Source organism: Puma concolor, chromosome C1, assembly GCF_028749965.1.
Source record: "Puma concolor isolate L17-30 chromosome C1, mPumCon1.1.hap2, whole genome shotgun sequence".
Taxonomy (NCBI): domain Eukaryota; kingdom Metazoa; phylum Chordata; class Mammalia; order Carnivora; family Felidae; genus Puma; species Puma concolor.
Genome location: NC_141674.1, coordinates 175355563 through 175427651, shown reverse-complemented (window position 1 = coordinate 175427651; position 72089 = coordinate 175355563). Strand labels below are relative to the sequence as shown.

Below are 72089 nucleotides of genomic sequence, written 5' to 3'. Positions count from 1 at the left end.
AAGAACTGCTGCATCAAAAAAGCTTTATAATTTATTGACTTAAAGTAAGAAACATACTATCAATTGAATAAAGTATTCAAACTTTATGAATTGCAATTCTATGATCAAAGTACAAAAGGCCACAATAATAATGAGGTTATTTTAAAATAATTAAACATTAAGTATTAATTATATGATGCTGTATTAATTTGATGTACTCTTACTATGTCAATTTGCCAGTTAAACCATTCTCAAAATTCTTTTTTTTTTAATGTTTATTTACTTTTGAGAGGGGAGTGGGCAGAAAGAGAGAGAGACAGAATCTGAAGCAGGCTCCAGGCTTTGACCTGTCAGCACAGACTCTGACATGTGGCTTGAGCCCGTGGACCGCGAGTTCATGACCTGAGCCAAAGTCTGACGCTTAACCGACTGAGCCACCAAGGTGCCCCTCAAAATTCTTAATTATAAATAATTCAATATGAAAGAAATTCATGTAAATGAAGGTTTATTGGGGGGAGTCTGGATATTGCATCAAGACAAGTCCAAACTGATATATCTAACTGTTTAGTATGCATCTCCACTGAAAGCCCCACAGGCACCACAATCTTAACACATTTAAACCTAGACTCAACATATTCTTGACCAACCCTGCTCTTTCTTCTGTGTTACCTATCCCAGTGAGTTGAGACTCATCTTGGCCTCTTTCCTCTATCATCCAAATCCTACTGATTTCTAAGACATTCTGATTCTATACCTGAGACCCATTATTTCTTGTATATCTCCTCAGCCATTAAGTTAATGCAGAACCTCATTTTAGTTACTCATCTGTGGTCACAAAAAAACAAACAAACAAACAAAAAAAAAAACCAGAATCACTGAGGCTAATTCAAGCAAGAGGATTTATTGTAGTAAGTGTTAAAAGATAAACTGAGGCACATCAAAATTTTCAAGAGTTTACTTGAGCATACATTGATTTGAATCAGGCAGCACCAAACCAAAGATAGTTAGGAGTACTCTGAGTATGGGAGCTAGGAGGAAGGCTTTTATAGAAAGGACAAGGAAGCAAAGCAAGGAAATTATTTGATTGGCTATAACTTAAGTGGTTATTTATTTGGGAAGGCCTACTTAGCTGTGATTGGTTGTTCATATGTTTCATCTTCTCAGACTTGAGTGCATTGACTCTGCTTTAGGTTTTGGTTTGTCTAATGGCCTCCTTGCTTAATTACTTGACATGAGTAAGTGAGGAAATGACAATAATCTGGATGGAGGGACTATAACAGAGATGGTCTGTTAGGGCTAGAGAGTAGTTTAGATTGATGGTAGCTCCGAAGACTTTGGCAGCAGCAACCCACAGAGCTTTACTCTAGTACTCTGTATGACCATGCAGCACCTTAAAGATCTGCTTATTACTATCTTCTCCAGAAATTTCCCTTTGAGTATTAGCTCAGTTTCCAAAGAAGAGAACCTAGATCATCTTCATGAGCCAGGCCCCTAAGTTAGACTTGCCTGTGAACCTTTGTTGAATGTAGTGTCCACTCTTGGTCCAAATAGCTATAATGAGATAGTATTCACATGACCATTTGCCCTAGGACATCATCTCACTTTGAGATTTTCCAGAGGTTAGGTCGAAGTACGATTTTTTTTTCCTGACTCTGAAAACACACACACACACACACACACACACACACACACACACACACACATTTCCATTTCCATTCATTTTGCTTAGGGAATGTAATATTTTTCTATTTGTAATATTCTTATGGGCTTTACCCTGAGAATGTCAGGTGTTGTCATTTGTTACAAAGGCAATTTCCAATAATATATTCATATAGATCAGCTGAATTCAGTTCCTGTTCTACAGTTAAGAATAGTGCCAAAATGATATCAGAAAAATTACCATCTGGAGGATATAAAGAGAAGAGATAGACTGAATGTATTTTCCAAGTCAACAAATAATTGAGATAAAAGAAGACACTTTTTAAATATTGATTTAATTTTTGATTTACATAGGCCAAAATGTCAAATATTTAGTCTTGTGATATTACACCCCACGAGGTCCACAAGAAATATTCTCCAATGAATAAGATACTTATATTTACATATCAAATATTCAAAGTCAACTATATGTTTAGAGAACTTTCAAAATGTTTTCGTGTTGATTTTCTTTCAGTATGACAACTAAAGTAATATTTCCATATCTCATATTTATAGGAAATAGTCATGAATGGTACTTAAAATTGTATAATAAATCTTAAATTAGACATGGTTTCTATAGCAAGTGAATAGTGAGAGGCAACTATTTCAGATAAGCTTGGGTGGTTTAGTTGGTTAACTGTAAGACTCTTGATTTTGTTCAAGTCATGATCTCACAGTCATGAGATTGAGCCCCAATTCAGGCTCTGGGCTGGGCATGGAGCCTGTTTGAAATTCTCTCTCTCCCTCTCGCTATGCCCCTCCCCCATTTGCACACACAATCTCTCTCAAAACAAAACAAAACAAAACACCCCACAACGTTAATCTATATAACTATAGACCCTAAGAAAGCTAAAATATTTCTTATATGATACTTAGGATAATCTTTCATTTCTGCAAGAAAACCCTCTGCAGTATTCCTAGAATATGCCAATTCAGTATGCCTTTAAAAGTTTTCTGTGATGGGAATCTTCAAGCAACATAAGAGATCCACTTCATTTTTGGACAGGTGAAATTGTCCAAATATTCCTTCTTATAAGGAGCCAGTCTGACTCTCTAATATATCAAGCCCTCTAGAATGACATAGATCAAAGTGGTACCTTTTCATATGCATGCCTTTTAAAAGTATTCCTTCTTAAGTGTTCTAAGAACCTCTCATGAGATGTAATGCCTGGAGACTTCCAGATGCAGTTAGTAACTAAAACAAAGGCATCTGACACTCTTTGACTCCTTTATGGCATAAAGATTAAATAAATGCAAAACAGTAGGAAAAATCTGGAACACTAATCTGCGCTATTTGCAGAAAATTATACCAGAGGAACCAGGGAGATACACCATGTAGACTACATTGCTAATCAAGGAGCTAGTCTATAGAAATCAATGGCTCTAACCTCAACTATGTGAGCTGCAGCAACAGTAAGGAGAGTAAAATGATTTCAAGAACAGCTGTGTCAGGAGACCAGAAGTAAAGAAAGCACACAAAGTAAGTTATTAGTGACATTAGTATGGGAGCTTCTTTTTTTAACATCAATATTCTTTGATGCCGTTGGGAACAAACTTAGAAAGGAGCTTGGACCAATTTTTAGGGTAAAGCCCCTAAAAATTATTTCACAAAACCTGAGAAAAAAAAACCTTACAAAGACAAGTACCCCTGGTGTATTGACCACAGTCTTAGCTTCTTCCTATTCCTATATCACTGAACTATGAACCACCCCACTAGCCTAAAATGTTAACATGAGGATTCTAACAATTCCAAGTAGATGTTGAAACAAAACAAGAAGACTCCATTTGTCCCCTGCTAGAGAAAAATACTAAGACTAGAAGAAATTACCACCATCAAGGATGAATGTAGTAGACTCTGGGTCTGGAGTTCTCTCTTGTCCAGCAAGAGAGCGGACGCAGGATTGAAACGCGAGAGAAGCTAACGTCCAGGAGGAGACAAGAGCCCCGAGTAAGGGTCCTTGCTCCATTTTTATTCGGATCAGAAGGCTTACAAGCATGATGGACTTGCACAAAGAGACAATGAAATCTTGAACATTAATTCATGGGCGTGGGGAACAGGGCAGGGGTGGGGGGTGGTTTTGAAGATACAAGGTGTTAGAGGTTTGAGTCAATACAAAACAAAGTCCTTGTGCCGGGCAGATGGTTGTTTAAAGCAGGCTTGAGGAGCCAAGTCTGTTTACTTAAACTTGTCTAGGGGACAGAGAGCAGGCTACTTCAGGTTCAACAAGGTACCTTTCTTTTGCTAATTAGTTCCACTCCAGGCAACTTGCTGCTGCTGTCTATAGCCCTGTATTCTATAACCCTGTATACCCGTTTACCAATTTTGGTCTTTCCTTCCAATGAAAGCGGCTTTCTGCTATTGTACTAAACTGGGGGGGGGGGGGGGGCAGGGGGGTGGAGGGGGGGTGATACGCTTCCACCCTGAATACCTAATCTTGTTTACCTAATCTTGGATGTTTTCATCCTGAGATTTCCTATTCCTATACCTTTGTCCTATAGTGGGGGCCTTTGCCTTGTTTACCTAATCTGTTTTACCTAATCTTGTATGCGTTCATCCTGTGGCTTTCTATTTCTTTATGCCTTGTTAACCTATTGATGCAAGCTCAGGGAATTCCTAAGCTTATTTTTTCCCCACAGATGAATAAAAAGAAGAAGGCAACTTAGAAAAGATTCTATCAGAATAATAAAAAAGTCACACCTTTCAAGAGGTAGACAAAGGGTGTGCTTTAAAAAAAAAGTGTAAATCTTCAGCAGCATCTGTTTTAATGCTTGGTAAAATTCACTAAAACATGGTCTCATGGTTTTATTTTTTTAAAAAGTAATTTTTTAAAAAAGGTGATAAGATGTCTGCAATCAAAGGAGAACTGGCTGAGACAAAAGAACTGTATGAAAAATTGGCAGAAATAGCAATGAACTAGAATTTTCTAAAGCGTTGTGAAATAAACATTCAATGACATGATTTTTAAATGCCTTAGGATGAAGAGCGAAAATATGAAAAACTCTCACAGACCAAAATGGCAACATAGGTTGTTCCTGACTTCACTCCCCCCTCACAAGAAATAAAGTTCACAACTCTTCAAGAACAAGACACCACTGAGAGAATCCTAGAACATGGGGAATGAAGCTGAAGCACCCTCTGCACCCCGGAGACCAAGACAGATTGCATTAGAAGGGCAAGTGAAGCAGCTACACGTTGATCACAATGCTCCTTCCTCAGGCCAACATCACACCACATGGAGAGGTCTCCCCTAAGCTTCCATTCCCCTAGTGATAAAAGAGAACCCGGCAACCCCCAGCATTGTGGGTTGCATTGTGAAAGCTTCTACTCTTATCTCACACCATGAACATTACAGGGGATCTGCTCAACCAATGGGCATATGACTGTGACCGAGAAAGGGGGAGGAGCTTGCAATGGCCAGCACATGGATCTTGGCTGACTGAGTTCACATCTGCAGTGCCCAAGTACTGATCTCAACCAGAGGTTTTACTCATCTGCAGAACAAGCTAGGGGCACACTCTGACCAGAGAACTCAGTGGTGTGCAGATCTGACTGATTCAGAAGAGTTTTGCTAGCCTTAGAGCAGAGTTTGTTCACACCCAGGCAAGAAGCAGAATCATAGTCCCACCCTCAGTGGAGAGTGTCTTCCAGCCCCATCTGACCAGAAAGGTGGTGACAGCTCCTGGGAGCAGTACAGCTCAGCAATGCTTGTGCCAAGAGGCAGGCAGGCAAGCAGAGCTGATCACCCCCAAAGTAAAGCCAGTACTGGGCATGGAGCATTTCCATGCTACACATAGGCAGGGGGATTAACTCATGGCCAAGGCTGAAAGTAGTTCTTGGCCCCTCCACCTGGAGAGCTTGTTTGAGAAATTGAGTAGCCTGGAGCAGCCTTGCCTCCCCCAACCCAAACAAGGGAACTGAGACATAGCCCCACCAGCTCTATAGAGTGCCTTCTATCCTCATCTGATCAGAAAGGCCTGAGACAACTCCTGGAGCTGAGAGGCTGGCAGGCAGAGCCAGTAGTTTGTAGAACAAAGCCAGTGGCCCTGTTCAGTCAGGGGATTTGTGGTGTAGGTCGGCTTGAGTTAAGACAACAAACAAAGAGCCTTACCAGCTTTACAGCTCTTTCTCCCACTATACCTGATCAGGGAGTCAAATTTCTAGCCCCACTCATTAGTGAACACAGTCTTCAGCCTGTTGACCAGAGAACCTACCTGGAGCACACGGGAAGCTGCATAGCCCATCTTGTAAGGGAGAACCTCTGTATACAGTGGCACTCAAACAGAGTGTACACCCCATGGTTTCCCCTGTCTGCAGAACAAAGCTAGTGGCCTCACCTGACCAGAGAATTCAGTGCACACTCTGGCCTAATTCAGATCCACAAACAATGATCTATACAGGCCTTGGGCCCTGTCCTGCTGCCCTGTCAGGGCAGGGAAGATAATTCACAGCCCTATCTGCTACTGAATATAGTACCTAATGTGATCATCTATTAAGCCTGACCAGAGAATCTAGGCAACCACAAAGCCAATCCTTCAGCCTCACTTGGGAAAGGAATCAAGCAGCAGTCCTTTCCAACTGTTTTGAGCCAATGACACACCCATCCATCCATGTTCTCAGAGCTCAAACAGCTGCCTCACCCCAAAACAGACCATCATAGCAGGCCCCACCTGCCCAAGGACATTATCAATAAACACACCAGAAACCCAAACTGGGCTGACTAGTAAAGAACTGTCTCTGTCAAAACCTGTAAAGTTTGAAAGAAAAGTCTGATTACTCAAATGTACAGATACTAACATAAGGAATCAAGGATCACAAAAAAAATCAGGTAAGTGTGGCACCACCAAAGGAAACTAATAAAGCTCCAATAACTAACCCTAAAGAAACAGAGATCTATTAACTGTTAGACAAAAAATTCAGAATAATCCTCTTAAGGAAGTTTAGTGAACTACCAAAAAACATAGACAGACAACTAAATGAATTTAGAAAAACAATGCATGAACAAAAGAGAAGCACAAGGAAACAGAAGCCATCTAAAAAAATAAAACAAATCCTATAGTTGAAAAATACAAGAATTGAACTAAAGAATTCAACAGAGAGGTTTAAAAGTAGATTCAATCATAAAGAAGAAACACTCAACTATTTGGAGGATAGGACATTGGAAATTACCTAGACAGAGAAGCAAAAAACAAACAAACAAAAAAAAAAGAATGAAAAGAATAAAAAAATCCTGTGGAAATTATGGGACACAATGAAAAGAAACAATATTTGCATTATTGGAATTCCAGAAGGAGAAGCAGAAGAGAAAGGGACAGAAACTATATATAAAGCAATAATGGCTAAAAACTTCTTGAACCTGCAGAGAGAAATGAACGCCTCAAATAGGTTGAATCCAAATACAGCTAACCTAAGACACATTATAGTTAAATTGCCAAAAGCCCAAGAAAGAATTTTAAGAGCAACAAAAGAAAAGAAAGAAGCTATATACAAGAAAAGCCCTTACAAGACTACTAGTGGATTTCTCAACAGAGATTTTTCAGGCCAGGAGAAAATGGGATGACATACTCAAAACACTGACAGAAAATAACTGTCAACCAAGAATTCTAAACCTGGTAAAGCTGTCTTTCAGAAACTGAGGGATAGACTTGCTTGAACAAATAAAAACTGAGGGAGTACTTACAAGAAATGCCATAGAGGTTCTCCCTTACAAGAAATGTTAAAGATGGTTCTTTGAGTGGAAGTAAAAGAATGCTAATTAACATCATAAAAACTTATGGTGCCTGGGTGGCTCAGTGAGTTAAGAGTCAGACTCTTGATTTCAGCTCACGGTTTGTGGGATTGACTCCCCCACTGTCAGTGAGGAGCCTGCTCGGAATTCTCTGTCTCCCTCCGCCCGTTCATGCTCTCTCTCTCTCAAAATAAGTAAAATTACAAAAAAAAAAAAAAAAAAAAACTCAAAAAGGTAGCATAAATCTCACTGATAATAGTAAATATAGTCATAGATTCTACAATATGGTAATAGTGATGCATAATTCATTTATAACTCTAGTTTAAAAAGAAAACAAACCATAACTACAATAATCTGTTATTAGTTACACAATAAGAGTAAGTAAATTATAACAGCAATTACCTAAAATGTGAGGGGGGAGGAGAAGTAACATTATAAAGTTTAAAAATTCTATTAAAGTTAAGTTGTTATCAGTTTAAAATAGGGTGTTATAAACTTAAGATATGTTCTGTAAGCCTTACCAACCACAAGAAACAAACCCGGTAGTAATTACACAAAAGAACACAATAAAGAAGTCAAAGCATACTAATACTAAAAGACATCAAAACACACCAAAAAAGACAGGATAAGAAACACAGAAAAACAGATATACAAAACAACCATCAAGCAATTAACAAAATGATAATAGGAAGTTCTTACCTATCAAAAATCACTTTAAAGATAAACAAATTCTCCAATTAGAAGATATAGAATGACTGAATGAATAAAAAACCAGATCCAACAATATGCTGCCTATAAGACACTCACTTTAGCCTTAAAGACACATAGACTGAGAATGAAGGATGGAAAAAGACACTTCAGGCGAATGGTAAAAAAAAAAAAAAAAAAAAAAAAAAAAAAAAGTGCAGTTGTACTACATTTATATCAGACGAAATAGACCTCAATTGAAAAATGGTTAAAAAAAAGTCATTATATAATGATAAATGGGTGAATACATCAAAAAGATATAACAATTATAAATATTTATGCACCCAACATCAGAGAACCCAAATGTATAAATCAAAAATTAACAGAGCTAAAAGGAGAAATAAAAAGTAATACAATAACAGTTGAGGACTTTAAATTTTTTTTTAATGTTTATTTTTGAGAAAGAGAGAGAGAGTGAGTGGGGAGGGGCAGAGAGAGAAACACAGAATCTGAAGCAGGCTCCAGGCTCTGAGCTGTCAGCACACAGCTCAATGCGAAGCTGAAATTCACAAGCTGTGAGATCATGACCTGAGTTGAAGTCAGACGCTTAACCGACTGAGCCACCCAGGCACCCCAACAGTTGGGGACTTTAATACCCCACTCTCAACAATGAATCTCTCATCCAAAGAATCAGTCAGGAAATGGTGGATTTGAATAACACCAGAGACCAAATGGACCTAAAAGACATATACAGAACATTCACTCCAACAGCCACAGAATACACATTCTTTTCAAGTGCACATGAAACATATTCTAGATTGACTCTATGTTAGGCCACAAAACAAGTCTCAGCAAATTCAAGAAGACTGAAATCATACCAAGTATCTTTTCTGAACACAATGGCCTGAAACTAGAAATCAGTAAGTGGATAACTGGAAAATTCATGAACACATGGAAATTTATACAATAGTCTCCTGAACAACCAATGGATAAAAAAAGAAAGGAAAAATAAAAAGTTTCTTGAGACAAATGAAAAGGAAAACACAACATACTGGAACTTGTGGGATATAGCAAAAGCAGTTCTAAAAGGAGTTCAAGGCAGTAAATGACTATATTAAGAAGCAAGAAAGATCCTAAATAAACAACCTAGCTCTTTGCCTTAATGAACTAGAAAAAGGAGAACAATCTGAGTCCAAAGTTAGCAGGAGAAAGGAAATAATAAAAGTTAGAGAAAAAATAAGTTAAATAGGGAACAGAAGATTAGAAAAGACTACCTGACCCAAGAGTTGATTTTTTTGAAAAGGTAAACAAAATGGACAAACACTTAGCTAGACTAAACAAGGCTGACTAAACATTGTAAATGAAAAGGGAGACATTAAAATTGATACCACAGAAATTCAAAGGATCCTAAGAGGCTACCACAAATAACTATACACCAAAAAATTATACAACCTAGAAGATATGGAAAAATTACCAAGACTGAATCAGTAATAAATAGAAAATCTGAATAGAACTGATACCATCACTTTAGAAAATCCTCAGTCAGTATGAAGAATCCGCAAAAAATTAAAAGTAGAACTGCCATATGACTCACCAATTCACTTCTGGGAATATATCCAAAGATAACAAAAACACTAAATTGAAAAATGCACTTTCACATTCATAGCAGCATTATTTATAATAGCCAAGGCATGGAAACAACCTAAGCATTCACTGATGGATGAACGAAAAAGATGAGGGATATATGTACAATGGACTATTACTCAGTCATAAACAAACAAATAAAAAACCCAAGGAATTCCTACCATTTGTGACAACATGTATGGACCTTGAAGGCATTATGCTAAGTGAAATAAGTCAAACAGAAAAAGAAAAAAACTATATGATCTCACTTATATGTGAAATCTAAAACAAAAGAAAACAAACAAAATTAACTCAGAAAAAGACACCAGACTTGTGGGTAGCAGAGATGGGGGGAGGAGAATTAGGTGATAGGAGGAAGGTGGTCAAAAGGTACAAACTTCCAGTTACAAATCAGTACTAGGCATGTAATGTACAACATGATGACGATAGCAAACATTGCCATATGACATATAGGAAAATTGTTAAGAGAATAAATCCCAAGAGTTCTCATCACAAAGGGAAAATTTTTTTTCCTTTTTTCTTCCTTTCTTTTCCTTTTATTGTATCTATATGAGAAGACGGATGATAGCTGAACCTATAGTGGCTATTATTTCATAGTGTATATAAATCAAATCATCATGCCATATGCCTGAAACTTATACAGTCATGTATGTCAGGTTTTCTCAATAAAATTGGAAAAGAAAAGCTCTCCCAGAAAGCAGAAGAAAAGGTTGAGAAAAAAATAATGAAACAGTAAATAATAGATAAGAGTAACCAAAAAGAAGCAAATAAAATCAGATACAAAATATAGATAATTTGTATTCTTTTTAATGGAACATAAGCAATTATAACATAGACTAAGACACTATGTTGACCAAGTGTTAAAAAAATTATGAAAAACAACTTATGAAATGATCCTGGTTGAAGTCTTAAGTACAAAGAATTTTTTTTAATGTTACCAATACATAAAGGATAAAAAAATTAGACTAGTCTCAGAGATATACCCTCTATATCATGGATCACCTACAAAATGTATAGCAATATTTTTAGGGTTAGAGGAGAAAGATTTTTATCCAAGTATTTTATAGCCAGCCAAATTGTCATTCACCTGTGAAAGCAATTTTAAGACAATTTACGTTATTCAAGACTGCAGAAAATATATATTGCACATTCTCTTCCTGCAAAAAGTATTCAAGAAACTATTCAATCAAGAAATGAATCAACTAAATAAAGAAAATAGAGAAGCTATGTTATAAAAGGGCAGGTGTTGATTAGTAGAAACCATTTAAACATAAAATTAAACAACAACAAAATAATAATAAATAAACATAAAATTAAAATGACCCCGGTTTTACTAGTATATACCCTCTAGTTCTTCACTCATTAATCATATGTAGGAGATAAACTCTCCCTATTTAGCTAGATATAAATGCAAATAAAAAATTTGATGCTAATCAAATTTTTGCCTTTTTATACCTATTTTTTAATTCTCTTTTTTTAAATGTTTATTTATTTTGAGAGAGAGTAAGCATGAGCAGGAGAGGGAAAGAGAAAGAGGGAGAGAGAGAATCCCAAGAAGGATCCATGCCATCAGCACAGAGCCCAATGCGAGGCTCAATTCCACAACCCTAAGATCATGACCTGAGCCAAAATCAAAAGTCAGACGCTCAACTGACTGAGCCACCCAGACACTCCTATTTTTTTAATTCTGTAAACAGGTTTTTTCAATCTCTTTAACGTTCTGAAATTTGCTAATCACATATCTAGATACGGTAGTAATTATTATTCATTTATCCTAATGTTTGATATCCTAAGCTCTTTCCACTTGAAGGTAAGTTCCCTTTGTGGCGGGATTTTTTTTTTAATTTCACAATCATTTTTAAAACCAAAAAGCTATTTCTGGTTCTCTAGTTGTTCCCCAAATTATTTTAACCTCTCCCTCTGGCCCATTTTGTTACTGGTCTAATTTCTTAAAACCACCTTTCCATATTTCTCAGATTTTTTTTTCTTTTGGCTTCATATTGTAGTACATTACTAACTTCCACCAAGACCTGAAAGGCAGAAGTGAATGAGAGAGCATGAAGCCCAACTAGCAATTACACTTATAAAGTCCTTTGGTTTTCTGCAACAATAGTGGAGGTACTGATGTCCAGTCCCTAGCTTCTTGAGTGACTCAGAGGTACTTCTGCAAAAAAAAAAAAAATCTCATGGTATGAGTAAATAATTTTCCTCAGTGCCTCACTTTAGTATATGATCAAATCTTGATCTCTGTGGCCTTACTAGACATTTTGCAAGCTAGCTCAGATCCTATAATAAATTATTTTGCCAGAGTGACTCTCTTGTCCAACCCAATGCTGGCAGGTAAGAAGGAGTAAACTGTTCCACGTTTATGCCTTCACTTATTCCCCCCCGAGACAGTCAGCACCCTCCATTCATATTTGTTCCTCTAGCGGTTGCTGTAATTTGCCAATGGCTCCATGTATTTATTTTCTATTGGTTTTTTAAAAAATTACCACAAACAGTGTCTTAAAACAACACCATTATTAGGTCACAGCTCAGTAGGTCAGTAGTTGAAGCAGGCCCAGCTGCATTCTCTGGTCAGAGTATTAGGAGACTGAAATCAAGATGTCAGCCAGTCTGTACTCTTATCTGAAAGCTCTAAGGAAGAATCTGATTTCAACTTTATTTAGGCTGTGGCAAAGTCCAGTTCCTTAGTGTTATAGGTCTGAGTCCCCCATTTCCTTTTTGGCTCTTCTTCCAGAGGCCTCCAGCATTCCTTTAAGGTGGATCCCTCCATCTTCAAGAAAATTATGCTTCATCTCAGACTTCTCCTTCTGCCACCAGCCAGAGAAAACTCTGTGCTTAATTTTATTTTATTTAAAAAAAATTTTTTTAAGGTTTATTTATTTTTGAGAGAGGGAGAGAGAACGTGAGTGGGGGAAGGGCAGAGAGAGGGAGACACAGAATCTGAAGCAGTCTCCAGGCTCTGAGCTGTCAGCACAGAGCCAGATGTGGGGCTTGAACTCACAGACTGTGAGATCATGACCTGAGCCAAAGTTGGACACTTAACCGACTGAGCCATCCAGGTGCCCCCTGTGCTTAATTTTAAACGAGTTGTATGATTAGATCAGGATGACCCAAATCATCTTCCTTTTAATTAACTCAAAGTCAACTGACAGCAACCTTAATTACATCAGCAAAATCTCTTCACCATGTAACAGGACATATTCACGGGACAGGGAATTATAGAAAGACAAAGGTCACTGGGGTCATTCTTAGAAGTCTACTACCTCAGTCCTCCCTAGTTTTTTCAGTAGCAGAGGTTGAAACCTTTTTATTTTTTATTTTTTATTATTATTTTCAAAGGCTCTTCAGATGGAAGTCTGGCATCTTAAACTAAAAGTCCCAATCACACTCACAGTAAGTTGCAAATTTATTTATATTACACTTGGATGTACAAAAAACTGAAGTATGTTTTCTCTCTAAATGATCCAATCACCTTTGCTAGCTACCACTCCACTTGAGCACAAGAAAAAAAAAAAAAAAACTTTTTAGTCTGATTTAATAGCCTTTTTTAGATTAATGAGTATCTATTGCCAAAGAAAAATTGAACTGGACAGGATTAAGCAGTCAAGGAAGACTTGTTCACAATGATTGCATGGGCACCCAGGTGGCTTGGCCAGTTAAGCATTCAACTCTTAATTCTGGCTCAGGTCATGATCCCAGGATTGTGGGATCAAGCCCCACATGGGGCTCTGAGCTGAGCATGGAGCCTGCTCAAGATTCTCTCTACAAGATTCTCTCTCTCTCTCTTCTCCTCTCCCCTGCTCACACTCATTCTCTGTCTCTCAAAAAAAAAAAAAAAAAAGCTTGCAGTAGAGGAGAGAGAGATTGAGAACTCAACTACATTGAAACAAAAGGAGCATTTTGAAGCCTGCAGCAAGCTAGTGGAAAAGTACTAGAGAAGGTTGTTAGGAAGGGGGTTGGTCAATGTAATTAGGCCATCTATGACTGCTAACTGGTGATTACCAAAGTTAGGTTTCATACTGCCACAAAGACCAGGAGATGGGGACACTATCATTTTTTTTTTTTTTCAGTTTAGCTTATTTACTTTGAGAGAGACAGAGACAGTGCAAGTGGGGGAGGAGAAGAGAGAGGGAGAGAGAGAATCTCAAGCAGGCTGTGCACTGCCAGTGCAGAGGCACTAGGCTCAGACTCATGAAACTGAGAGATCATGACTCCAGCCAATACCAAGAGTCTGGTTGGCTCAACCGACTGAGCTACCCAGGCAGGGGGCACTATCATTCTTGATGATTCCATTTCAAAGGGATGGTTCCCAGGTCCTTCAGAAATATACTAATGTGTTGTAAAACTGGCAAGAGGCTGGGAGAAGAGGTACATCTCAAAGGGACAAAGAAAAAATTACGATTTAATGTTTCCTAGAATAAATGCTCTAAGAAAAGGGAGGTCAGGGACCTACTGGTAACTGGCCCTATTGAACTTTGATTAAAAAAAAAGAAAGGTATTGTGTTGAAGCACCTGCACTGGAGTCCTCGGTTCTCTTTGCCCTTTCTATTGTCTTGAAATTGCTGAGTTCTGCATCATCTTAGTCAGACACTAGTATACTTCTTCTTGTGCACATTCTTTATATGTAAACACAGACTCTATATTCAGTGTATGTCTTTAATCCTTGAGGACCAGGACATTACAAGCAGTTCATTTACTCTCTGTCTTCCACTGGCATCTCTGCATATTGCTCACTTTATGTTAGGGGACACTAAGCCAAAAGCTGAAGTTCCCCAGTAATCTGCACCTCTCTGACACTATTCCAAAAGTAAACACACCTTCCATAGGTGTTCTGTCTTCCCAAACCAATCTCAATGTTTCAATCCATCCCTTTCCTCACCCTCACATCTCCCACCCTCACCCCAACACAAACACACCCACGTTAAGATTAGCAGCTGACTTCTTCCACTGACTTGTTAGTCTTCTTTTCATCCCCCAATGGCATACTCTTCCACTATTCCAAGTCTAATACTCTAGGCCCAGCTTATTCTATCATACCCTATAGAGTTAAGATCCATTAATTTATAAAATGTATTAGTTCCTGTCTTTTATGGCCAAATTGTATTGCTAAAGGGGCTAAAACTTAATTCATGAAACTCAAAGCTTATCATTGACTCATTTCTAGTACCACTTCCCTCATCCTGGGGCAATATGCTTCAAAATGTAACTTGGAAGGGAACATGACAAACTTATGGGAGAAATTTAATTCCCTGATTTAATATTTGCAAATATTACTCATGTCATACTCTCTTAATTGATGAAGGAAACATATGGGATGGTCACCTAGCTATAAGAACGTTTTTAAAGTCTTAACTGACAGATATAAAAACAAATGTCTTACATCTAGACTGAAGTTCTAACAATCTGTGCTTTCTTTTTTTAACTTCCATGAAAGTATGAATACTCCTACTTTTATCACCCCCCAAAATGGAATTTATGAACCCACATTTCGCTTACATAAAGTTTATTGTGTCTTAAACATGTGTCCTTTCTGAAAATTATGTCTATCACTTACACATAAGTATTATCTAATTACAATAAGTAATAACAGTTTTAACAATTATTTACTGTTTATTTTTTAAAGTTCTCTTCGGGGCGCCTGGGTGGCGCAGTCGGTTAAGCGTCTGAATTCAGCCAGGTCACGATCTCGCGGTCTGGGAGTTCGAGCCCCGCGTCAGGCTCTGGGCTGATGGCTCGGAGCCTGGAGCCTGTTTCCGATTCTGTGTCTCCCTCTCTCTCTGCCCCTCCCCCGTTCATGCTCTGTCTCTCTCTGTCCCAAAAATAAATAAACGTTGAAAAAAAAATTTAAAAAAAATAAAATAAAATAAAGTTCTCTTCAAGATAATTCTTAAATAACTATATAATACTTCATATGTATATTATATATAGAGATATTATATGGATATACATATATATTGTGTGTGTGTGTGTATATATATATACACACACAATATATATATATATGGAGAGAGAGAGCAGGAATGGCAATTGAATAAAATGCCTTCACTCTGAAACCCATCTCATCTTGTTAAATAGAAAGTGTAGATTGTCAGTAATTTATATTGAATTTTTAAATTGTGAATATTAATAAACTAATTCAATTTATAATTTCTTTTGGTTTCAATATGAGGTTTTTCCCTAATGTGTGTTTCACTTTAACACCTAGCACCATTAAGTTGACAGTAAAATTGGGATTATGGTCATATGTATGTTAGTTGTTATTAGTCAGAATAGAAAAGTAGTAATAAAATTTAGTAAGTTAAGACCTTAGACCTAGGATTGGTGGTGTTTCTCTGCACATTTAACATGTGCAAGTTACCATTTCCATCATCTTCTCTCATATCGTGGCCTTTGCCATTTTCTCCTCTCTGTTCTTGACATAGTCTAGTTATGGCCTCCTCCCATGATAAAATGGACAACTATCCTTCATCTTCGCTTATGTTACTGAGCCACCAAGTAGCTATTTCCTGATTTCAATTTCTTAAAAAGATTCTAGTGACATGGCTTCTTTACTTGACTCAACTTTATTACAGCTCTCCCAGTAGAATGCAGTAACAATGTGAATTATTTAATCAACATTGCATACGTCAAAAATATTCCTTACAACAGAGATTGTGGATTTGGAGGACAGAGTCAATGGATTTGGCACCCCCCCCCCCCACCCATCCCTATCTAAATATTCAATTTAGAAATGCTCCTCTGGCTTTAAAACCAAACCCGCCCACACCCTGCACACGTCCGGATTTAAGGATCTAGCTCCCTAGGGATTAGATTCCTGTCTTTTCTTTCCCCAGCGACTCGCTCAGATTATGCATATAGTGAGCACTCTGGAAATGGTGGAATATTGTTGAACAAAAAGTTACTCTGGGGTTTCTGATAAAGATGATGAATCATCACAGGAAAATTTGAGCACGCAGAGCCCAAACAGTAACCCGCTCGTGCGACTGTCCTAACACACATAATTTACCAGCCCTGCCTGCAGGGAACCAGCAAAAGGAACACGAGAGATTTGACAGCTGTGTCTTTAGCCGCCACCTTTTAAGTTGGGCAGGTCGGGGTATTAGAAACGCTTCCCAGCCAGGAACCTGGCTTCAGGAACGAGCGGAGGCGGCTCTGAGCTGCGGAATCCACTCTCCACCCCTTGCCCTTTGGTTGCCAGCTATAGCTTGGCCCCAAGGCACTCTGGGATATCAGGAAGCTCAACCTTTATCACCAAGGCAACCGGCCGGCACGCGGTTGTCATGGAAACCGGCGGGCACTCGGAGAGTCTCGTAGAGAAGCTGCCTTCGCCCTCACCCAAGCAAGATGCTTCGCCGAGGCTGTAAAGCCTCTGAAAGGCGAAGACACTTGAGCAACCACCTCAGCTGGCAACAGGACTTGGCGCTGAGCGGCAGCATCTACCTCCTACGAGAGATGGGCCCCACCGGCTTCCTGCTGAGGGAGGAGGAGCCGGAAAACAGGGATTTCCGAGTAATTACCACCCCCAACTTGCCTCCACTCCCGCCCGGCCCACCCACCCGGTCCTCCTGGACCTTCCTTATTTCTAGCCGCCTTCACAATCCCTGCGGATTCTCCCTGCCACACCCAACCCACCCGCGCGAGATCCAGACTCTAAAGATGTGCAAATTGCAGAGGGAAGTCGTGTTTTCATAGAAAAGTTTAATTTTGGGAAGTCAGGATTCCAAAATGGCATCCAAATCTTGTAAGATGATGGCACCTGCTTGACGTTTAGGCTTGAAAATGTGAGACGTTTTACTTAAATACATGCTTTGCGTTGCGTGCGTTCTTGGATCCGTTGTTGGCAGTCACGAGCCCTGTAACTAAAACGAAATGAAAATCCTACGACCTATTTCATACTGTAAATACTAAATAAATAAAATCTGTTTTTCTTTACTCTTTAGTCACTCTAAACCTCCAAGAAGATCCTTTTAAAGTACCGTTTAGGTGGCGATGCCTTGGAAAGGTCTTAATAAAAACCTGAAAAAAAAGATATTTTATATTTGCATAACCCACTCTTGCCACTCAAAAATCAGCCACCATCCCACCTCCCGGGTGTTGATTTGGAAAATTTTAATTTAGTGTCCTGCATTCTAAGTACTGAATACAAATTACTAGCCTGTGCTTATTTAAGACATCTTTTTTTTTTTTTTACTTTGTCCCTTAGAACACTTAGTTAAAAAATTATTTTAGCCAATATAAACTTGGTGAATAAAATTCGTCTTCTCAAGTAAAATTATATACCAATTAAGTGTACAAAACAAACAAAAGATCCAAAATAAGCTAATTTACAAAAAGTCTTTAGCTCCACTGCAAGGCAGAATGAACTTTCATTAAGAAATGTATCGATACAGAGATATTTTTTAGCTTTTAAAATTAGATTTCTTTTCACTTGCCTGAGTGTAGGTCACTGAAGAAGTCTTAAGTGATAATACAAGTTATTGAGCAAGACAATATGACAGTGAAAAATCAGCCTGGAGACTGGTGTCAAGAGTTAAGATGTCTCCATAGACTATATTCAACGTTTGAAGTCACCTAAACTAAATTACTTCTTGAAATCTCTTTTAATCCTATCAGCTATTAAATTATTTTTATTCTAACTCTAAAAATTAACTGGAGGGTTTTTTTTTTTAAGTATGCATTTTTCTTTTAAAGGTTTTCTTAGGAAATCCTCATGTTTGTAACTGTTCCACATTTCTGAAAGGAGGGGAACTTTGTAAGCATATATGCTGGTAAGTAACTCTGTAATCAAGATCTGCCACAAAGGAACATCTTGGTATGTTGCCTTTTTCATGATTTGAATACTGAAGGTAATAGAAATTTGTTGTTGGGAGATATAAGGGTAAAATGGCTGTAGTTTTTCAGTATATTTTGGGGTATTTTATTTCATTCTGAAAATTAAATAAAGTTTAACTTGAGAAACATACTACCACCTCTGCAAGTTTTAAAAGTTCATGTTTATAATTTAAAAAATCACTTTTTAAATTCTTACTATCTAAGAATCTTATGTACAAATGTGAAATCTCACTATAAAACAGAAAAATAAAAACCTCCCTGATTCACGTCAATAATAATAATTATGTTCTCACTATAGGATTTCTATTTGCTGTCAGTTAAAAATAAATTCCCGAATACATTTTTATTTTTATACTTTCTACTGGGTGCATTGTTTGTTTTCTTTGTAAATGTAGTACAACAAATCATTTAATAACAAAAAATTCGTTATGTTTTTTAAATTTTTATTATTTTTATTATTTTCTTCAATTTCTTTAATGTTTATTTATTTTTGAGAGAGAGAGACAGAGTGCAAGCGGGGGAGGTACAGCACGAGAAGGAGATGCAGAATCTGAAGGCTCTGGCTCTGAGCTGTCAGCATAGAGCCAGACACGAGGCTCAAACCCACAAACTGTTAGATCATGACCTGAGCCAAAGTCGGCCACTCAACCGACTGAGTCACCCACGTGCCCCTCATTATTTTTTTAATTATGATATTTTCTAATGTATTATTTTTATTTTCAATAAGCATTTTACTATGAATCTTTTAAGATAGTAATAGGACTACCCTGAGAATTACTTCTGTTGAATCTGAAAGTTTTCCTCTAGTGACAGAACCTATTTACAGGGAAATCCCAAAAATGAAAAATTTTTAAAAAATTGTTTTAATTTAGTGTTTGGAGTTAGTCTGGAATTCTTTCCCTTCTTTCCATTTTTTCATTCTTCCAACTCATTTTGTTTTACCTATCTGTATTTATATGAACAAATCATGAATTATATTATTATAGAATATTTGTGACTGAAATTGGAGGGTAAAACAAATCTAACAAAAAATTGAGAGAAGAATATGTATCTCACATTTTGAATGCTTTTCTTTATAAGTTAAAAAAAAAAAGTATATACCTTCATTTCCAAAGCTTGTATTACCAAGTTTTTGTTGTTTTGTTTTGATCAGTTTTTATTGAGCATTGCTAACACAATTTACTCTAGTTAGCATAGAAGATATAAAATATGGTCCTTTAAAAACTTGCAGTTTGGTTTTATTATTAAAAATAATAAATTATGTTTATTAAAATAGTTTTTTTTTCATTTTTTTAATGCCAGCTTCCTCAGGGCAAGGGCCTTCTGTTCTGATTTCTATATAATGTTACTTGTTTTTTACAATATATTAACCAAACTAAATGGAAATATAATTCAAATATTTAATATACTAAACTATATTTAATATATTTAAGTAAGAATTTTTTATGTATTTCTCAGCTTTTAAAAAAGTCATATTCGGGGCGCCTGGGTGGCACAGTCGGTTAAGCGTCCGACTTCAGCCAGGTCACGATCTCGCGGTCCGGGAGTTCGAGCCCCGCGTCGGGCTCTGGGCTGATGGCTCAGAGCCTGGAGCCTGTTTCCGATTCTGTGTCTCCCTCTCTCTCTGCCCCTCCCCGGTTCATGCTCTGTCTCTCTCTGTCCCAAAAATAAATAAACGTTGAAAACAAAATTAAAAAAAAAAAAAAGTCATATTCCATTTCAATTGGCGATATTTGAAGTATTTTTTCTGTCATACATTCAAGTGGTATATGTAGGAAAACAGTATTGGTACTCTCCAGAAAATTACTCCATTTTCAGGACTAAGAAACTTCTAGGGAAGTTTAAAGGAATTACAATGACTATCTCATTCCTTTACTAACCTGTCTCTGTGAATAAATGTATGTTATAAAGAAATACATGGACTCTTTCTGGCAAATCTCTTTATTATAAATGTCTTTTATTTTCATTTATCATACTTTTTTCACATATGCTTACTTTAAAACATTTATTTAACGACTGTTTTTGTATGAATTTTTTATTTTAATTTCAGTACAGTTAACATTTAACTACTTATCATTATAACAGAAAACTGATGAGAGTGTTAAGTATATTTATAACACCATCAGCAATATAAATTCTATAATGCTACTCCTAATATTAAAATATATCATTTTAGGTTATATCATAAATAAATATTTCTTTTGGTTTTCCACCTGTGAATACTAGGGTCTTGTTGAAAAAATTCAAACTTCCAAGGAATCATGAATGTAAGTTGCATTTCTTCTTTTATTATTTTGAAGTTAACATATTTAATAATTTTTTGTTTAGACATATTCTAAATTTAAACAATTATTTTCCTAGACAATCTGACAACTATCTGTAGCTCAGTTTGTTGCAATTAAGACACTTGGAACATTTTTCTTCCTTAATAAAAAAATGTAACTTTATATGTCATTTCAAATTCAGGGGCACTTAATAAAAAAAGGGATGAAACAATGGCTAGTTATTCTGAAGGCAAAATTTCCTTCATGTGTGCTAAGCAAAGATTCACAGTGGTTTCTAGGCGTAAAATTATTTTAATTATAAAAAAAATCAGAAATGTAATTTTTTAGATCACAGTAATAGTTGACATGGAACATAATTTCATTCAAAAATATCTACTAACTGAAATTTGTATGTAAAAAATATAAATACATGTTTTTAAGAGTAAAATAGTTTTTATGACAGTACTTAAATTGAGTTTAGAGTCAAGCATATAGGTATGTAACTTTAAGTTCTAGAGTCCTCAAAATTAAAAGAGAAAGAAATTAATTTTGTTATAGGTCATTTGGATTTATAGATTTTATAAAAAAGGTATTGTCATTATGGTAATCACAGTAAACATTTAAAAGTTGTACTAGATAATAAATTAATATTAGTGTTTCACAGACACTTTTTTTTGTACTCTTCTCTCATTTTACACATTCTCTTATCAACAGAGCACTATTTTCAGTTGCCTTCGGGGCAGCTCAGATTTGGAGGTCCCACAGGCATTTTAAATACCAAATTTCCCCCCCCATTTGTGCGCCCCTCTTGTATCCCCTACCTCATATATTGGCTTTCCTTTTTCTTTAGTCTGCAAAACTAGAAACCATAGGATTCTCCTTGATTTTTCCTCTCCCAATTTCCTCTCTCCTGTCTAAGGAGTCATTTCATAAATCCCATTCATGTTACATCCTACCTCCTTCTCAACGGTGTTTTCATCTCTCCATTCTCATTCTCACCTTTGTCCAACCTTCATCAGCCCTTCATAGTATTCTAGAGCCTGTTTCTTTTCGGTGCCTGCACTTGGTTTCTTCCTTCTCCACATTGTAGACAAAAGGTTCTTTCTGGAATGTCACTTAGTTCTCTACTTCATCCTCTCTTCCAATCCCTTCATACACAATGATTGGGTTGTTTGATATTGTATACACTGTTTATTTCTCTATTTCTTCATTTTATCCACCTGAAGTTAAGTGCTCACGTCCTCTCCAAATCTTACTTGTTCTCTACACTGTTTTACATACCATTTTCACAAGCTTCCATACTAGTGCTGTCCAATAGAAATATAATGCAAGCCACATATGTAATTTTCTAGTAGCCATATTACAAAGAGCAAAAAGAAACAGGGAAAGTTAATTTTAATAATATATTTTAATTTAATCTAATACATTAAAATATTACCATATCAACATGTAATCAATATAAAAATATGCAATATTTTTGATACTGTCTTCAAAGTCTTAGTATTTTATACTTACAGAGCATCTCATCTAGACACTATATTTTCAATGGAAATATTTGATCTGCATTTAGATTTTATAAAATACTCAGTTGAAAAATAGATTCATGTAATAGCTAAATTGTTACATATACATACTTACAAATTTTTCAGTAACTATATATTATGAGTTTTCAATTTAAATTTAAGTGAAACAAAATTAGAAATTTAGTTTTTTAGTCACATGAACCATATTTCAAGTGCTCAGTAGTCACATGTGGCTAATGGCTACTCTTATTACAGTGCAGCTCTATACAACCAAATTCAACAAACATCTATTGTACTATGTATTAGCCAGGAGCCTCTGTTAGATACTTCTTTATGAATTGAAAAATGAATACTAACATTTGTGGAGTTTTTCATTTCCAAAAGTAGCAATTTCATATGGATTAACCTAATAGTTAATATTCTGTTATCCTTTTTATTTCTTAAAGGCAGAAACTGTGTCTTGTTCTTTTTATAAATATCAGCCTATGGTTGGGAATTTTTTTAAATGTTTTTTAATGTTTAATCCTAAATGTTAATTTTGAATAATATATACTTCCTACAAAAATAAAAGCTCTTTCATATCTCTATATTTAAAAGAAGTTTTGGTCAACATTGAGAGAATCCTATTTGCACAAATATTCAAAAAAGTAGAAGTCTTAATCATCTTAAAATTTATCATGTAAATGAAAGCTAGAATGGGGGTGCCTGGCTGGCTTAGTCCGTTGAGTAACCGACTTTGCCTCAGGTCATGCTCTCACGGTCCATTGGTTCAAGCTCTGTGTAGGGCTCTGTGCTGACAGCTCAGAGCCTGGAGCCTGCTTTGGATTCTTTGCCTCTCTCTCTTTCTCTGCCCCTCCCCTGCTTGCGCTCTCTCTCTCTCTCTCTCTCTCTCTCTCTTTCAGAAATAAATAAGCATAAGAAAAAATTTTTTAATGAAAGCTGGAAGAAACATAGATGATTTAAATTAATTTAAAGAAAGCTATAAATGATTATTCATTTGGATTATGAGAGTGTTTTGAATATCATTCCTAGATCCTTCTAAAACAAATCAGGAAACAAATATTTGCGCTCTAGTGTTGCATATCAAAAACAATTGACTTTTATTTTTGAACATTTACAAAGATGATTACAAAGGAATTTTATTATAAAGACATCAGTTTTTGAACATGGAGCATTATTTTTCCCATCACCCAATAAATGTTTTCCAGCAAAGCCTACATTTATCACCTAATAGTTTCTTCTAAAGATAATGTCTATTTTTTTTATAGTTTACTTTTTAATAGAGAGCTGAGGGACAAAATAGCTAAGAGTCAAAAACGTATCCTTCTCTTTGTTTTATAAACGTTGGCATTAGAGAAACTTTTAGTTTATCCAACTCCCCTCTCTTCTTTTATAAGGGAGATTCTAAAAGTTCCAATGCTAACAGTAGTCAAAACCCAAAGTATAAACTAGATTTTTTTCCCTCTTCTCCTCCATTTTCTCTTTTTCTTTTTGTCTAGTAAATGCCATCCGTTCCTTTTTTTAATTAAATATTTACAAATAAATTAAGAACCATGTTTAAGAAAAAAATTTTTAAATTCCCACTACAAAGATACAATAAACTTTTTTGCTCCCATTTTCCTTTATTACTTTATATTTATGTATGTCTAATAGTGCATGGGAATTTTGTCCTCTGCTTTTATCACACATTGTTACTTTATACCCATTTTCTATGCTGTGTAATCTCTGTAATTAAAGTCATCAGTGGCTAAATATGGTATATCATAATTTAGTTAACATTATTCTGTTGTTAGGCATTTAATTTATTTCTGTTTGTCATATTCTTTGTACATGAAGCTTTCTCTTCTTTCAATCATTTGTTTAGCCTAATGTCTCATTAATCAGATTTTGGAGTAAAAGTATTAAAATTTTTATGTCTGCCAACCAGATGTATTGCCAAATTGGTCTTAAAATACTTTTGCTGATTTGCAGTTTCAGCTACCTGTCAATTTTCTGCTAGGTTTGGTTTGAGATTCGTGTTTTAGGTACATATTATTACTTAAGCACATAATGAAAGACATGAACAGAATACTTAAGTCCCCAAAGAAAATAATTTAAAAATATGAAGAAATATTTTCAAATGTTAATAATATTTCTATAGTGTAGGGGAAAAAAAGGCTGTCCTACAGAACACAAAAAAATGCCAGCTACAAGGTTCACTGTAATCTGTTCGTTCCTGGCAAATTAAATAAATTTCCATTCTTCCATACATCTAACATACCCTTAGAAGGTCTAAAGTATCTTCATATAACTTTTTTAAATGCAAAAAGAAATGACATAAGGCAAACAAACATAACATTTCATTGATTTACTATTGCTTATTCAATAGGTTTTATTCTGTGTCTGTGTATCATTCTTATTTTAACTAATTTTCTTTTATGTTAATGAAGTTGAACATCTTCCATTGCCCTCTGATAAGATTAGCTGTCTTGCTCTTCTCTATAAAAGAATATTCTTTCATAGTCTCATACATTAATTTTTTAAATTAATTTCAGAAGAGTTTGTTTCTGCCTTTCATTTTCCAATTCATGTTATACCACATAAGACATTTATGGCCAGCTCCTCTTATGAACTTTTATGTTTCAATAATTCTGCTGCCCTAGGAAATCTTTATTCCCAAAAGCACAGTTTTTGTTCTTCATTTTCCTCCCTGTCTTTTTTAGAGAGCAGATGTTGCTCTGTCTCTGTGACAAATAGCTCTCATCCTCCAAAGTAATGGTTAATTAAATTATGTTACCCTCTTACATTCCACCTGCCACCCCACCTCATGCAAGGAACAGAGATTTCTATATTGTTCTATGATGTTTTCAGTATTCTTAGTGTTTAATTTTGAAGTCTTTCCAGAAAAAATGAAGGTTTTATTATCTTGCAAGTATTTTAAAATTTATTAAATAATGTATTAAATGTATTAAAGAATGTATAAAATGAATAGAATTCAAGAGGACCAATAACAGATGGCATTTAAATTATGGCATGTTAAGGAGAGAGAAAAGGAAAGGAGCCTGGGATGGAGAAAGGAATAAAGAATCTAGGATTCCCTGATCAAAACTAAATGTATTAGAAACGATTTCTTATAAGGACAGTAGGATGGAGAAAATTCATAATTCAAAGAATGCACATCCCAAGATTATAAGCAACATAGTTCCAAATAGATTATTCAGAAGAATACTAACCAAATCTGTGAAAGATGTGGCTACCAAGACACTCTTGTAAAAACTGAAAACCAAGACAGGAGAGTAGTTACAATTGAGTCTTGCTCTCCTGTTATCTATTCATTCATTATTCATCTAACAAAGACTAATTTCACTAACTACTCAAATATCCCTGTTTCCCCGTTATGTAGTTGTGTCCATTTCTTTTGGTGGTATGTTGATAAAATATTATTTGTGGACAAATTGAACAGATTAAAATCTAAGACATGATTATAACACCAATCCAAGGATGAACACTGTCATATAATTAATGCAAAACCTTTACAATGCAACATTTGCACTGACTCTTTTCAGTTATAAGAAAAAAAATATAATTTCCATTCATTTATTTTTATGTTTATTTATTTTTTAGGGAGAGAGAACAAGTCAGGGAGGGGCAGAGAGAGAGGGAGACACAGAATCTGAAGCAGCCTCCAGGCTCTGAGCTATCAGCACAGAGCCTGGCATGGGGCTCAAACCCATGAACTGTGAGGTCATGACCTAATTTGAAGTCAGATGCTTAACCAACTGAGCCACCCGGCACCTCCCATTCTTTTTATCAATGACTCTTTCTTGACCTTTTGGTTCTGAAAAAAAATACAAGAAGTGGTAAATCTCAGTGTAACAATTCAATCAAAACTGTGTTTCTGATATTTGAAAGAAAATTCTAACTTTCAGCATAAGTTATTTACATTTCTGTATCTCTAATTTTGCCACTGAATTTTAATACTTTGGGATTCTTCATAGGTGCTTTGCAGTTAGGTCTTGTGGAAAGAGAAATCAGTGACTTGCTTCGAGGGATACATCGAGTTCAAACTCCACAACAAGGAACAAATGATGAAACTGTGCATATTGAAGAAGATGGGTACATTAAACAGAAGGAAATTGGTTCAGATGATATCTGCTCTATTTGTCAAGAAGTACTTTTAGAGAAAAAACTTCCTGTCACATTTTGCAGGTGACATGTTTTTTCTTTATCTTTGTTATTGAAGTACAATTAAAATACATTATATTAGTTTCAGGTATACAGTATAATGATTCAGCAGTTCTGAGGAGTATTTAGTACTCATCAAGATAAGTGTACTCTTAATCTGCATTATCTATTTCACCCATTCCCCTACTCACCTTCCCTCCGACAACCACCAGTATCTTTTCTGTATTTAAGAGTCTGGTATTTTGCTGATCTTTTTATTGTTGTTGTTCATTTGTTTTGTTTCTTAAATTTCACATATGAGTGAAATCATATGGTATTTGTCTTCCTTTGGCTGATTTATTTCACTTAGGATTATACCATCTAGGTTAATCCATGTTGTTGCAAATGACAAGGTCTTATTCTTTTCTGTGGTTGAGTAATATTCCATTCTGTGTGTGTATGACACCTTCTTTATCCATTCATTTGTTGATGGACACTTGGGTTGCTTTCACATCTTGGCTATTGTAAATATGCTGCAGTAAGCATAGGGGTACATACATCTTTTGAATCCATGTTTTTGTTTTCCTTCAGCAAATTACCTTTAGTGAAATTACTAAATCATGGTAATTCTATTTTTAATTTTTTGAAGAACCACCATACTGCTTTCCATAGTGGTTGCACCAGTTTGCATTTCCACCAACAGTGCATGAAGGTTCCTTTTTCTCCACATCCTTGCCAACACTTGTTATTTTTTGTGTTTTTTGTGTCAGCCATTCTGACAGGTTTAAGGTGATATCTCTTTGTGGTTTTGATATGCATTTCTCTGACGGTTTGTGATGCTGAGCATCTTTTCATGTCTATATCAACCATCTGTATGTCTGCCTTGGAAAATGTCAGTTCAAATCCTCTGCCCATTTTTTGATCAGATTATTTGGGGGTTTTTGGTGTTGAGTTATATAAGTTCTTTATATATTTTGGATATACCAAAATCAGATATATCACTTGAAAATATCTTCCCCCATTCAGTAGGTTGCCTTTTGGTTTTGTTGATGGTTTCCATTGCTGTGCAAAAGCTTTTAATTTTGATTAGTCCCAAATAGTTTAATTTTGATTTTGTTTTCCCTGACTGAGGAGACATATCTAGAAACATGATTCTATGGCTGCAGTCAAAGAAATTATTGCCTGTATTTTCTTTGGGGATTTTATGGTTTTGGATCTCACTTTTCTTTAATATTTTAGAGTGAGAAAGGGAGAGCATGAGCGGGAGGAGTGGGAGAGAGGAAGAGAGAGAATCCCAAGCAGGCTCCATATTTAGTACAGAGCCAAACACAGGGCTCGATCCCACAACCCTGAGATCATTATCTGAACCAAAATCAAGAATTGGATGCTCAACTGACTGAGCCACCCAGGCACCCCCAGGTCTTACATTTATATCTTTAATCCATTTTGAGCTGATTTTTGTGTGTGGTGTAAGAAAGTGGTCCAATTTTATTCTTTTTGCCTATAGCTATCTAGTTTTCCCAGAACCATTCATTGAAGAAACTGTCTTCTCCTCATTGTAAATTCTTGCCTTCTTTGTTGTAGATTAATTGACCATACAAGTGTGTGTTAATTTTGGGCCCTCTATTCTGTTCTGTTGATCTGTGTGTCTATTTTTGTGCCAGTATTATACTGTTTTCAATTACTACAGCTTTATATATATCTTAAAACTTGGAATTTGAAGTGCCAGCTTTATTTTTCTTTCTCAAGCTGTCTTTGGCTATCTTTGAGGTTCCATACATATTTTAGGATTATTGGTTCTAGTTCTGCCAAAAGTGTTGTTTGTCTTCTGATAGAAATTACATTGACTCTGTAGATTGCTTTGGGTAGTGTGGACATATTCATAGTATTAATTCTTTCAGTCCTAGGGCATGGACTATCTTTCCATTTGTTGTCTCATCTTCAATTTCTTTCATCAATGTTTTATAGTTAGGTTTATTCCTAAGTATTTTGTTCATTTTGATGCAATTATAAATGGGATTTTTTTCTTTGTTTCTCTTTTTGATACTTCATTATTAGTATACAGAAATGTAATAGATTTCTGTAAATTGATTTTGTATCCTGTGACCTTACTGAATTCATTTATTAGTTCTAGTGTTTTTTGGTGGTGTTTTAAAGGTTTACTATATATAGTATTCTGTGATTTGCAAATACTGAATGTTTTACTTCTTACTTACTAATTTGGATGCCATTTATTTATTTTAGCCTGGTTGCTGTGGCTAGGACTCTCAGTATTATATTTAATAAAAACAGTAGGAGCAGACACCCTTATCTTGTTATGATCTTAAAGGAAAAGCTCTCAGTACTTCACTGCTGAGTATGATTTTAGTGTGGGTTTTTTATATATAGTCTTTATTATGTTGAGAAATGTTCCCCCTAAACCTACTTTGCTGAGAGTTTTTATCATGAATGGATGTTGTACTTTCTCAATGCTTTTTCTACATCTATTGAGATGATCATATGGTTTTTGTCCTTTCTCTTACTAATGTATCATGTTGATTGATTTTTGAAATTTTTCTAGGGATAGAGAGAGAGACAGGGGCAGAGAGAGGGAGACACAGAATTTGAAGCAGGCCCCAGGCTCTGAGCTGTCAGCACAGAGCCCAACACGGGGCTCGAACCCACAAACCACAAGATCATGACCCGAGCCAAAGTCAGACGCTTAACCAACTTAGCCACCCAGGTGCCCCTGTTTTATTTATTTTTTAGAGAGAGACAGACAGAGACAGAGAATGAGCAGGGGAGGGGCAGAGAGAGGGAGACACAGAACCCAAAACAGGCTCCAGGCTCTGTGCTATCAGCACAGAGCCCAACACAGGGCTCGAACTCATGAACCGCGAGATCATGACCTGAGTCGAAGTCAGAAGCCTAACTGATTGAGCCACCCAGGCAGCCCTCCTTCTTCATTTCTGATTTTATTTATTTGAGTCCTCTCTCATTTTCTCTTGATGAGTCTGATAAAAGGTTTATCAATTTTATTGATTTTTTTCAAAGAACCAGCTACTGGTTTCATTGATCTCTTCTATTGTTGGGGGGCGGGAGTTGTCTCTATTTCATTCATTTCTACTTTAATTTTTATTATTTCCTTCCTTCTACTGGCTTTGGGCTATGTTCTTTTTCTAGCTCCTTTAGGTATAAGGTTAGGTTGTTTATTAGAGATCTTTCTTGCTTCTTGAGGTATATCTGTATTGCTATAAATTTCTCTCTTTGATCAGCTTTTGCTGCATCCCAAAGATTTGGACCATTGTGTTTTCTTTTTTAGTTGTCTCCATGTATTTTGATTTCCTCTTATTTTTTTGATTAAGCCATTCATTGTTTAGTAGCATGTTATTTAGCCTCCATATATTTGCATTCTGTTTGATTTCTAATTTCATAATGTCATGATCAGAAAATGTGCATGATAAGATTTCATTCTTTTTAAATTTATCGATATTTGTTAGTGACCTAATATGCAATCTATTCTGGAGAATGTTCCATGTGCACTTGAAAAGACTGTGTAGTCTGCTGTTTTGGGATATAATGTTCTGAATATCTGTTAGGTCCATCTGGCCAGTCCTGTCATTCAAAGCTACTCCTTCCTTGTTTATTTTCCGTCTGGCAGATGTGTCCATTGATGTAAGTGGGGTGTTAAAGTCCCCTACTATTATCGTATTATTGTCAGTTTATTCCTTTATGCCTATTAATAGGTCCTTTCTGGCTTTAGGTGCTTCCATGTTGAGTGCATAAATATTTACAGTTGTTATATCCTTTTGTTGGATTGTTCCCTTTATCATTATTAGTGTCCTTCCTTTTCTCTTGTCACAGTCTGTTTTCAAGTCTATTTTGTCCAGTATAAGCATTGCTACTTCAGCTTTCTTTTCACTTTCATTTGCATGGTAAGTGGTTTTCTAGCTCTTCTTTTCAATCTGCATATGTCTTTAGGTCTGAAGTGAGTCTCTTGAAGGTGACATATAGAGGAGTCTTTTTTTTTTTTGAAAAACATTGGCTAACATTTATTTTGTACGAGATAAAAATGGGTCCCAGAAAGGCTAAATGAATAGACCACAATCATACACGTTGTTAATAAAAGAACTATAACACATAACTCTCTCATAAAAACGTAATTAAAAATTCTTCAAAAAACCCATTAGCTCTATCTGAGAAAAAGACTAAAGCTAATTTTTCTTTTTTTTTTTAATATGAAATTTATTGTCAAATTGGTTTCCATACAACACCCAGTGCTCATCCCAACGGGTGCCCTCCTCAATGCCCATCACCCACTTTCCCCTCCCTCTCACCCTGCCCCTCCCCCCCGTCAACCCTCAGTTTGTTCTCAGTTTTTAAGAGTCTCTTATAGTTTGCCTCCTTCCCTCTCTGTAACTTTTTTTCCCCCTTCCCCTCCCCCATGGTCTTCCATTAAGTTTCATAGGATCCACATAAGAGTGAAAACATATGGTATCTGTCTTTCTCTGTATGACTTATTTCACTTAGCATAACACTCTCCAGTTCCATCCATGTTGCTACAAAAGACCATATTTCATTCTTTCTCACTGCCAAGTAGTATTCCATTGTATATATAAACCACAACTTCTTTATCCATTCATCAGTTGATGGACATTTAGGCCCTTTCCATAATTTGGCTATTGTTGAAAGTGCTGCTATAAACATTGGGGTACGAGTGCCCCTATGCATCAGCACTCCTGTATCCCTTGGGTAAAATCCTACCAGTACTATTGCTGGGTCATAGGGTAGATCTATTTTTAATTTTGTGAGGAACCTCTGTTTTCCAGAGTTTGCGTTCCCACCAACAGTGCAAGAGGGTTTCTGTTTCTCCACATCCTTGCCAGCATCTATAGTCTCCTGATTTGTTCATTTTAGCCACTCTGACTGGTGTGAGGTGATTTCTCAGTGTGGTTTTGATTTGTATTTCCCTGATGAGGAGTGATGTTGAGCATCTTTTCATGTGCCAGTTGGCCATCTGGATGTCTTCTTTAGAGAAGTGTCTATTCATGTCTTCTGCCTGTTTCTTCACTGGATTATTTGTTTTTCGGGTGTGGAGTTTGGTGAGTACTTTATACCTTTTGGATACTAGCCCTTTGTCCAATATGTCATTTGCAAATATCTTTTCCCATTCTGTCGGTTCCCTTTTAGTTTTGTTGATTGTTTCCTTTGCAGTGCAGAATCTTTTTATCTTCATGAGGTCCCAATAGTTCATATTTGCTTTTAATTCCCTTGCCTTTGGAGATGTGTCAAGTAAGAAATTGCTGCGGCTGAGGTCAGAGAGGTTTTTTCCTGCTTTCTCCTCTAGGGTTTTGATGGTTTCCTGTCACATTCAGGTCCTTCATCCATTTTGAGTTTGTTTTGTGTTTGGTGTAAGAAAGTGGTCTAGTTTCATTCTTCTGCATGTTGCTGTCCAGTTCTCCCAGCACCATTTGGTAAAGAGACTGTCTTTTTTCCATTGGATATTCTTTCCTGCTTTGTCAAAGATTAGTTGGCCATACTTTTGTGGGTCCAATTCTGGAGTTTCTATTCTATTCCATTGATCTATATGTCTGTTTTTGTGCCAGTACCATGCTGTCTTGATGATTACAGCTTTGTAGTAAAGGCTAAAGTCTGGGATTGTGATACCTCCCGCTTTGTTCTTCTTCAATATTACTTTGGCTATTTGGAGTCTTTTGTGGTTCCATACAAATTTTAGGATTGCTTGTTCTAGCTTCACAAAAAAAGAGAACTACAGGCCAATATCCCTGATGAATATGGATGCAAAAATTCTCAACAAGATACTAGCAAATCGAATTCAACAGCATATAAAAAGAATTATTCACCATGATCAAGTGGGATTCATTCCTGAGCTTCCAGGCTGGTTCAATATAGGCAAATCAATCAATGTGATACATCACATTAATAAAAGAAAAGATAAGAACCATATGATCCTGTCAATAGATACAGGAAAAGCATTTGACAAAATTCAGCATCCTTTCTTAATTAAAACCCTCAAGAATGTCAGAATAGAAGGAACATACTTAAACATCATAAAAGCCATTTATGAAAAGCCCACAGCTAAGATCATCCTCAATGGGAAAAACTGAGCGCTTTCCCCCTGAGATCAGGAACATGACATGGATGTCCACTCTCACCGCTGTTGTTTAACCTAGAGTTGGAAGTTCTAGCATCAGCAATCAGACAACAAAAGGAAATCAAAGGCATCAAAATTGGCAAAGATGAAGTCAAGCTTTCACTTTTTGCAGATGACATGATATTATACATGGAAAACCCAATAGACTCCACCAAAAGTCTGCTAGAACTGATAATGAATTCAGCAAAGTCACAGGATATAAAATTAATGTACCGAAATCAGTTGCATTCTTATAAACTAATAATGAAGCAACAGAAAGACATAAGGAAACTGATCCCATTCACAATTGCACCAAGAAGCATAAAATACCTAGGAATAAACCTAACCAAAGATGTAAAAGATCTGTATTCTGAAAACTATAGAGAGCTTATGAAAGAAATTGAGGAAGATACAAAGAAATGGAGAAACAGTCCATGCTCATGGATTGGAAGAATAAATATTGTTAAAATGTCAATACTACCCAAAGCAATCTACACATTCAATACAATCCCAATCAAAATTGCACCAGCATTCTTCTCAAAGCGAGATGAGTCTTTATATATATGTGTGTATATATATATATATATATATATATATATATATATATATATATTTACTCACCCTGTGTCCTTTGATTGGAACATTTAATTCATTTATATTTAAAAGTATTTATTGGTATATATGTACTTATTGCCATTTTGTTACTTGTTTTATGGTTGTTTTTGTAGTTCTCTGTTCTTTCTTCTTTCTTGCTCTCTTCTCTTGTGGTTTGATGGCTTCCTTTTGTGTTGTGCTTGGATTCCTTTCTCTTTACTTTTTCTATATCAATTATAAGGTTGTTTTTATATGGTTGTCATTTTTATGTGTGGTTGCCATTAGGTTCATATATAACATCCTATGAATATAATAGTCTATATACGTTAATGTTGCTTTAATTTGAACCCATCTAAAGCACTAGGCTTGTAGTTGGGCAGCATTAGTAGTCACACCAGATGCCTGCCCTCAGTCTGTCTGTTGGAGCTGCAGTCATGCTGAAGTGCAGAGTGCTCTCCTGTGTTGTCACCTGAGAGGGCTTCATTGGTAAATGGAGCCAGATGTCAGACTAGATGCCTACCTCCAGTCCATCGGTTGGGGCTGTTGTCACACCTGTCTGCAGGTTACTCTCTCTGCCTTGTCTCCTGAGAGGCTTTCATGGGTGGATGGGTCCAGAAGTCAGACCCCATGCCTGCCCCCATTCTGTGTGCCCATGCTACAGTTGCACTGATTGACAGGGCAGTCTCTGAGCTTCCAACTGTAAGATTTGGCTTCTGGGACTGTGGGTGCACTGGTGTGTGTAGTTACCTTCTCCTCTCCCGAGAGCAGGAGTCGCTTTAGAGTGGTGCTGGTCCTTGCCAGGGCTGCCTACGGAGCATGTTAGGGCAAGAGCTGCTATGGGGGGACACCTACTGAGTGGGGAAAGTTGGTTGTCATGGATCCACATGATAATGTGAGGGCCAGAAGCACTGCAATAGCAAGATAGGTGGAAAGTGTTTAGCTGATTGCTACAAACATCCAGGTATCTAGCCTATGAGGCTGGAAAGAGGATAGAAATGGCACCCACCGGCTCTTTTGTTCTTGAAGTCTCTTAATGATCCTTGCCCTTCTAGGGCATGTTCTGAAATTAGTAAATAATCTCCTTCGTGTGTACCCCCTGGTGCTTTTCAAACTGCTGCTTTTATTACTATATCTGGGCTGGGTTATTTGTTATGCTGGCTCTTTAACGGCAGGGACTCAGTTTCCTATCACCCTCTGGCTCTCCTGGAGCTAGGCCCTGCTGGCAGTGTTAAGCCCCATTGGTTTTCAAAGCCAAATGTTATGGGGACTTGTCTTCCCAGTGCAGGTTCCCTGTGCCTGAGGTGCCTGCTGTGGGGTCTGATTCTCTCACTTCTCCATGCTTGTGTTGCCCTTCCCATTGTGGTTAACCTCCACATGGGTTTAGTTCTTGACCACGTCTCTGCTCCCCCTACACTTTTGAATGTTGCATTCTCTCTACGATGAACTGTGAAAAATATGTTCTGCCAGTCTTTGGTTGTTTCTGAGTTAATTGCACTGATGTAGCTGTTATCTCAGTGTGTCCATAGGACAACGTGACCTCAGGATTCTCCTACTTTGCCATCTTCCCAGTGTTCTACGTGTTTTTTTCCTTTGGTGATTTAAAGCTTATGAAAAAATTCTAATTTAATATGTTTGTAATTTCTTGTTAGGAGACATGTTGATAGAAAAACAATAAAAAGCTTTACGTATTGCTTAATTTATATTTAAATGGCCTTCTTTTGTTTCCTAACATATATGTTGTAACAGGTCCTGTTCTTATTCTAAATATTTCTAGGCTACAATATAAAGGGTGAAAATTAAAATCTAACTCCACTTTATTCCCTTCTCCCTTCTCCACTTTAAGCTATTAAGGTAGGATAATTTTGTTTTACACCCATTGGCTCAGAGAAGTTACAAAGAATTTTCTGAGTAAAGATAGTACTTTAATATTCTAAAAATTCCTTTCAGTTTCAAATTCTATCTTTCAACCTAAGTAATTCAAATTTTTACCTATACACAAACATTTATTGAGAGTGTCATATTCATACTATTCTTCAAGGCACTGTAAAGTTGGACTTGGATATTTGGGCAACCATTTGCTATTGAATTTTTCATTTTCTTACTCCTGATTATTTGCCAAAATTTTCATCCATGTAGTTTTTCATATAGCAGCTTCTTTTTTTTATTTTTTTAATGTTTATTTATTATTGAGAGAGACAGAGACAGAATGCGAGTGGGTTGGGGCAGAGAGAGAGGGAAGCACAGAATCTGAAGCAGGCTCCAGTCTCTGAGCTGTCAGCACAGAGCCTGACACGGGGCTCAAACTCACAGGCTGTGAGATCATGACCGGAGCCGAAGGCGGACACTCAACCGACTGAGCCACCCAGGCACCCCTCATATGGCAGCTTCTGTTGCATATTTTTAAATTATTAACTGTTTCCCAAAATATTATTTCTCTCAGTAGATATTTTTCAGGTACTATCAAATATTGTGATTTCTAGAAAAATGAGGTGATACCCCTGCTCTCAGTGATGTCTTTCATTTAAAAATAATTACTATTGTTACAATTTTCTTTTTGGTCAAGATTATATTTACCCTGACTTTAAAAATGAAAAATACTGGAGTGCCTGAGTGGCTCTCTTCATCTCAGGGTTGTGGGTTTGAGCCCTAGGTTGGGTGTAGAGATTACTCAAAAATAAAATCTTTAAAAAAAAGAAAATGATGCAAAATTGTTTGCCACCATTTCATTGGAATGGGGGAGAATTTGTTAGGAATTCTGGTGTATAGATTAAAGATGATAGATTAGGTAGGTGAATAAGATAGTGTTTATGTGTATAATCAAGCCATATCTGGAAAATTGGTTCAGAATCTGTTTTTATAGGAAACAAAGATGGTAGCACAGAAAGTTTTATTTATATAAATACATATAACTTTGATGGATACAAATGGTAAACTCATTTTATTTCTAACAGGTTTGGCTGTGGCAATAGCCTTCATATAAAATGCATGAAGATCCTAGCTAATTATCAGGATATGATATCAAATGCTTCCATGTTGAAATGTCCTCTATGTAGGAAAGAGTTTGCACCAATAAAACTTATTTTAGAGGAATTCAAAAACTCTAGCAAACTTGTAACTGCAGCTGAAAAAGAGCGACTGGACAAACACCTTGGAATTCCCTGTAATAACTGTAAACAATTGCCAATTGAGGGGAGATGTTATAAGTAAGTGTCATCAGTAAAATGATAAACATGTTTTCTAACTCTTTTTAACATTAGAAGACTTGAAGCATTAGAGTACTAGTCATTTAGGCTGGGTTCTTCCTTCTGTATGTAGTATGTTTGAGTAAGTGATGGTTGCTTATTTAGGATTTCCAGACTGGTGATCTATGTCAGCCTAGTACCTCAAAAACTCATTGTTTTATTCCTTCACTTACAGAAAGGTATTGGCTTTGCACTCCAGTCTAGATTGAGAGTCTGAAGTAGCATTCTGTCCTGGAAGCTCTGGACACAGGCTTGTTGCTTTGGCCTAAATGAGTTTCCAAATTCAGAACCCTCCACTTCTAGACCTCTCAGCTTCTGTAACTTTCTTTGAACCATCATTGATATTGCCAAAAACTTCTATAATTGAGCTAGAGGGATATTGACTAGATTGACTGAATATTTAATTGAGTTTCCTGAACTCCACATTTCAACAAGTACATGTGTTTTTTGTTTCAATCCTATGCTTCAATGGCAATAAGATAATTATTAGAGAAAACAGTTTTTGTTACTTTTGTACTTAATCCCCAAACTTTCCCGCAATTGCCACACTAAAACATCAATTAATTGCTATGCTTAGGAATTGTGTTTTAATTAAAATTTTAGCTTAACTCTATGTGAAGAAAATATTTTTTTCCAGTCTTCCTAGAAATACATTATGATGAGCCCAATTCATACATTTTTTAGAACCCTCTCATAAAATCATAAAACTGTTTTTAATCACTCCTGTCAGCAAATGGTAACTTTTCTGGTTTATAGTGTTTTAGTTCTTTGTTTTCCTTATGTGTCACATAGAAGAAAATCAACTGGATCACTGTAAGTAAGAGTCTTTACTGGAAAATGACTGGCCTGAGAAGACTCCAAAGGAACATTTTAACTTGAGAAAGAAGGTCAGAATTTTTGTGAAGGTTTAGCAGGTATTCAGCTAGCATCAGGAATGTTAGTTAAATAGGTTCCAGAAAAAGGAAGGACTTGATCTTCGGTATTAGTAACCATTGTTTTCAAGAGGTACAGATCCAGACAGTAAGAAGCTAAGATAACATGTGAAAGAGGGGGTTGGGAGGAACAGCTGTGAGAGATGAGGACATGAAGCAGACATGGTGTAAAATTCTCAGTCCTCGTTGTTGCCTGTTCCTCAAATTATTAGAGTGTGGCTTTTGTAGATAATTTCAAATCTTTCTTTTAAGTATTTTGTTAATGGTAGTGCACTCTTTTCCTCTGAGTTTTCTGACTGCTCTCTCTGTCTTTGTGGATGATTCTTCACACTACCCCTTGTACAGGAGGAAAAAATTTTCTATACCTTTCTGGTCTATTAAACTGACGTAAGACAAATTAATAGCAGAAAAAGCAAATTTAAATTTGTTCATGCAGGAGCTTCACACTGACATGAAAGTTTCAAAGACAAGCAGTTAAGGCTTAGAAGCCATCCTGGGCTAAGGAGAAAGGGGGTAGGAGTTCGTGTCTTCAAAGGGAAAGAGGACAATTTATGGGAAGATGGGAAAAACAAATGTCAAGCCATGGTGAGACAATAGGACACAGAGAGGAATTTGAACAAAAAGGTCCTGCTGAGCTCCCTCCAGTTTACCATACCTAGTACATACTCTTTGTAGTTATCTCTGGTGATAGCTCTCTTCCTAGACTGGGCCTCTATCTAAATTCCTTTAGGTAGTTGAGGGGGAGATAAAAAGCTCTTCCTGACTCTTTTTGGGCCTTGATTGACTTGAGCGCAAAGTAATCCACATGCCAAAGTGGCACATTCTGGGGAGACTTGTTCCAAATACAGGTCCACTGTTTTGCTCCCTGCTTACTGCCCTACACTAGGGGAATAATTTCTCCACTCTAGATTTGGCTTACAATTACTTACCTCTATATCAGTCCTCTCTTACAAATTAAAGAATTTATTTCAATATTTGTGACTTCACCTTCATTTCATTCCCTCAGATACTGACATTTTAGTCATTAGCCTGAAAAACTATTCCCAGTAGTTTTAGTAATGTATTGAGTAGGAGACAAACTAAGCTTTTCAGTTCCTTCTTCATTAGAGTTTTACAACAGAGCTACTTCTTTTAAGAAGTTAATTCTAAATACATATATATGTGTGTGTGTGTGTGTATGTATATATATATGTGTATATATGTATATGTATATACATATGTATATATGTATACATATGTATATGTATACACACACACACACATATATATATGTTGAAATATAGAGATACTTAATTTTTTCTTGCCTAGCAAAATTTGGTGTATCAAATAAAATGCTCCATTGCTATGATTGGTTAATGTTAAAATAATAACAATAATAAATTAGTGCATGTGCTTCTAAATGTTTAAAGGACATATTTTCCCAGATTTCTCATGGAAATAGTTTTCTAAAACTTTAATAACTTGCATAAGAAAATAACTTTGTTTGATTACTGCCCAGAATATTATTTGTTTGGTAAATATTGCTGCAAGTAAATTAAAATTATGTACTTATTGCAAATTTTTTTATAAATGATGTAAGTTTGAGATTAAAGCTTTTGTGGAAAGTGAAGTTTCTGTTTATTTAATAACTTTTTATACATATAACTTTTTACATATTGTGAGAAAAAAGGGAATATAATTTTTATTTTTAAGAAGTATTCTGCTAAGCACAACTCTCGCATTCTTGAAACAATTGGAAAACACTGGCTAATCAAACGATAGACTATCTAATAGGCTATAAATCCTATAGGAATTTAGATAAAGAAAGAAATGAAAATTAAGGTACTGTAGAAAGAAATCATGGAAGGATTGTGTGGTAGACAAAATAATGCCTTCCCAAATATGTCCACATTCTCTTGCCCAGAACTTACCTAACATAGGGGAATTAAGGTTGCAGATGTAATTAAGATTGCTAAACACCTGACCTTGAAGTAAGAAGATTATTCTTGATTGCCTGGGCCAAATGTAATCACAAGTGTTCTTAAAAGTGGAAAGGGAGGCAAAAAAAGAGTCAGAGGGAGATGTGACTTTGGAAGAAAAGCCCAGAGAGACAAAGCATTGCTTGCTTTGAAGATAAAGGAAAGGACAACAAGCTAAGCCAAGGAAGGTAGACAGCTTCTAGAAAATGGAAAGACCAAGGAAAGGGGTCCCCTTTAGAACCTCCAGAAACAAATGCAACCCTGTTGACCCTTTGATTTTGGTCCCTTGAGACCTATGTCAGCCTTCTATCCTGCAAAACTATAAGATAATTAAGTTGTGTTGTTAAGCTGCTAAATTTGCTGTAATTTGTTACAGTAGTGGTAGGAAGATAATAACAGGTGAGAAAAAATGGGCCTTGTCCTATCTGCCTAGTTCCCAGGAAATTTTAGCTGGAATTTTTCACCTAAACCATCAAAATAATTGGTTTTTTTCTTGTATGTCTTAATATTTTGCCTTTTTAGGTGTACCAAATGCATAGAATATCACTTATGCCAGGAATGTTTTGATAGTTGCTGCCATCTTTCTCATCCCTTTACATTTCGTGAGGTACAGTTTCCATCTTGAATTATATGGTGTTTGTATTTATCCTGTTGTAAATCTAAATAAAGTAAATCTAAGAATAATAATATATAACACTTTGGAATAGAGATGATTGTTTTTTAATAAAAACCTAAGACTATATTTTTAGGAGAATTCTTTTTTATAGAGATGTACAGTGCAACTAACTCTCACATTGGTAGTTTATAAAATCTAACAATAACAAACATCCGATGACATTACACATAAATCTTAAGTATAGGAATTACAGCCACTAAACTTGAAAATTCATTTTAAAAAAAGCTCAGCATTTCTAATTGGCATAACTTATTGACAACAACTTATGGTTTTAAATTTTCTTACATCAACAATAATGAAATTTTATTTCAATCCTTTATACTGTATACTTAGAAGTAAATGCCTCCTGATGTTGAATAATAATTCTACCTTCTACCTATTAGACAAGATAAAACATCCACAAAAAAATTACTATTATTCATTAATATTCTTACCTTAAAAAGTAATGTTATTATAGTAGCTGTACAATAGTATATTAGACTCACTAATAATTTATAAATTTTTAATGTTAAAAAATTTTAAATGAATATTATTCACATTATGTTGTTAATATGTGGCTGATTTTAATCCACAAAATTAAAAATTTCCATGATTTGCAAAGTAACATTTATTTTTACCTATTACAGAAGAGAAATCAAAGATGGAGATCACTAGAAAACAGATCAGATGAAACTGTAAAATATGTAGATATTAAAAATGAGACAGAAGAAAAGATGCCACATTTTCAAGGAAAGCAAGGGTAAGATTCTCAGTGAAGCTTACATTTCTTTTGTGACTTGGGACATTTAAATAATTTTTCAGTTTGAATAAGTTTTATTCATTCCTTTATTCAGTAAATATTAATTATATCCTAGTAACATTATTATGCAAGTAAAAAGGAAGGCTTTAGAGTCAGACTGCTTGAATCTAATCCTTGTACAACTGTAAGTTGGCAGTGTGACTTTTGGGCTAGTTAACTACTTTGCTTCTCTTCCACATTTTTTTCATCTTTAAAATGTGGATGGGGTGCCTGGGTGGCTCAATCAGTCGAATGTCTGACTTCAACTCAGGTCATGATCTTGTGGCTCGTGAGTTTGAGTCCCACATTAGGCTCTGTGCTGACAACTCAGAGCCTACTAGCCTGCTTCAGATTCTGTGTCTCCCTCTCTCTCTGCTCCTGCTCTGCTCGTGCTCTGTCTCTCTCTCTCAAACATTAAAAAATAATAAATAAATAAATAAATAAATAAATAAATAAATAAATAAAATGTGGATAATTATAAAACCAGCCTCATAGGAATTTTGTGAATATAAAATGGTTCAGACACACAGCAAATACTCAAATAATGTCTGTATTAATATTACCGGAGATTCTACTAGGCATTAGGGATATAGTAGTTTCCTCAGTAAATAATTGATCATCTAAGTAAATGTAAAATTAAAAATGACATAAGTTATTAAAAAAATACAGGGGGATTTGATACTTGTTTTGAAGCGATTGATCTCTAGGGGAAGGAAGTCTTTTCTGCCTCACTCCCCCACTGTTTCTCCCTCATGGAGGAAGAATGCTGAGTGGATTGGTTGTATTTCACAACCTTGATTGAGCTGTTTATTAGTGGACAGGCCTTCAAATTTTTTGTCATATTCCTGATTAAAGAAAATTAAATATACTGTGTATTATTAACACATTAGCTATAAAAATATACAAAAGAAATAATTTTGAAAGGATATGGGATAAAATTAGTTTTTAAAAATAACTTCAGGGGTACCTGGGTGACTCAGTCAGTTAAGTGTCTGACTCGATTTCGGCTCAGGTCATGATCTCACAGTCATGAGATGGATCCCCATGTTGGGCTCTGCACTTAATGTGGGGCCTGCTTAAGATTCTCTCCCTTCCTCTCCCTCTGCAGCTCCTCCACTTGCACTCTCTCTCTGAGTGAGTAAATAAATAAATAAATAAATAAATAAATAAAGTCCCTTTATTAGTAATAATAATAATTTTAGTGAATTATCCAAATAAAAATTGTCCTTATTCTCATTAACACAAAAACACACATACATTTCTGTCCAATCCAGTGGATATTTACCCATGTCCTGTGGGTGCTTCAGATACTTTGTAGACCACAGGTCTTATGAAGCATAAAATAACTTGTGGGTATATAATAAGCCTATACTAAGGCTCTCCATCTCCATTTCCTCTGGCTCTGGCTAGGTTCCTAGGCTCTGGCTGTTACACTTCAACCTATTTGGATAATAAATTGTATAACTAAATGTGTTGAAGATATTGTAGGTAGAGACAAGAGAACATTAAGGTAGAGAAACATTCTAGGCAGAGAAAGTGGATTAAATAAAAGGAGAGAGTTTCAAGATAAGGAATACTCACCACATTAAATAATAAAAATACACAGGTATTTTTTTTTAGTTGACAATCACAGGTATTTTTTTTAGTTGACAATTAGATGATCTTGGTAAAAGCAGTTTCTGCAATATTATGGAAATATATCTGTAGAGTGATAAGAAACACAATAGAACATAGCATGCAACCCATGAATCAATGAGTAATTTTGACTTTCAAGTCTTATTATTTAAGAAATACATTTCTAAATTTTAATTCCAGTATAATTGACATACAGTGTTATATTAGTTTCAGGTACACAATAGAGTGATTCAACAATTCTACATATAACTCAGTTCTCATCCTGATAACTGTACTCAATCCTCTTCACATACTTCATGCATCCCCCACCCACCTCCCCTTTGGTAACCACCAATTTGTTCTCTATAGTTAAGAGTTTTTTGAGGTGCCAGGGTGCCTCAGTTAGTTTAGTGCCCAACTCTTGATTTTGGCTCAGGTCATTATCTCATGGTTCATAAGTTCAAGCCCCATGCTGGGGGAGCCTGCTTGGAACTCTCTCTCTCTCTCTCTCCCTGTCTCTCTGCCCTTCCCCTACTCTCATTCTGTCTCTCTCTTTCTCCCTCTCTCTCTCTGTCTCTGTCTCTATCTCTCTCTCTCTCAAAATAAGTAAATACTTAAAAAAAAAAAGAGAGTTTTTTGGCTTGTCTCTTTTTTTCTTTGTTTTGTTTCTTAAATTCCACATATGAGTGAAATCATATGGTATTTGTCTTTTTCTGACTGACTTATTTCACTTAAGATTATACCCTCTACATCCCATGTTGTCATAAATGGCAAGATTTCATTCGTTTTTATGGCTGAGTAATATTCCAGTGTGTGTGTGTATACTTCTTTTTTGTCCATTCATCTACCTTCTTTGTCCACTCATCTATCAGTGGACATTTGGGTTGTTTCCATAATTTGGCTATTGTGTATAATGCTGCAATAAACATAGGGGCACATATATTCTCTCAAATTAGGGTTTTCATATTCTTTGGGTAATACCCTAGTGTGATTACTGGATCATAGAATACTTCTATTTTTAATTTTTTGAGGAACCTCCATATTGTCTTCAATAATGGGGCCATACCAGTTTGCATTCCCACCAATAGTACAAGAGGGTTCCTTTTTTGTCCACATTCTCACCAACACATGTTGTTACTTGTATTTTTTATTTTAGCCATTCTGGAAGGTGTGAGGTGATATCTTATTGTGATTCCCTGATGATTAGTGGTGTTGAGCATCTTTCCATGTGTCTGTTGACCATCTGTAAGTCTTCACTGAAGAAATGTCTGTTCACGTCCTCTGCCCACTTTTAATTAGATTATTTGATTCGTGTTGAGTTTTGTAAGTTCTTTATACATTTTAGATGCTAACCACTTGTCAGATAAGTCATTTGTAAATATCTTCTCCCATTCAGTAGGTTGGCTTTTAGTTTTGTTTGTTGTTTGCTGTGCAGAAGTTTTTTTTATTCTTATTTTGATGTAGTCCTAATAGGTTTTTTGTCTTTTTTGCTTTTTTTTTTTTTTTTTTTTTTTGCTTTTGCTTCTCTTTCCTCAAGAGACATAGCTAGAAAGATGTTCTTATGGCTGATATTTGGAGAGTTCCTGCCTGTTCTCTCTTCTATGATTTTTATGGTTTCAGGTCTCACATTTAGGTCTGCAATCCATTTTGAGTTGATATTTGTATATGATGTAAGAGAGTGGTCCAGTTTCATTCTTTTGCATATAACTGTGCAGCTGTCCACAAACCATTTATTGAAGATACTTTTCTTCCATTGCATATTCTTGCCTCCTTTGTTGACGATTAATTGGCCATATAATTGTGGGTTTATTTTTGGACTTTCTGTTCTGCTCCATTGATCCATATGTCTGTTTTTCCTCCAGTACCATACTGTTTTGATTACTACAGCTTTGTAATACAACTTGAAATCTGGAATTGTGATACCTCCAGCTTTGTTTTTCTTTTTCAAGATGTCTTTGACTATTCAGGGTCTTTTGTGATTCCATACAAATTTTAGGGTTGTTCTAGTTCTGTGAAAAATGCTGTTGGTAGTTTTTTTTTAAGTTTATTTATTTATTTTGAGAGAGAGAGAGAAAGCGCCTGCATGAAAGTGGGGGAAGGGCAGAAAGAGAGACAGAGGATCTGAAGCAGGCTCTGTGCTGACAGCAGAGAGCCCAGTGTGGGGCTCAAACCTACAAACCATGAGATCATGACCTTAGCTAAAGTCAGATGCCTAACTGACTGAGCCACCCAGGAGCCCCTGTTAGTATTTTTATAGAGATTGCATTAAAGCTGTAGATTGCTTTGGGTAGTATGGACATTTTAACAATATTTTTTTTCAATCCATGAGCATGGGATGTTTTCCCATTTGAGTGTTGGCACTGCACTTGTTCCCACACATGTCTGTGTATCTAGACTGGGGGCTAGGGGAGGGAAATGGTGCCCACCAGCTATTTGGTTCTTGGAATTATCTCCCAAAGATTGCTTCCTCTCCAGCACATACTCTGAGATTTGCAAATACATCTCCTTCCTGTGTATCCCAGGCGTTTTTTAAACCGCTGTTTCTGTGCTGATCTCAGTGGGGCTGTTTGTTTTGCTCTTTTAGGGTAGAGACTCAGTTTCTTATCCCTCTGGCTCTCCCAGAGCCAACCCTTTTGATTTTTAAAGTTCCAGTTGTTAAGCCCCACTGATTATAAGAACTCACAAAGTTAGGCCCCTCTAGTTTTCATAGCTAAATGTTATGGGGATTTGTCTTCTCTGTGCAGATTCCCCATGCCTGAAGTGCCTGGTTTGGGGTCTGGTCCTCCCCCCTTTCCACACTAATGGCATCTCTCCCCATTCTGGACGGTACCACAGGTCAGTTTGGCTCCCAACTGCATCTCCACCCTCCTTACCTTCTTTGATGTAGACTCTTCCCTACATTTAGCTGTGAACAGTCTGTTCTTCCAGTCTTCATGTCATTTTTTGGGTTATTTAACCTGATGTGAGTGTTATGTAGGTGTACAAATGGGACAAGGTGATCCTAAGATACTCCTACTCTGCCATCTTCCCCAGAAGTGTGGAAATACATTTTGTAAGGCTATAGTTGTCATACTGACTCCTCTGATGGATCTGGCAAAGTAAATTGAAAACCTTCTGGAAAAAAATTCACCATTCTAGATGCCATTAAGAACATTATTCATGGGGAGAGGTCATAATATTAACATTAACAAGAGTTTGGAAGAAGTCGATTCCAACCCTCATGGATGATTTTGAGGGGTTCACTATTTCAGTGGAGGAAGTAACTGCAGATATGGTGGAAATAGCAAGGGAAATAGAATTAGAAGTGGAGCCTGAATATGTGACTGAATTGCTGCAATCTCATGATAAAACTTAAATAGGAGAGGGGTTGCTTCCTATGGATGAGCAAAGAAAGTGGTTTCTTGAGAGAGAATCTATTCCTGGTGAAGATGCTGTAAAGATTGTTGGAATGACAACAAAGGATTTAGAATATTATATCAACTTAGTTAATAAAGCAGCTGTAGGGTTTAAGAGTATTGATTAATTTTGAAATAAGTTCTTCTGTGGGTAAACTGCAATCAAGCAGCATCACATGCTACAGAAAAATCATCCATAGAAGGAAGTGTCAGTTGATGAGGCAAACTTCATTGTTATCTTGTTTTAAAAAATTGTCTCAGCCATTCCAACCTTCAGCAACCAGCACCCTGATCAGTCAGCAGTCTTTAACATTGAGACAAGACCAGCAAAATATTATAATGCACTGACAGCTCAAATAATGTTAGCATTTTTAACAGTAAGGCATTTTTTAGTTCAAGTATGTACATTGCTTTCTCAAACATAGTATTATCGCACACTTAATAGATTACAGTATAATGTAAACATAACTTTTATGTGTACTGAAAACCAAAAAATTCATTTGACTTGCTTTACTGTGGTACTCACTTTATTGTGGTGGTCTGGAACCAAACCCACAATATCTCCAAGGTATGCCTGTGTTTGAACTATGTTCTGAATGACTTTTGAATAATAGGAATGTGTCTAACCTTTAGCTAAGTTGTGTTTTTAAATGTTTATCTGTGTCATCAGTTGGTAATGGCATCAAATAGCAGTTAATTTACATTGATCTGAGTTATGTTGGTTCGTACTTCTGGTACAAAAATGGGTTTGGTACTTTTAGAGTCACATTAACATAGTCTAACAATACTAAAGTAGTAAACATATCCCAAGGGAAAATGAGTTTCCTCCTAGATTCATATCTACCAATTTATCATAGTAGCCTGAAATATTTAATGTGGCTTACTGTGCCCCTTACTTCCTACCAGATGGCAGAGTGAATTGGATTGTATTTTTCTAAACACAAGGTGTATGTGTTGGCTCAGACTGAAATAATTTGAGTATATGTTTCTTATTAAAATTTTGTTCTTGTTTCATATACATTTAAAAGTGCAAATCAAAAAAATTCAGGTTAGGGTTTTTATTTGAAATGACTAAATTAAATTTTGTTATTTATGAAGTTGATGTTGAGGTTGGATCTATCTTGTTCAGCATCAATATAGTAGATTTTTTAACTTTATAGTGTATGAGATTTATTACCTTCAGTTCAAGAAAATATTGGAATCGTTTACATTATTTATATGGAGGTAATTTACCTGTGCTATTGACTACTTCCTGATCTATAATCACATATAAACATTAATATCTTTCTGCTCATTCTCATTCAGCCAAGTTTACACACCAAAACAAGTGGTAAAGTCACTGCCTCTCTTACTGATTACAAAAACTAGTAAGCTGCTTGCTCCAGGTTACCAGTGTCGACTTTGTTTGAAGGCATTTTGTCTTGGTCAACATACAAGATTGCTACCATGTGCTCACAAGGTAGAAGTCACATCATTTTAGTTTGTCTTTCCTTGTAGGGCCAGTGTTTATAAATGAATTGACAGTTTAAGTTTCTCCTGCCACTTTTTAGTTATATCATGTGCAGAGATGTTCATATTGAACAGTGTATGGTAGAAGAGCCCTAGCAGAGACCATTGAGAAGGCAGCTCTGTCCCCTGTGGATGGATTTTTGTTGATTAGGACTCATTTCTATATATGCTATCCAGAAAAGATAAATGGCTCTTCAAGTTAGATTATTTTATCTTACTTCAGTTACTTGCAGAAAGAAAAAGCTTATAGAATATTAACCTAACGTGTTTTGTGATTCTTTGGATGAAACAGACGCTTAATTTGACATAGTTTTTATTTCAAATGAATTCACTAGAATTAAAGTCTAATGTTGTTTGATCATTATATATTTGGTAACCAGGTTTTTTTCTGAAATAAAGTTACTGTAAATATTTATAGCTTTAGAGTCACCTTTATTTAAAATGTCTGATAGGTTGTTTTCTTCCCAAGAATGTGATTTATTTTATATCTTTTTATATCTTATATTTTACCATTTTATATCTTACCATTACCAGATCTATTTCCAAGTCTAGTTGGTTATGACTATTTTTATTATTTAATACATGTCATTCATTAGAAAGCAACAGTGAAATTGATGACTTAAGTAGTAAGATTTCATGAGATTACAAAAAAAAAAATCCATAGAAGGATTTCCATTTTAATGTTGAAAATAGACATCAGTCCATAACCAATTCAGTTTTACTCTTCAAAATATTTCCATAAAACTTGATAAATTATAGTTATCTTCCATTTTGCTAGTTTTAATAATAACATAATAATGAAACCTGGAGGAATTTGCATAATGTACATTATAAACAAGACAATTATATCTCTGATTAATTCATAATTTTTTTTTTAGTTTCATAGGAAATGTATTGACAGTTGGTTATTATACAAGTGCAATTCATGCCCTATTGATGGACAAGTTATATATAACCCTTTAATCTGGAAAGATACAGCAGTAAATGGACACACACATCAGTCCATTTCAAACACAAACATCACTCATCTGTCAAAACAGGAAGAACCAGAACTTTTCATTCCTGGTACTGGATTAGTCTTAAAACAAAATAGACTTGAAATTTTACCTAGCATACCTCAACATGATTCTGAAAAGTTGAATACACCTGAAAGTCCAACAGATACCTATCAGAATATAACAATAGATGATCTATTCTCCATCAAGTTAGATGATTCAAACTCAAGAAGATTAATCTATGAATATAAAATTAGCCAACATTTCCCCAAGTATCTTCAAGATTCACTCACTGAACACATTGGAAAAATGTCATCTCAAGCATTTCTTCCTTCCATTACTAACAAGAATATTATATGTCTCACTGCAATGGAAAGCCCATGTATCAGTGAAAAATGGCACACTAGTCAAAGCCAGAAGATGGCCAAGGACTGTAAACATATTAACCACAATCCAAAGAAGACTCTTGGTACTAGAATAAAAGACAAGAAGAGATCAAATACTTCACTACAAGAAGATTTAAATCTTATTGTCAGTTGGGGTACAAGTAAACTTAGTTTGTCTAAAAGATATAGTAATTATATGAGAAAAGTTAGACAAAAATGTAATCTGTCAAGAAGGCCTGTATCTCACCCTTTAAATACAAAAAGTACTGAGCTATCTTTAATATTGGAAGGAGTTCAGTTATGAAAATGCATGTTTTATTAACATCAGAAAATGTTTGAATATTGAACATAAAAATGTTTCATTTGTAGAACATAAACATCGTATACTCTTGACAAATGTGTATAGAATTCTTTGTTGTCATTTTGCCTATTTGTCTGAATGACTAGGTACACTTAAATGACCCCATTCCTTATAAGACTTAAATCATTAGGTGCTTTGATCAATATGTTCAGGATATTAATTATGAATAATTTTTAAAAATTTTATTTCATACTGATTAAAATAACTATTTTTACTTAAATTAAGGAAATAGATTTTCCTTGCATGGAGTCACTGTTTTTAAACATTGAACTTGATACATGTAACATGGAAGGATTCTTTCTAGGTCTTTGTGTATTTTTTGCATTTTAATATTCATACAAACCTATAGGAATATTCACACAAACCTATAAGAAAATACAGATGGTAGTTGTCTCTTTCACTTTATATCCATAAAGGTATTTTTTATACATTAAAGTAAAATAAAATATAGTGCTGTAAGTTATGCCACATTTACAATGGTTTCACTTATTTCAAGAAACTTATAAGTACTACCAAATTTCTTGATACAATCAGTATTAAAGGATCTGTTTTTTTTAAACCAGCCCCATTTCCAAAATAATGAACTATTGTTTCAAAATATTCACTTGAAAAATATAACCCTTAGATTCTTATTTTGCTTATTTTTAAAAAATTTATGGCTCAGTATCTTTTCAAATTTTTGTATTAAAATATTGATATTATTTCATTGACTTTTATTATCTATGACAAGGAAAAAAACCTCACATAATATTTTTGTCACAGTGTTAATGGAATACATAGTTCTATGAAACAGATCTTGAAGACATCAAGCAGAGAAAGTTCTTTCAAATAGCATTTGAATTTAAAGAAATGACTAAATTGAAGTTAATCACAGACAGAAATCACTAAAATGTAGTTCAGAAATAGTAACCGAGAGTTCATTAGACCATGAGCTACATTTTTAAATGAATGGAAAATTTGGTTCATTTTTGATATGCAAATGGAGGACCAAATACATTTGTCAGCAATCACAAATTTTATCAGCCTTTTTTTTTTCCCTTGGTAAGTTAAGGTGAAGCAAACTGCAAAATAACTTTCCAATTAATCAAATATTATTTATGTTCTAATTGATATTCTTTTTAAAAGAATTCTTCCAAAAGGAAAAGGAAAGAAAATGCTTTGGAAAGCAAAGTATATGAAAGAAATACAAAAGAACCATAAGAAATTGGGATGTTAGTAAAGAAAAAAAAAAGATTTATTATTTAGTTTAAAGAAAGATATACTATGGACACTATTCCTATACTAGTCAAACTTATCATGATCATTCTGCAATTATTTGAGTTTTTATTATTGCAGTAGTATACTATACATAAAATACTACACCCATGATTTTGAAAGGAGAGTAGATAACTACTGGAATAAAAATTTCTTAGGTTATGAGCAAGCTTTGCCCTGAAAGAGTTAGGGATATGAATTAGGTGACAAAGCAGAAGAGGATAAATAGTTCTCTGGTTTGTTATTAGACAAAATGAATTTCATAGAAGATGTCTGATTTCTAAGAATAGAGGTAATCCTATTTATGAAGAAGAAGATATGGCCTGAGATCAAGGGTAGCGATGAATGACCTAACAGCCTGGTCAGGGACCTAGAAGAAGAAACATTGAAAGATTGCAAACAAGCAGGCTAGGTGCTGATGGACATATGGGTGAGGGTCCTGCCGAAAGCTCCACCCACTGGGAGAATTTTCTCTTACCACTGCCTTTAAAGGCTACTCCTAGTGAGGCTACAGGGCAGTTGGCCATCCATTTTCAGTTTTCACCTACATATCCAGCCAACCCATCCAGAAGCCAAGACCACATTTTTTTCTCTGTCAGTCAGTCATAGGTTATTAACCAAAGGAGGGACACTGGTCCAACATTAATACTGATGAATGACATGGCAGTCTGGGCTCTCTGCTGATGCAGCTTGCCTTCCGATACTGCTAAAGTTATCTGGATGTACTGCTTCCACATGATGATGGTTTGCTGCTGCACCCAACCAACTTTATGACATGATGGCTCTAATAGACTCCAGCTAATGATGGGCATTTATGGATACATGATCAATCAAGTGGAATACCATGGTCAGGGGCTCCTCCACCAGAGCATGCCATGAATTGTTTTTCAAAAGGCAAATTTTATGGCCTTGCTCCAAAACCTCAGAAACCACATGTGATTCCCCTATACATGGGCTTGCCACAAGCTCCACTGGTCATGTTACTTATCATCAATACTTCTAATATTATAGGGCCTTCCAGGTTGTATGGCCAGAGGAGCATTATTGCTTATACCACAATCTAGACCTGTGGCAGAGCTCTTGTGTGCCCCAAGTGCCACCAAAGCTAGCAACCATTAGTGTCAGCCATATGGGCCACAGCAGTATTCCAGATGTGGGATAATGGAATATACTGCTCCATAACTCAGAGATACCAACCAAGTGTTAAACTTCCTTTTCTGTTGTGGGGAGTGCAAGATGTGATCATTTGTCTTTTATTTTGGAGTGGATATCTGGCATGCCTCTGTCCACAGAAACCCCCAAAATTTTACTAATGAGAAGTCCCTGAATCTCTCTGGAGCCCGATGTGTCTACCAAGGGGCAGGGTCAGATTTCCTGGCTACTAGTTTGAAATTTCCACTTGTTACAATGATTTCATCTACCTGGATTTTGACATTTAAGTGCTACCACTTGGCCTTTATTTAGATCTAGTCACCACCACCACACCACCCCCCGTGATATCCTGAGCCTATTAGTAAGGGCCTTTCCTACTCTCAGCCCTAGGTTATAGAAGAGACCTACCACTGAACTTTTAGTGATTCTGGTGCTCAAAGCAGAACAGTTTATAACTTTGGTTAATGGTATATTTTGCATGCCTTTGATGGTGAGGCTTTTGGCCTTACAAAGTGTATTTACTCCAGCATGCTGGCTTCCATGGGTTTTTAAATCCCTTGGTCTACTGTTTGCTATGGTGTTCTGGTATTTCAACTTAGCATGGGCATTGCTTTTTCCACGTCTCTAGGAGTCATCTCCATAGTGAATAAACCATCACCTGTAGTCCTCACCAAGCTAATTAACCCAATATCCCTAGAAAGTTCCCAAGTTAATAAACTCACCCTGCCCTATCATATATTCTGGTCCCCTTGATTAAGCACTCTCAGATTTCAGACCCACAGATTCTCCTCCAGTACACAATGTCTAGGTCTTCACATATTCTTTAGGATATTAGGCCTTATTAGCACCAGCATATTCCTGAGTTCTTCTGTGACTTAACCTTAATTATATGCCTAGTGGCCATAAAAATGTAAGGTCAGATTCTGGAGGGGGGCAAATGATGTTTTGTGGAGAGAGGACTCTGCATTGCCTTCAAGTAAGAGGGGTGGGCAGGCTAGCTCTTTAAGAGAAAGGGTCCGCTTACTTTAGCATTTTCAGAGAGTTCAGAAGATTCAAGTGGTTCCAAATGTACGGGGTCATCCACCCAAATGTTCTCTTCCCAAATGTTAGGATCCCATTCTTCCCCAACCAGACCCTGATCTTATCATAATTAACCTGCCTTGATTGGGCATTTAATCTTATCTGGAGTTCTACCACTCCATTAACTCCTGATCCTCTGCTTCCCTGCAGGAGAGTGTTTTCGTAAGCTACCAGGAAGGTCTGTTGGCTTTCACACTTGGAGTTTCATTGTGAATATCTTTTTCTAGGGTAGCGGTGGGCTTGACAATAGCCATCCATTCTCATTGTCCTAATAATTAGTTTCCCCAGTACTTCTCAAAGGTCTGATTCTTTATGCAAGGAATATTTTCCTACCCCAGGGGTATACTCTCATACCTCACCAACAAAGAGAATTTTAATAATTGGGCATACACCTTCTGCCCAGGATGTCTGTGTTCCCCTTACCAATGACAGGGTCCTCATTGCAAGCTGGGCTGGAAATGATTCATCTCTCAAATCCCAATATTTCACCTAATTTCTCCTACCCCTCCCATTGCCAGCTGGCAAAGCTTATTTCTTCCAAAAGCAAATGTTTAAATAGAAATCGGTATGCAAGCTGTTCATTAACTATCAACACCTGTGGAAAGGAGGAACATGAGCCTGTCTTTATTTGAAATTTTGATGTTCATCATCTCTCCTTACCCTGGTCCCTTTTCTGGGGAAAGAAAACCAACTTTGTCAGAGGGAGAAGCAGAACTGTAAAGACTTGTTCATACTCCCGCCACAATCAGTCATGGGATATAGGCCATTATCTTGGGTGTGCTCGTGGCCCAGGTAATGCTCTGCAGCTGAGGCAGATGCTAAAAGAAGCAGACAGCTGCAGGCTGTTAGCAGATTGCACGCTCAGGAGCCAAGACAAGTCCTTTTTGGAAGGCCGATCTGGGCAATGCATCTCCAGTTTACTGTAGGAATAGAGAAAATTACTGAATTAAAGAGACGTTTAGAAGGTGATTGATAAGAAAAAGGAGGAAATAGAAGTCTAAACAAACTTTTTTCTGTGGTAGCTATTACTTGTGCTCAGAGATATCTGGTTCCTTTCTGGCCATTTACTATACCTCCTAGCCCCTTTGTTGGTTAGGTTGAGCTCTGTGACTAGTTCAGACTAAGGAAACGTAAGAAAAAGTGAAGGCTGTCACTTCCTGCTAGAGACTGTGAAAAGCTCCTCCACTGTCCAGCCTCTCTTCTGCAGCCACAGTACTTGCAGAACCACAGAAAATTTGTTCTAGGTGGTACAGCAACAAAAGAGTGGAGCGTCCAACAGCTCGAACCCTGAGGTAAGCACTTAAACACAAGTTTGGAGGTCAGAAAAAGTTTGGGGTGAAAATACAAATTTAAGGGGCATAGGCATGCTGATGGAACCTACATGAATAAATATCAGCCAAGGAGTGAATACAGTGTAAATACATGACACTGGACAGAGCTCTGAAGAATGCTAACATTAAAACTCAGGAGAATAGACTAGCAAAGGAGGCTGAAAAAGAGTAAGAAATGTTCTAATGTGGTATCTAACAATATAACTATTCTATCTTCATATAACTTTTGGTGACTCTGTGAAATTACTTAATTCCTCCCCCCCCTTAAAATATAAGATATTTGGGGCAAGGACCTTGTCTTGCTTACTGCTGTATGCTTAGCATACAGTGCTTGATAAACATGGGTATTCTATAATATTTGTTGAACTACTGAATTATGGAGACAAGTGACCAGATAGGAGGGAGGCAAAAAGAAAAAAATATGTGGTATTAGAAAACCAAAGAAGGAAATCTAGTCAGTAGGTATTGGTCAGGTAAGATCAGGACTGAAAAATGTAATTTTGCTTTAGCAATAAGGAGAATGTTAGTGAACTTAGCTAGGAGAGTTTTGGTGGGGTGGTGGAAGCAAAGTCCAGATTGGATTGGGTTGAAGAGAAAACGGCAGGTGTGGGCATGGAAACAGGGAATGTATACAACTCAACACAAGAGATTATGAATGAGAGAAGAACAAAAAGTAACTGGAAGGAGATGTTTGTTTCAAGGTTTTTTTTTTTAAGCTATGACTTAAAACTATTTAAATGTCATTAAACATACATCTGGTGTGTGTGATAATTGATAGCAGACAGATAAAGCTGGTGTGTATGACAGCTGATAAGGACTAAAGGATCTAGAGCATAGATGTCAGGATAGCCTATAGTGGGATGCAGGGACATATCCACTATAACTGAAGGGAGCAGTGCCTAATATAGATGTAGATAGGTTTAGATGCAAAAGGTGGTGAAATTGCAGTCTAGGTCAGCAGAAAATAAAGAAGTGGTTTAAGGTTATTGGAAAAGAATTAAAGAAACTATTGAGAGAAATGGAAAGTGAACTGGTGAAGGATGATAGCAATTCAGGCAATTTTAAGGTTCTTTTAAGTTTTCTGGCTATACATTTATACAGTGCTACCAATCTGACTCATTTGGATGATGTTTAGCAAGCACAATGCAGTCTATGTGTAACCAGAGAAGTTGAAGGGTTGAATTCATCATGGTTTGCATCTCAGTAGGCAGTTCCAATTAAAGGAAAAGGGGCAAGCAAGTTTTAGGCCTCAGCAAGGGAGAGATCAAAGAGACTCAAAATCTGAACAAATTAGAAGAGACTGTAGGAAAAGGCTGACTCACAAAACAAGATAAATAAGTGAAATGAATTGGAAGACTAAGACTGGTCAAACAGGAGTTCTTAGGCAGACAAGCTGCAAAAACAGGAAGTTTGGGTCAGAGAAAGTGATACCTGAAGAAGAGACTTCAGAAGGAGGCAGGTTTCAGTGAGGTTCCAGGTATGGCCATAGGTTGGTGGAGGTGACAGAAAGAACCTGCAAGAATGAAAACAGGAAGGAAGAATGAGACACAATGGCAATAACTGGGTCAACCTCCTAGACATTAACATCCTCCTTGACAAGAGGAGTTAGGGAGGAAAGAAAGTTCATAAATCTGTTGCCAAAAAATCCTCAGTAGGGGAGTGTCTACAAGGTCTACAAAGGAGGGACTATGTATAAAAAAAGAGAAATCAAGAAATGGTAAACCTTCAAGGGAACTGGCATTTTTTTCCAATATATGAAATTTATTGTCAAATTGGTTTCCATACAACACCCAGTGCTCATCCCAAAAGGTGCCCTCCTCAATACCCATCACCCACCCTCCCCTCCCTCCCACCCCCATCAACCCTCAGTTTGTTCTCAGTTTTTAAGAGTCTCTTATGCTTTGGCTCTCTCCCACTCTAACCTCTTTTTTTGTTCCTTCCCCTCCCCCATGGTTTTCTGTTAAGTTTCTCAGGATCCACATAAGAGTGAAACCATATGGTATCTGTCTTTCTCTGTATGGCTTATTTCACTTAGCATAACATTCTCCAGTTCCATCCATGTTGCTACAAAGGGCCATATTTCATTCTTTCTCATTGCCACGTAGTACTCCATTGTGTATATAAACCACAATTTCTTTATCCATTCATCAGTTGATGGACATTTAGGCTCTTTCCATAATTTGGCTATTGTTGAGAGTGCTGCTATAAACATTGGGGTACAAGTGCCCCTATGCAGCAGTACTCCTGTATCCCTTGGGTAAATTCCTAGCCATGCTATTGCTGGGTCATAGGGTGGGTCTATTTTTAATTTTTTGAGGAACCTCCACACTGTTTTCCAGAGTGGCTACACCAATTAGCATTCCCACCAACAGTGCAAGAGGGTTCCCGTTTCTCCACAACCTCTCCAGCATCTATAGTCCCCTGATTTGTTCATTTTGGCCACTCTGACTGGCATGAGGTGATATCTGAGTGTGGTTTTGATTTGTATTTCCCTGATGAGAAGCGATGTTGAGCATCTTCTCATGTGCCTGTTGGCCATCTGGATGTCTTCTTTGGAGAAGTGTCTATTCATGTTTTCTGCCCATTTCTTCACTGGGTTATTTGTTTTTGGGGTGTGGAGTTTGGTGAGCTCTTTATAGATTTTGGATACTAGCCCTTTGTCCGATATGTCATTGGCAAATATCTTTTTCCATTCCGTTGGTTGCCTTTTAGTTTTGTTGGTTGTTTCCTATGCTGTGCAGAAGATTTTTATCTTCATGAGGTCCCAGTAGTTCATTTTTGCTTTTAATTCCCTTGCCTTTGGGGATGTGTCAAGTAAGAAATTGCTATGGCCGAGGTCAGAGAGGTCTTTTCCTGCTTTCTCCTCTAGGGTTTTGATGGTTTCCTGTTTCACATTCAGGTCCTTTATCCATTTTGAGTTTCTTTGGTGAATGGTGTGAGAAAGTGGTCTAGTTTCGACCTTCTGCATGTTGCTGTCCAGTTTTCCCAGCCCCATTTGTTAAAGAGACTGTCTTTTTTCCATTGGATGTTCTTTCCTGCTTTGTCAAAGATGAGTTGGCCATACGTTTGTGGGTCTAGTTCTGGGGTTTCTATTCTATTCCATTGGTCTATGTGTCTGTTTTTGTGCCAATACCATGCTGTCTTGATGATTACAGCTTTGTAGTAGAGGCCAAAGTCTGGGATTGTGATGCCTCCTGCTTTGGTCTTCGTCTTCAAAATTACTTTGGCTATTCGGGGCCTTTTGTGGTTCCATATGAATTTTAGGATTGCTTGTTCTAGTTTTGAGAAGAATGCTGGTGCAATTTTGATTGGGATTGCATTGAATGTGTAGATAGCTTTGGGTAGTCAATTTCAAAATTGACATTTTGAAAATATTCTTCCAATCCATGAGCACTGAATTTTTTTCCATTTCTTTATATCTTCTTCAGTGTCCTTCATAAGCTTTCCATACTTTTCAGCATACAGATTTTTTACATCTTTGGTTAGATTTATTCCTAGGTATTTTATGCTTCTTGGTGCAATTGTGAATGGGATCAGTTTCTTTATTTGTCTTTCTGTTGCTTCATTGTTAGTGTATAAGAATGCAACTGATTTCTGTACATTGATTTTGTATACTGCAACTTTGCTGAATTCATGTATCAGTCTAGCAGACTTTTGGTGGAGTCTATCGGATTTTCCATGTATAATATCATGTCATCTGCAAAAAGTGAAAGCTTGACTTCATCTTTGCCAATTTTGATGCCTTTGATTTCCTTTTGTTGTCTGATTGCTGATGCTAGCACTTCCAGCACTATGTTAAACAACAGCGGTGAGAGTGGGCATCCCTGTCGTTTCCTGATCTCAGGGAAAAAGCTCTCAGTTTTTCCTCATTGAGGATGATGTTAGCTGTGGGCTTTTCATAAAGGCTTTTATGATGTTTAAGTATGTTCCTTCTATCCTGACTTTCTCAAGGGTTTTTATTAAGAAAGGGTGCTAATTTTGTCAAATGCTTTTTCTGCATTGATTGACAGGATCATATGGTTCTTTTCTTTTATTAATGTTATGTATCATGCTGATTGATTTGCAAATGTTGAACCAGCCCTGCATCCCAGGAATGAATCCCACTTGATCATGGTGAATAATTCTTTTTATATGCTGTTGAATTCAATTTGCTAGTATCTTATTGAGAATTTTTCATCCATATTCATCAGGGATATTGGTCTGTAGTTCTCTTTTTTTAATGGGTCTCTGTCTGGTTTAGGAATCAAAGTAATGCTGGCTTCATAGAATGAGTCTGGAAGTTTTCCTTCCCTTTCTATTTTTGGAATAGCTTCAGAAGGATAGGTATTATTTCTGCTTTAAATGCCTGGTAGAACTCCCCTGGGAAGCCATCTGGTCCTGGACTCTTATTTGTTGGGAGATTTTTGATAACTGATTCAATTTCTTTGCTGGTTATGGGTCTGTTCACGCTTTCTATTTCCTCCTGATTGAGTTTTGGAAGTGTGTGGGTGTTTAGGAATTTGTCCATTTCTTCCAGGTTGTCCAGTTTGTTGGCATATAATTTTTCATAGTATTCCCTGATAAATGCTTGTATCTCTGTGGGATTGGTTGTAATAATTCCATTTTCATTCATAATTTTATCTATTTGGGTCATCTCCCTTTTCTTTTTGAGAAGCCTGGCTAGAGGTTTGTCAGTTTTGTTTATTTTTTCAAAAAACCAACTCTTGGTTTCGTTGATCTGCTCTACAGTGTTTTTAGATTCTATATTGTTTATTTCTGCTCTGATCTTTATTATTTCTCTTCTTCTGCTGGGTTTAGGCTGCCTTTGCTGTTCTGCTTCTATTTCCTTTAGGTGTGCTGTTAGATTTTGTATTTGCGATTTTTCTTGTTTCTTGAGATAGGCCTGGATTGCAATGTATTTTCCTCTTAGGACTGCCTTCGCTGCATCCCAAAGCATTTGGATTGTTGTATTTTCATTTTCATTTTTTTCCATATATTTTTGAATTTCTTCTCTAATTGCCTGCTTGACCCACTCATTCTTTAGTAGGGTGCTCTTTAACCTCCATGCTTTTGGAGGTTTTCCAGACTTTTTCCTGTGGTTGATTTCAAGCTTCATAGCATTGTGGTCTCAAAGTATGCATGGTATGATCTCAATTCTTGTATACTTATGAAGGGCTGTTTTTTGACCCAGTATGTGATCTATCTTGGAGAATGTTCCATGTGCACTCGAGAAGAAAGTATATTCTGTTGCTTTGGGATGGAGAGTTCTAAATATATCTGTCAAGTCCATCTGATCCAATGTATCATTCAGGGCCCTTGTTTCTTTATTGACCGTGTGTCTAGATGATCTATCCATTTCTGTAAGTGGAGTGTTAAAGTCCCCTGCAATTACCACATTCTTATCAATAAGGTTGCTTATGTTTGTAATTGTTTTATATATTTGGGGGCTCCCGTATTCGGCACATAGACATTTATAATCGTTAGCTCTTGCTGATGGATAGACCCTGTAATTATCATATAATGCCCTTCTTCCTCTTTTGTTACAGCCTTTAATTTAAAGTCTAGTTTGTCTGATATAAGTATGGCTACTCCAGCTTTCTTTTGACTTCCAGTAGCATGATAAATAGTTCTCCATCCCCTCACTCTCAATCTGAAGGTGTCCTCAGGTCTAAAATGAGTCTCTTGTAGACAGCAAATAGATGGGTCTTGTTTTTTTATCCATTCTGATACCCTATGTCTTTTGGTTGGCGCATTTAATCCATTTACATTCAGTGTTATTATAGAAATATACGGGTTTAGAGTCATTGTGATGTCTATATGTTTCATGCTTGTAGCAATGTCTCTGGTATTTGTCTCACAGGATCCCCCTTAGGATCTCTTGTAGGACTGTCTAGTGATGAATTCCTTCAGTTTTTGTTTGTTTGGGAAGACCTTTATCTCTCCTTCTTTTCTAAATGACAGACTTGCTGGATAAAGGATTCTCGGCTGCATATTTTTCCTGTTCATCACATTGAAGATCTCCTGCCATTCCTTTCTGGCCTGTCAAGTTTCAGAAGAGAGATCGGTCACGAGTCTTATAGGTCTCCTTTTATATGTTAGTGCACGTTTACCCCTCGCTGCTTTCAGAATTTTCTCTTTGTCCTTGTATTTTGCCACTTTCACTATGATATGTCGTGCAGAAGATCGGTTCAAGTTACGTCTGAAAGGAGTTCTCTGTGCCTCTTTGATTTCAATGCCTTTTTCCTTCCCCAGATCCGCGAAGTTCTCAGCTATTATTTCTTCAAGTACCCCTTCAGCACCTTTCCCTCTCTCTTTCTCCTCTGGAATACCAATTATGCGTATATTATTTCTCTTTAGTGCATCACTTAGTTCTCTAATTTTCCCCTCATACTCCTGGATTTTTTTATCTCTCTTTTTCTCAACTTCTTCTTTTTCCATAATTTTATCGTCTAGTTCACTTATTCTCTCCTCTGCCTCTTCAATCCGAGCCGTGGTTGTTTCCATTTTATTTTGCAGCTCATTTATTGCATTTTTTAGGTCCTCCTGACTATTCCTTAGACCCTTGATCTCTGTAGCAATAGATTCTCTGCTGTCCTCTATACTGTTTTCAAGCCCAGTGATTAATTTTATTAATATTATTCTAAATCCACTTTCTGTTATATTGTTTAAATCCTTTTTGATCAGTTTGTTAGCTGTTGTTATTTCCTGGAGGTTATTTGAGGGGAATTCTTCCGTTTGGTCATTTTGGATAGTTCCTGGAGTGGTTCGGAACTGCAGGGCACTTCCTCTGTGCTGTCTTGAATAACTCGTGTTGGTGGGTGGGGCTGCTGTCAGACCTGATGTCTGCCCCCAGTCCACCACTGGGACCACAGTCAGACTGGTGTGTACCTTCTCTTCCCCTCTCCTAGGGGCGGGATTCACTGTGGGGTGGCGTGGCCCATCTGGGCTACTTGCACACTGCCAGTCTTGTGGTGCTGGGGATCTGACGTATTAGCTGGGGTGGGTAGGCAAGGTGCACAGTGGCGGGAAGGGCAGGCTTAGCTTACTTCTCCTTTGGTGATCCACTTCAGGAGGGGTCCTGCGGCAGCGGGAGGGAGTCAGACCCACCGCCAGAGGTGTGGATCCGCAGAAGCACAGCGTTGGGTGTTTGCGTGGTGCCAGCAAATTCCCTGGCAGGAACTGGTTCCCTTTGGGATTTTGGCTGGGGGATGGGCGAGGGAGATGGCACTGCCCAGTGCCTTTGTTCCCCGCCAAACTGAGCTCTGTCGTCCTGGGGCTCAGCAACTCTCCCTCCCGTTGTCCTCCAGCCTTCCTGCTCTCTGAGCAGAGCTGTTAACTTATAACCTTCCAGATGTTAAGTCCTGCTTGCTGTCCGAACACACTCTGTCTGGCCCCTCTGCTTTTGCAAGCCAGACTCACGGGCTCTGCTTGGTTGGCGGGCTTCCCCTCCACCCCGGCTCCCTCCCGCCAGTCCGTGTAGCGTGCACCGCCTTGCCGCCCTTCCTACCCTCTTCCGTGGGCCTTTTGTCTGCGCTTGGCTCCTGAGACTCTGTTCTGCTAGTCTTGTGGCAGTTTACTGGGTTATTTAGGCAGGTGTAGGTGGAATCTAAGTGATCAGCAGGATGCGGTGAGCCGAGTGTCCTCCTACACTGCCATCTTCCAATCAAGCAGAACTGGCATTTTTATAAGAAAGTCTGGAGCTGTGATCTGAAAACATCAATGAGGAGTACAGAGAACTTGACCCCACTCCGTGATCCTGATGCAAGGACAGTGTGAGAAAATAAATGTTTTCTGACATGGCTCCAGGAAAGAGAATTTCTCAGAAGGAACACATGTTAAAGCAAGAGGGGAGGGAGGAAGGAAATGAAGCATTTTATGAAAAGACCACAGGTGTAGGGAGCTCATGGTAATGGAATCAGAAATCCAGAGAAAAAAGGTAGGGGTTTGGGTTGGGAAGCGGAGTGTGCTGTTAGGGGAGTGTTGGGAAGAAAGGAAACACAAGGTATTCTAGAAATAAAGGTGAGCATAAGAAGATGGGACTTTTCTTGAGAAGTAACCAACAAATGGAAATTTGAGGCAGAGTTAACAGGTCATTTCTAAGATTGACTTTTAGTTGCCACTCGGTTGTGGACAGGTAGGGAGACTCACAGGTGGATATGACCTTCAGCATTGGATGCTCCTTAAACTCAATATCTCAGTCACAAATTTATAGGCCCAGTCGTGTTACCAGGTGTTATGGCAACGAAGCATGTAGTGAGGCAGCAGGAGCCTAAATCAATGGAAGGTTGCTGGGCAGTGCGGCTGTGCACTGGTGGGAAGAGTAACCAAGAACCCAGGGGGAACATGGCAGGAGACTTGGGTGAAAGGAAGCTGGCTGGCTAGTTGGCTGAAACCCTTTTCTGTGTCTCTTAATTTCACCTGTCAGAGTGTAAGAGCTGAAAGAATTTGGAGGGGGTCCTGGGTTTTTTTTAATGAGGAAAAATAAAGTTTAAAGGGTTTTAATGTCAAACCCAAGGTGAGAAGCCAAAATGAGAACAAAAAGTCCCATTTTCTTCTAGTCTGACACTAGAACATAGTGGTGTTCTTTCTCATCTCTTTCTCTGAGTTTCTTTCAGATTTTAATTGAGGGAGTATTATATTATCCCATTTTAAACAAATTTTTTTTATCTTATGTTTTCTGGAGCTTGTAAAGAAAAAATATTGTTCTTAACAGTGAAATGTAGTTATCGTCAGTATTATACGGAGCACATACCTTCATGAATATTATCATGTTCAGTTACTCCATATAATGTTTCCTTTACACATGGTAATAAATATTTTATTCAAAGCCATTAAAATGAAATATTCGGAGGTACACATTTGCAACAACATTTCCAAACGCAATTAGAAGATTGCAAACTGAGGGGCGCCTGGGTGGCGCAGTCGGTTAAGCATCCGACTTCAGCCAGGTCACGATCTCGCGGTCCGTGAGTTCGAGCCCCGTGTTGGGCTCTGGGCTAATGGCTCAGAGCCTGGAGCCTGTTTCCGATTCTGTGTCTCCCTCTCTCTCTGCCCCTCGCCCGTTCATGCTCTGTCTCTGTCTGTCCCAAAAATAAATAAACATTGAAAAAAAAAAAAAGATTGCAAACTGATGGAAATATTTTCTAAGTGATGTCTACTGTGAAACAAGTTCTACTTTTAATCTGTTCTTTGAAGAGGATGACCAATTTTTTTTAAGTTAAAATGTCATAATGGTTGGATGAGTGAGCGATCCCTTTGGGCTGGAAGGAGCATTTTTCAAGTTGGAATAGGAAACATTGATTTATATAAGACAATTTGGCATATCCTGGATGTTTAAATCATTGGAGAGGCTCTACTGTTTGAAAGTTAGATTTCAGCTGTTGAATAAATTGTACTGTTTTGTGGCCATCTGTTCCATAATGAAACACATTCATTAGATGTATACTTGTTCAAATATTTGAAATCCTGAGAGTAAGAACTGGAAAATATAACACTAAAGATAAAATTGTGCTTCCGATGCAACTTAATTAGCATGTTACTCTTATAGTGTAAAGGAGCATGGTAGTGAAGAAAATTTAAATATTTTAAGTAGTTGCTTTTATTTGAAAAATGTCAATAATTGACCAGAAGTATTTTAGTGATATTTCAATAATATCTGAAAAAAGAGCACCTGGGTGGCTCAGGTGGTTAAGCATTGACTCTTGATTTTGGCTCAAGTCATCATCTCATAGTTATGAGATCAAGCCCTGCATCGGGCTCTGCACTGAGCATGGAGGCTGCTTAAGATTCTCTCTCTCAGAGTGCCTGCATGGCTCAGTTGGTTAAACATTGGACTCTTAATTTCGGCTCAGGTCATGATTTCACCACTTGTGAGATTGAGCCCCGCGTCAGACTCTATGCTGACAGCTAGGAGCCTGCTTGGAATTCTCACTCTGTCCCTCTTTCTTTGCCCTTCCCTTGCACTCACTTCCTCTATCTCTCCCCCAAACCCCCCAAAAAAAGAATAAATAAACTTAAAAAAACACACACAAAGTAGTTGGTATTAATTATAGGTAATATCAGCTGTTCACACTGAATATTTTAGAACTTTATACCTTTCCTAAAGTAATAGTTAAAACTGTGATTCAATTAAGAAAATGCATTCAAGGGGTGCCTGGGTGGCGTAGTCGGTTAAGCGTCCAACTTCAGCCAGGTCACAATCTCGCGGTCCGTGCCTTCGAGCCCCGCGTAGGGCTCTGGGCTGATGGCTCAGAGCCTGGAGCCTGTTTCCGATTCTGTGTCTCCCTCTCTCTCTGCCCCTCCCCTGTTCATGCTCTGTCTCTCTCTGTCCCAAAAATAAATAAACGTTGAAAAAAAAATAAAAAAAAAGAAAAAAGAAAATGCATTCAAGAGCATACACATTTATTTTTCTATTATAGAGATTTTATAAAAATAATTTTTAAAAATGGAGGCATGAATATCCTGTTTGTATAGCATCAAATGATGTGTTTTTGACCTAGCTGAAAATATTGTAAAATATTTTTGAGTTTTAGGGGCGCCTGGGTGGCGCAGTCGGTTAAGCGTCTGACTTCAGCCAGGTCACGATCTCGCGGTCCGTGAGTTCGAGCCCCGCGTTGGGCTCTCGGCTGATGGCTCGGAGCCTGGAGCCTGTTTCCGATTCTGTGTCTCCCTCTCTCTCTGCCCCTCCCCCGTTCATGCTCTGTCTCTCTCTGTCCCAAAAATAAATCAAAAACGTTGAAAAAAAATATTTTTGAGTTTTAAATATTTTGCATTTGTAAGATAAGTCAGGTGAGGAAATCTGGTCAACAATTACCAATCTTACATAAAGATTGCATGTATTAAATATTCTGAAATTTTTTTGTTTATTGATGATTGAAAGTAATATTTTTTCGACTGAACTTAAAGATGAAGGCCTTCTTATAGTTTTTGCCAATATGTGTAACTTTTATAATTGTTGTAAGTGTTTTGCAGTTACATACAAGACCTAGAAAAATCGATTTTAAGATTCAATCAAGTAGAACCAGAAAATGGTTTTCAGATTATGTTGTCTTTTTGTTTGGTAGGATTTTGTGAAATGAAAGGGGATTAGAAAAGGAGAAGCAGTAACCTGAAGGAATAGTACTCAGCGTACTGATGTTAGGAGGGAGCACATTTTTTGTACAGGGTAATGTTTTATTTCCTTTGTCCTATTCTGTCCCAATGCCAGGAGTTACACAGCCCCTTGAAATGGAGTGTTTTGATGGTGATGATTGATGCCCAGATAATGCTCTCTGGACCAAGGCTAAGGATGCAGGCACCTTACTGTATACATTTCTGGAAAGAATATGAGTTAATGTCCATTAGCCTCCAAATGGTAAATTTCAGCAGCTGCTTGGAGAAGATGGTGGGGGAAAAGTTGAGGGTCTGAGAAATCATTTCCTTAAAGCAAGATTTAAGAAGCCTGGAAAGTTTTCAAGACCTATTATAAAAATGAAAGCTAACTTGCTTGGCATCTAACCTGTATTTGCTTGGATTAAAAAAAATAGTTGTTGGGGCGCCTGGGTGGCTCAGTCGGTTGAACGTCCGACTTCAGCTCAGGTCACGATCTCGCGATCCGTGAGTTCGAGCCCCGCTTCAGGCTCTGGGCTGATGGCTCAGAGCCTGGAGCCTGCTTCCGATTCTGTGTCTCCCTCTCTCTCTGCCCCTCCCCTGTTCATGCTCTGTCTCTCTCTGTCTCAAAAATAAATAAAACGTTAAAAAAAATTTTTTTAAATAAAAAAAATAGTTGTTTTCATTGAAATATAATTGGTCCAAAATACTGTATTAGTTTCCGGTATACACAATAATGATTTTATATATGTATATATTAAAAATGATTACTACAATAAGTCTAGTTAACATCCATCACCACAGTTATATATTTTTTCTTATGAGAACTTTTAAGATCTACTCTCAGCAAATTTCAAATATACCACACAATATTATTAACTAAAGCACCATGTAGTACATTAAACCCTATTGCTTTTATGTAACTGAAACTTTGTATCTCTTGGCCACCTACCTCACAGATAACCCACCCCCACCACTAGCAACCACCAACCTGTTCACTGTCTGTAAGTTTGGTTGGTTGATTGTTTTTAAGATTCAATATATACGTGAGATGATACGGTATTTATCATCCTCTGATTTATTTTACTTAACATAATGCCCGCAAGGTCCAACCATGTTGTCCAAAATTTCAGAATGTGTACACACACACACACACACACACACACACACACATACATCACATCACATCACATTACATTTTCATTGGCTATTTCCATCATGTCTTGGCTATTGTAAATAATGCTGCAGTGAAAATGGGGGTACAGTTTTGGTATATTGTATTTCCATTTTCATTTCTCTCAAGGTGTTTTTTGACTTCTCTTTCAACTTTTAACTTCCTTTTGACCTATTCGTTGACCATAGCATATTGTTTAGTCTCTATGTTTTTGTGAATTTTCCAATTTTCTTATAATTTCTAGTTTCATACCATTGTGGTCAGAATAAATGTTTGGTATGGTTCAATCTTCTTAAATTTATTAAGAATTGTTTGTGATATGATCTAACCTAGAGCATGTTCCATGTATGCTTAAGAAGAATGTGTATTGTGCTGCTGTTCAATGGATTGTTCTGTAAATGTTAAGTTCATTTTATTTAATGTGTCATTTAGGTCCAATGTTTTCTTATTGATTTTCTGTCTGGGTGATTAATCCATTGATAAAAGTGGACATTAAAGTCCTCTACTATCATATTGCTATCTATTTCTCACTTCAGGTGTGTTAATACTTCATATATTGGATGTTCCTATATTGGGTGCACAAATATTTACAAATATTATAATCTTTCATTGGAGGAACAGTTTTATCATTACATAATAACTTTTTAAATTTTTATGTTGCTTTCTTTTTGAAGTATAGTTGACACACAGTCTTACATTAGTTTCAGGTATATGACACAGTGCTTCACCAACCCATATGTTATATTATGCTCACCACAGTGTAGCTACTATCTGTCACTATGCTAATACCACTTACTATATTCCCTCTGTTGTGCCCTTTATCCCCATGAGTTTATTCCACAAATGAAAGCTTATATCTCCCACTCCCCTTTACCCATTTTGCCCATTACCTTACCCACTTTTCTTACAATCTTGAGTTTATTCTTTGTATTTATGAACCTGTTTCTGCTTTTGTTTATTCATTTGTTTTTTAGATTCCACATATAAGTAAAATCATATATTTGTCTTTCCCTGACATTTTACCCAGCATAATACCTTTAGGTCCATCCATGTTATTGCAAATGGTGAAATCTCATTCTTTTTCATGATATCCCTGTGTGTGTGTGTGTGTGTGTGTGTGTGTGTGTGTGTGTGTGTGTATGCATGTGCACATGTGCTCACACGCATGTATACTATGTCTTCTTTATCCATTCAACTGTCAGTGGACACTTGGTTTACTTCCATGTCTTAGCTATTGTAAATACTGTGCAATAAACATAGAGGTGCATATATCTTTTGGAATTAATGTTTTCATTTTTTCTGGATAAATACACAATAGTGGAATTACTGGATCATATGGTCATTGTAATTTTAATTTTTTGAGGAACCTCTATACTGTTTTCCATAGTGGCTGTACCAATTACATTCCCACCAACAGTGCATGAGGGTTCCTTTTTCTCCATATCCTCATCAACATTTGTTATGCCTTGTCTTTTTATTTTAGCCATTCTGACAGGCATGAGGTGATGTTTCATTGTAGTTTTCATTTGAATTTTTCTGATTAGTGATGTTCAGCATCTTTTCATATGTCTGTTGGCCATCTGCATGTCTTCTTTGGAAAAATGTCTATCCAAGTCCTCTGCACATTTTTAAATCAATTATTTGGTTGTGTTGTTGTTTGTTGTTGTTTGCTGTTGATTTCTGTAAGTTCTTTATATATTTTGGATATTAACTCCCCATCAGATATGTTATTTGCAAACATCTTGTCCCATTCAGTAGGTTGCTTTTTCATTTTGTTGATGGTTTTTTTTCACTGTGCAGAAGCTTTTAATTTTAGTGTACTCCCAATATTTTATTTCTGCTTTTGTTTCCCTGGCCCGAGAGGAGATATCTGGAAAAATGTTACTAAGGTCAATGTGACTAAGGTCAAAGAAATTACTGCCTGTTTTCTTCAGGGATTTTTATGGTTTCAGGTCTCACGTTTAGATCTTGAATCCATTTTGAATTTATTTTTGTGTATGGTGTAAGAAAGTGGTCCAGTTTTATTCTTTTGCGTGTAGATGTCCAGTTTTCCCAATACCTGTTTGTTCAAGAAACTATCTTTTCCCCATTGTATATTCTCTTTTGTCCTAGATGGACCATACAAATTTGGGTTTATTTCTGGACTCTCTGTTCTGTTGATCTTTGTATCTATTTTTGTGCCAGTATTTTACTGTTTTGATTACCACAGCTTTGTATATATCTTCAAATCTGGAATTGTGATACTCTGGCTTGTTTTTTTTTCTATCTCAAGATGTCTTTGGCTCTTCAGCGTCTTTTGTGGTTCCATACAAATTTTAAGATTATTTATTCTAGTTCTGTGAAAAGTGTTGTTAGTATTTTGATAGAAATTTCATTGACTCTATAGATTGCTTTGCATAGTATAGGCATTTAAATATTAATTCTTTGACTCCTGGAACTTGGAATATCTTTCCATTTGTGTCATATTCAATTTCTTTCAATGGTGTTTTAAAGTTTTCAGAGTAGTTCATCTCCTTTGATAAGTTTATTCCTAGGTATTTTATTATGTTTGGTGCAATTGTAAGTGAAATTTTTTTCTAGTTTCTCTGCTATTTCATTATTAGTATATAGAAAAACAACCAATTGCTGTGTATTAATTTTGTATCCTGCAATTTTGCTGAATTCATTTATTACTTAAAGTTGTTTTTTGGTGGGATATTCAGGGTTTTCTCTGTGTAGTACCATGTTATCTGTGAATAGTGACAATTTAATGTCCTCCATACTAATGTGGATACCTTCGTATTTCTTTCCCTTGTCTGATTGATGTGGCTAAGGACTTCTAATATGATGAATAAAAATAGCAAGAGTTTCCATTCTTGTCTCATTCCAGATCTTAGGAGGGAAAGCTCTCAGTTTTTCACCAATGAGTATGATGTTAGCTGTGTCTTTTTTTACAGATGGCCTCTATTACATTGAGGTATATTCTCTCTAAAGCCACTTTGTTGAGTTTTTGTCATCAACATTATAAATTTTATCAAATGCTTTTTATGCACCTATTGAAGAGATAATATGATTTTTATCTTTTGTTAATGTGGTATATATCACTTTGATTGATTTGGAAATATTGAACCACTCTGGTGAATAATACTTTCAATGAATTTTTTAATTCAGTTTAATGCAGTTTGTTAACATTTTATTTAAAAAAAATTTTTTTTCAACGTTTTTTATTTATTTTTGGGACAGAGAGAGACAGAGCATGAACGGGGGAGGGGCAGAGAGAGAGGGAGACACAGAATCGGAAACAGGCTCCAGGCTCCGGGCTCCGAGCCATCAGCCCAGAGCCCGACGCGGGGCTCGAACTCACGGACCGCGAGATCGTGACCTGGCTGAAGTCGGACGCTTAACCGACTGCGCCACCCAGGCGCCCCTGTTAACATTTTATTGAAGATTTTTGCATCAGTGTTCATCAGGGATAATAATGACCTTATTTTTAAATATTAATATAATATGATTAATACCGTTAGAAATTAATACAGTGATATTATACAAGTTGTCATGGGTCAGTTTACAAGAGAATGATTTACTTAAGGTCACAAAAATTGATTCTTGCCACCATTAAATGTGAAACAGTTTTGACCCTTATTACTAAAGAGAAGCCAATCAATGTTGAGTCAAGGTAAATAATGTAGTATTTTAGGAAGTTCAGCTTGCAGGAGTCTGGGGATTAGGTTGGGGGAAAAAATACAAGAGATAAGAACACCAGTGAGAGATTGTTGCTATACCCTAGGTGACGCAAGAGTCAAGGTACAGCATGGTACAAAAGAACCAGCCCAGGCAATGGCATCAGAGAGTTGAAGATACTGGCTCTACCACTTATCAGCCATGTAGTATGGGGGAGTCATAGAATCAATTATCAATTTTATAATGACATTCTTTTCTATTATCACAGTCTTTCTCCTAAAGTCTATTTTGCCTGAAATAAATGTACCTCCCCAGCATTCGTTTAGTTTCTATTTGCATTTAATATCTATTTCCATTGTGATATTTTTAGTCTATGCATTCCTCTGGTCTATGTATTTGTTTTTGTACCAGTACCTTACTGTTTTGATTACTATAGCTTTATAATATAGCATAAAATCAGGAAGTATGGTGCCTCCTGCTTTGTTTTTCTTTCTCAGAATTGCTTTTGCTATTTAGGTGTTTTGTGTTACATATAAATTTTAGGATTCTTTTCTTCTGTAAAAAATGCCATGGGAATCTAGATAGGAATTTCTACAGGTGGCTTTTCATAGTATGAATATTTTAATACTATTCCTCCAATCCATGAACATGGGGTAATTTTTTGTATCTTCATTTTCTTTTATTAAAATGTCTTACAGTTCTCAGTGTAGAGATCTTTTACCTCCTTGATTAAGTTTATCTCTAAGTATTTTATTGTTTTTGATGCTATTGTAAATGGGATCAATTTCTTTATTTTTAGATAATTTATGGTTAGTGTTTAGAAATGCTACTGATTTCTATTTAACTTTGTATCTTGCAAATTTGCTTAATTATTTTATTTGGCTTAGTGTTTTGGTGGGGTCTTTAAGATTTTATACATATAAAATATATCATCTGCAAATAGAGACAATTTTACTTCAGTTCTTTTTTTTCCATTAAAAAAAATTTTTTTTAATTTATCATCAAGCTAGCTAACATACAGTATATACAGTGTGCTTTTGGTTTCAGGGGTGGATTTCTGTGATTCATCGCTTACATACAACACCCAGTGCTTAGCCCAACAAGTGCCCTCCTCAATAGCCATCACCCATTTTCCCCTCTCCCCTGCCCTCCCCCAATCAACTCTGTTTGTTCTCTATATTTAAGAGTTTCTTATGGGTTTGCCTCCCTCTCTGTTTGAAACTATTTTTTCCCTTCTCTTCCCCCATGGTCTTCTGTTAAGTTTCTCAAGATCCACAAATGAGTGAAAACATGTGGTATCTGTCTTTCTCTGACTGACTTATTTATTTCATTTAACATAATACCCTCCAGTTCCATCAACGTTTTTGCAAATGGCAGGATTTCATTCTTTCTCATTGCCAAGTAGTATTCCATTGTGTATATAAACCACATCTTTATCCATTTATCAGTTGATGGGCATTTGGGCTCTTTCCATGATTTGGCTATTGTTGAAAGCACTGCTATAAACATTGGGTTACAAGTGCCTCTATTAATCAACACTCCTGTATCCTTTGAATAAATTCCTAGTAGTGGTATTGCTGGGTCGTAGGGTAGTTCTACTTTTAATTTTTTGAGGAACTTCTACACTGTTTCCAGAGCAGCTGCACCAGGTTGCATTCCCACCAACAGTGCAAGAGGTTCACGTTTCTCTACATCCTTGCCAACATCCATTGTTTCCTGAGTTGTTAATTTTAGCCACTCTGACTGGTGTGAGGTGGTATCTCAGTGTGGTTTTGATTTGTATTTCCCTGGTGATGAGTGATGTTGAGCATCTTTTCATGTGTCTGTTGGCCATCTGGATGTCTTCTTTAGAAAAGGATCTATTCATGTCTTCTGCCCATGTCTTCACTGGATTATTTGTTTTTCTGGTGTTGAGTTTGGTAATTTATAGATTTTGGATACTAACCTTTATCCAACATGCCATTTGCAAATATCTTTTTCCATTCTGTCCATTGCCTTTTAGTTTTGTTGATTGTTTCCTTTGCTATGCAGAAGCTTATTTTGATGAGGTCCCAATAGTTCATTTTTACTTTTATTTCCGTTGCCTTTAGAGATGTGTCAAGCAAGAAATTGCTGTGGCTAAGGTCAAAGAGGTTGTTGCCTGTTTTCTCTTCTAGAGTTTTGGTGGTTTCCTGTCTCACATATAGGTCTTTCTTCCATTTTGAGTTTATTTTTGTGTTTGGTGTAATAAAGTGGTCCAGTTTCATTCTTTATGTTGCTGTCCAGTTCTCCCAGCACCATTTGGTAAAGGACTGTC

At 36.6% G+C, this 72089-nt stretch overlaps 1 protein-coding gene across 2 annotated transcripts; it reads left to right on the top strand.

Annotated features, from left to right (window-relative positions):
• The first annotated feature begins 16998 nt into the window (after positions 1 to 16998).
• On the top strand, positions 16999 to 49115 carry ZSWIM2 (zinc finger SWIM-type containing 2). 2 transcript variants are annotated; one of them, XM_086719110.1, is made up of 9 exons: positions 16999 to 17249; positions 18432 to 18508; positions 20799 to 20839; positions 26337 to 26547; positions 36181 to 36432; positions 39884 to 39968; positions 40664 to 40776; positions 47130 to 47283; positions 48212 to 49115. In XM_086719110.1, exons 1-9 carry the CDS (start codon positions 17085 to 17087, stop codon positions 49016 to 49018), a joined length of 1905 nt encoding a protein of 634 aa, XP_086575236.1. In that variant the 5' UTR covers positions 16999 to 17084; the 3' UTR covers positions 49019 to 49115. The 2 variants fall into 2 exon arrangements, with proteins under 2 accessions (XP_086575236.1, XP_025785160.2); XM_025929375.2 differs by lacking the exon at positions 36181 to 36432 and having other exon boundaries at positions 17000 to 17249.
• The last annotated feature ends 22974 nt before the right edge of the window (positions 49116 to 72089 follow it).

Coding starts and splice junctions, on each gene's coding strand:
- ZSWIM2 (XM_086719110.1), top strand. CDS start 17,085: ATGCTTCGCCGAGGCTGTAAAGCCTCTGAAAGGCGAAGACACTTGAGC. Junction 39,969..40,663: donor ATCCCTTTACATTTCGTGAG/GTACAGTTTCCA, acceptor TACCTATTACAG/AAGAGAAATCAAAGATGGAG. Junction 47,284..48,211: donor TGCTACCATGTGCTCACAAG/GTAGAAGTCACA, acceptor TTTTTTTTTTAG/TTTCATAGGAAATGTATTGA.